At 39.0% G+C, this 72,089-nt stretch overlaps 3 protein-coding genes and 2 long non-coding RNA genes across 7 annotated transcripts; 4 read left to right on the top strand and 1 right to left on the bottom strand.

Moving 5' to 3' along the window:
* Window positions 1–19,953: 19,953 nt before the first annotated feature.
* On the top strand, window positions 19,954–26,152 carry LOC148375046 (uncharacterized). Its single transcript, XM_088356020.1, has 3 exons — window positions 19,954–20,082; window positions 23,298–23,374; window positions 23,914–26,152. The coding sequence occupies exons 2-3, from the start codon at window positions 23,329–23,331 to the stop codon at window positions 24,687–24,689; spliced, it is 822 nt and encodes a 273-aa protein (XP_088212146.1). The 5' UTR covers window positions 19,954–20,082; window positions 23,298–23,328; the 3' UTR covers window positions 24,690–26,152.
* Window positions 26,153–26,330: 178 nt separating this feature from the next.
* On the bottom strand, window positions 26,331–35,233 carry LOC148375045 (uncharacterized). 3 transcript variants are annotated; one of them, XR_015851299.1, is made up of 4 exons: window positions 35,103–35,233; window positions 29,316–29,830; window positions 27,614–27,684; window positions 26,331–27,351 (listed from the first exon to the last, which is right to left on the bottom strand). It is a non-coding gene; the product is annotated as an uncharacterized LOC148375045 (long non-coding RNA). The 3 variants fall into 3 exon arrangements; XR_015851298.1 differs by having other exon boundaries at window positions 27,614–29,830; XR_015851297.1 differs by lacking the exon at window positions 27,614–27,684.
* On the top strand, window positions 29,368–35,787 carry LOC148375044 (uncharacterized). Its single transcript, XM_088343748.1, has 3 exons — window positions 29,368–30,999; window positions 34,185–34,270; window positions 35,120–35,787. The coding sequence occupies exons 1-3, from the start codon at window positions 29,628–29,630 to the stop codon at window positions 35,240–35,242; spliced, it is 1,581 nt and encodes a 526-aa protein (XP_088199874.1). The 5' UTR covers window positions 29,368–29,627; the 3' UTR covers window positions 35,243–35,787.
* A 13,877-nt stretch (window positions 35,788–49,664) lies between these two features.
* Window positions 49,665–62,748, top strand: LOC148375043 (uncharacterized). The gene is made up of 2 exons (XR_015851295.1): window positions 49,665–51,016; window positions 62,293–62,748. It is a non-coding gene; the product is annotated as an uncharacterized LOC148375043 (long non-coding RNA).
* Window positions 62,749–65,294: 2,546 nt separating this feature from the next.
* On the top strand, window positions 65,295–68,603 carry nfil3-6 (nuclear factor, interleukin 3 regulated, member 6). The gene is made up of 2 exons (XM_088343707.1): window positions 65,295–65,538; window positions 67,043–68,603. Exon 2 carries the CDS (start codon window positions 67,089–67,091, stop codon window positions 68,199–68,201), a length of 1,113 nt encoding a protein of 370 aa, XP_088199833.1. The 5' UTR covers window positions 65,295–65,538; window positions 67,043–67,088; the 3' UTR covers window positions 68,202–68,603.
* The last annotated feature ends 3,486 nt before the right edge of the window (window positions 68,604–72,089 follow it).

The raw sequence follows: 72,089 nt of genomic DNA, 5'->3' as shown, positions 1-72,089 counted from the left end.
TTATTATACATTCCCCTGCTCTGGAGCCGACGAGAAGAGTAAGTTATTCATATGCTATAGAGTAGAAGTGAGTTTTAAGCTTAGATTTAAACATTTCCACTGAGGTTGCAGATCGGATCTCAGGGGGAAGAGCATTCCACAGCACCGGTGCCGGGATGGAGAACGCTCTCGAACCAGCAGAACACTTCTTTGCTCTTGGGATCACCAGAAGACCGGCACTCTCAGAACGTAGGCTACGGCCCGGGACATAGGCGGAAATCAGATCTGAAAGATAAGAGGGAGCAAGTCCATGTATGATTTTATTTAATAATAAGAGAACCTTGAAATCACATCTAAGGCTAACTGGGAGCCAATGCAGGTTAGCCAAAATCGGTGTGATGTGATTGGACTTTTTTGTCCGAGTTAGAAGCCTCGCCGCGGCATTTTGTACCAGCTGAAGAGACTTGATTCTGGACTTCGGGAGACCGGAGTGTAGTGCATTAAATAAGGTGTAAGTAAATTTATCTTACTATTTTTTGACATAATGCTGAATTATGTATACTGAACTCAAGTAGTCAATAATACTAATACAATATATCAATAAGACACGCAAAAAACAGATATTTTTAAAGAAATAAAGTAATTCCTCTTTTCTGCCAGGATAGGGTTCCAAAAAGGCCCGGTGCAAATCAAAACCTACAAAGTACAAACCTTAATTTTTTATACAATAAATACTATATCATACATTCAAACCAAAGATTAATTTATAGACTCGAGCATTTCTTTAAAAAAAGTGTGGTTGCCAGCCAGCCGCAGGGCACACAGGGACAGACACCTCACTCGCTCATTCACACCAAGGGACAATCTAGACCGGCCAATAAACCTGACATGCATGTTTTTGTGTGAGGAAACCGGGAGTGCCGGGAGGAAACCCACACAAGCACGGGGAGAACATGCAAACCCCACACAGGAGGTTCGATCTCATGACCTCAGAACTGTGCCGCACACGCGCAAACCGCTGCTCCGCCGTGCTGCCCTTGCTCAATATTAGATAAATGAAAATGTACTATTTTTGTTTAAATGATTAAATGGCTACTAGAGGACACAAGATACTGGTGTTGGCCACCATTTTGAGAACTAGTAGCTTAAAAAAGACCACTATCGACACTGATTCTGATATTGTTGTAGAAAGTAGAATATATCTAATGATAAGCGAAATTTAAGCGCTTTACAATGATCTTCACACTTTTCCCTTTTACACACTAACTAACCGATAGCAGCATCAGCCATGCAAGGCATTAGGGATTCAGTGTCTTGCCCAAGGACGCTTCGACATATAACTTGGAGGAGCCGGGAATCGAACCTGTGACCTCCTGTGCCAATGCCTCCCAATATCAGTAGAAGCGCTCAAATCTATCGGCATCTTGAGGCCGTCGACAACCCAAACAGGTTTTTGGAATTCTTCCCCGTATCCGACATTGAAAAAGTAGATCTGGTCAACCTGAGCGTCTGTTATTGCAGGAGGTCACATGCTTTTAGGCTGAGGGAGCAAGGGCGGGCGGACATCATAAGTTGTAGTCAACAAAGTATAAAGGCCGATGTGAAAAGACGAACGACGAACATTGCTTGAATGAACTTTCTGGAACGAGCGGGAAATCACGAACGTGTCTCGAATGCAATAAAGAGCGTTCCTTTTTTCCATATCTCCTCTCCGCATATATTTTGGGGCAACGCCCAACGACGTCCTCCAAAAATACCTGAGTATCTATCGGTTCTTGCCTATGCCAAGTGAGATCGCTTTTCTTTCACTAGAAAAGGTTAACCAATCTACATTGACCAGAATACTTTTAAACAGCAAACCAAATATTTCTAAAGTACAGTATTTTTATTTTTTAAACAACAGGTGAAGAATGATTTTAAAAGGCTTAAGAAAATATTTGGTCTAGGTTGAATCTGAGACGGAAACAAAAACAAGCTTAAGAGCTACATCTCTACTCTACTCAGCTATACATTTTAGCCACAAGTTTTATACATTTAATCAGTGTGGAAATGTCCTTTTTGACAGATGTGTGCATAGTAGTCAAAATATCAAAATGGGAAAGTTTTGTTTAAAGTGATTACAGTGATTCCAAAATGAGTTCCACTTTGTTAAGTTTGGTTTTAAGAACCTGACTAGACACTCTAATTAAGGAGCAAAGACATCAATGGATTTTGAACTTGAAAGGAGAAAAAGGTTGAGGGGCCTTTAGATAAGTAAATTCTATTCACCATTTCTGGCCCCTCCCCTGAGCCTCCACTTTTTGTTAACCTTAAAAGTTAAGGAGAAAAATCAGCCCATATAAAAAACAGCCACATGATTGGCCGGTAGTGACAATGATGTCAAAACAACACAACAGAGGGCAATAATTGTCTAAAGTATGGAACTGGCATCCTATGAAATTTCATTTGCAGTTGTTCAATATTAAAAAGAGAATAAATTTATAAACATCGTACGATTTTGTTTTACTGATCCTCGGTTTGCTAGTATCGCCTCGCCATTTGCACAGGATCCAGTAAAGTTGCCCTTTGCTCATGTGGGCCTGCAATAAAAGCTTCAGGCAGGGGGAAATGATGCATGTTATTGTGAACACACCAGATGGGGTCCTGAAGCAATGAACATGAGTGCAGAGGAGCAATCTCTTCATAATGAGATGGTAATAGATTCAACTTTGCGTGGAAGATTGGGGTTGTGACCAGTGTTCCCTCTAAGCTGCGCGCGTGCGCAATTGCCCACTGCTCGCACATTCTCAGCGCACAAGAAAATCTAGCCAGCGCACAAAAATGAGGGCTCAAAATTACTAATTAAGAAGCGACTTAAGTCAAAGTTACAGTGCATGAAGGTAAAAATACACGGGTTCCCTTGACGTTGTGTCCTAAATGCAATGTTTTGAAGTCGAGTCGAAGTAGGACGAAGTTGAGTAACGTTAGTAGAGAACCGGCTTCTTAGGCTCAGCTCACTAAAAGGAACCGGCTCTTTCGGGTCCTAAACGGCTCTTCAGGTTGTTTTTGCTTCTTTAATCCCAACATGACCAAATAGTATCTAAAATTATGCACACCATGACATAAAGGAAGGGGGGAATAGAACAAAAGAGAAATTAATACATAAATGAAAAAGTAGTGAAAAGCTGAGGATAAAAGAAACAAAAGGAAGAGAAAAAAAGAAGGAAAGATTTAGAAAAAAACAGTAAAAAAAGAAAAGAAATAAATGTATGAAAAAACTAAATAGAGAACAAAAAGAAAAAAGTAACAAAAAAGTGGAAAAAAATACGGAAAAAAAGAAGAAAAAGTTTGTGTTGCATTCAAGAAATTTCCAATTATATCAAGTGAATCTTGTTCCCAACATTGTACTTCCACTAAAGAATGTGATTAAGTACAGTTTTGTGTCTTACAACTGACTAAATAAGCCCCCAAAAATGTTAATATTATGGGACAAAATATATCAGCAAATAAAAAGAAATGGATACCTTGTGAAAGAATTGTAAGAAAAAACGACGTTTCTAGGCCGTACAACCTTTGCAATAGTACATGAGTCAATTCATTCAAAAAAAATAATTTTGCATTGCCGGAAACTCAGCAAAATGTAACTTGATGTCAAGTTTTGGACATGTTTGATAATTAATTATCTTGCCACACTTGGGATTATGGTTGCTCACTGTTGTTTCAAGCGTTGATCACCGACTTTGTGTGAACGCTCAGACCCGTGGAAAATTAGAGGGAACATTGATTGTGACAGGGACAGAGGTGGGTAGAGTAGCCAAAAATTGTACTCAAATTTACTTGAGTAAAGGAAAAAAGTACTTGGTGAAAAAAAACTTCTCAAGACTTGAGTTATTGTATTTTCCGCACTATAAGGCGCACCTAAAAGCCTTTATTTTTTTCAAAAGCTGACCATGCGCCTTATAATACAGTGCGCCTTATTTATGGAACAAAATTAATTCGCAAAGTCTTGCAACTAACTTGCAGCCGCCGACTAGATTTTCCCCGAACGCCAAGTAGTCCGCGGTGTATGCTGGGATTTATTTACGGGCGTTTCATTGGCTAACCAATGTGTCAATCATCATTTGAATGGATCACTATTGGCTAACGTTATTCGGAGGTCAAGGGGAGGATCCTTTTTATCATTTACAGGCTGGCATTGGCTTGAACGGCAAAATAAAGCCTGCAATTGGCCGAAAAAGATGAATGTGTATAGCACGTTAGGTTGACGGCATAGAGAGCATTTTTTACTATTCTGTATTTTTAAATATTTTATTCTCCTGGATTTACTACACTCACGGATATAAGAGGGCATTGGCTGCACATTATTAAGAACACAGCGACTTTAGTGAGCTACTCCGGGTTTTATATTATCCCTGTATCTTGTTTCAGACTGAACTCGATGTTTCTGTGATAAGCGGTGCAGATAATGGATGGAATGGAGTGTCTATTTTTAAATTAAACTCAATTCCAAGTGTTTATTGTCATATGTACAGTAAAGTTGCGAGCGAAAAAGAAAATAGAAACTAAGGAATGGTTGGCATTTCTTGAATCCCAAGACTTTAACCTTCCGAATGATGGAACGATGCATTTGAGTGACCTCGTACGGACACCGCATCCGCACGTGTTCTCGACACGTATTTGCGTCTTTGCAAGCTTTCGGAATGTTAAGGGGGTAATAAGTTTGACTGAACTATCTGACTGTTTTGTCGACGTTCCCATTGTAGCGCCTTATAATCCTGTGCGTCTTATGTATGTCAAAAATAGGACCAAAAACTATTTTTTCGGGGTGCGCCCTATAACCCGGTGCACCTTATAGTGCGGAAAATACGGTACTGTAGCAATGACTTAGCTATTGATTTTTTCTTTAAACAACCCTTCAAACAGATCATCAAATCATCAAAGTCCATCCGATTAACAATAAATTACATTTTATTTAAAAGAATATATTAAAATAATCAAAGTAAATACAAGTGCCTTAAAAACAATAACATATTCACAGTATAAATCCAATAAATAAATTAAGCACAGTTAGCTCATATAAAGCCTCAGTATTTGTTTTTAACAGGCTCTGCAGGCAGAACAACAAGCTGGCCCTGGGGCCAGAAATCCAAAATGTTAAAGCGCCCTATTGGACCAAGAAAAAAATTGTCAGGAGCCGCAAAAAATGCCTTATATTAGCCTTATAATGATAGGAAAACATGCTGTATGTATCTGTATAAGCCTACTATCAAAGTTGGATGCAGCACATGCTATGGAGTATGACGTGACTACTCTGTTGTATGATACCGCCTCTAGTTTACCTACAGTATATGATAGATTTACGGAATGTATGATTGTTTTGATAAAATTAAAGAAATGCAATTAGGAAATCCAAATTTCGTGTCATTTTTACTTTGGCGAAAAAACTACACCAAAGATGCATAATGTGCCCCTCATCTGGGCAACAAAAAGAGTGCAAAAAAACGCAGCATGCATTTATAAAAATGAAATAGCAACCTTTTGTAAAAGTAAATAAAATAACATTAGTAGAGTTTGATTTCTTTGCAGTTATTTTTTTCTTTTTACATTTTGGGGTCAATGGCCGTTTAACACACACGAGGTGCTTTGCTACCTGCCTGCTTTCGATGTGGCGCCTTTAAAAAGGCTGGGGTCGCACAGCTCGGCTCTCAGTGAGAGCCTCTCACTCAGGGGACACGAAAAGGAAGAAAAAAAAGGAATTGGAATGCGGGTACTGAAGTGGAAGGGAATTGAGTGACGGATTCAATGTAGCCTAATTTAGCAGAGTAAGAGTACAGTTGCTTCTTCACAAAGCTACCCAAGTTTATTTCTAAAGTATATTGATCCAAAAATACTCCTAGAAGTTCAAAATGTAACTTGTTATTACCCACCTCTGGTCAGGGAGGCTCATATTGACAAATGATAGTGTCAGGTAACAAAACTGAATAAACAAAACTGTGGTTTTTATAATCACAGAAAAGAAAATCATTGACAAGAAATGTCTCTCCTTTTTTCACCTCAAATCTTTCATTTGTTATAAATGCTGTTTGTTTTTTTAACTAAAAAGAACAGTAATAAAGGGACAGTGAGTAATATTTCTAGAGTTAAGAAAAAAGATGTATTTGAATAACAGGCAAATATACCTTAACTGTCATACCGATGCTATTTTTTTTATAACTATTCATGGGTCGAGTTATTTGTATTTCTTTTTCATAGCGAAATCCATATCTTGTAGTTGCCGCCCTGTTTGTTTTGCTGCTGTTTTTATGGATAGGTGTTTGCTCCCGCACAGAACAATCAAAATCACCTTTATTGGTCATGGATCCTGACTTCACCTTCCTTCTGGGATTCATACTTAAAGCACCATTTACATTTGCCAGTCATAATAATGCCACATGAAGGTAAAACATAAATTACTATTAATTAAGTGGAAATCGTGACAGAATATTAAGTAAGAAATACAGCAGACTTATTGTAACTCAAGTCAAGTTTCTTTTCCATTGTAAAAAGATTACATTACAGCTTTTGGGTTACACCATCACGTTATTTTGTTCTGACACTCATAAAAAAAATGAAGTGCAAATCATATTTGATGTTAGTTAATCTGGCACGCAAGCCTAACTGCCTCATCTTCAAATGTTTAACAGCTATTTTAACTGTCTTTGGCAGATGAAGATAAGGATTGTTGATTTTGTGTTTCATTGCATGTTGCTTGTGTATTTTATTTTCACATCAAATAAATAAAAAGAAAAATATCACTATAAATTATTTGATATTAGTCACAGACAACGTCCCCAAGTGCAAATGCTCTTTTTGTGGACAGTTCATTTTACCTTGTCCAGAAAGAAAGAGGTTTTGGTTGGAGCTAGTGTCAGGATTAAGGGTATAGTCCGAGCTAGGGTTATGGTTTTGGGTGGCACTAGGGTTGTGTTTTTTTGAATAGCTTAGGTTTTATAGTTTTGGCCCTACACAAGTGTTTAAAAGGATTTTAGGGTTTCAAAGTACCCACTAATTAAGGCCAATTTGAACTTTAAAACAGTCCACGTAGTTGGTATCTCAGCTGGTAAGATACTTGACTCACATACACAGTAATATGGGATCGACCCCCAGTCAAGCCTATACAAATTCCCCAACCTTTCCTCCAATATAAACCCTAACCCTAATCCTAAATCCAACCAAAAACCTAATCTTATCTCCCCCAAAACCTCAACGCTAACTCCAGAACTTTCCCCCAAACAATGGACTTTGTAGTAGCTTAACTGGAGATTAAATCCACAACTTTGCATGTGTGAGGTAAGTTTCTTACCAGTTAAAGTACTGGTTATGTTGAATGATCAAAAGTCAAAACTAGCTCCAAACAAAGCCTAACTGTAGCCCCAACCTTAACCCTATTCCTTGTCCCAACCAAACCCTAAACCTAGCTTCAACCAAAACAACCTTATATTCACCACTTATCCTTTAACCATGAAATTTGTTGTACTTGTGTACATGAAAGACAATTTTACTAGTTGTGGAACGATTTAAGTTAAAACTAGCTCCAATCCTCTAACCATGGGATATATATCAGCTTGATAGGGGAATGTTTCACTTGACAGCCCTGTGTATGTGGGGCAATCTTCTTGCCAGTTGAGTTACCAGTTATGTAGAATGGTCAAAAGTCAAAAGTAGCTTCAAGCAAAATGTTAAGATTTGCTCCTACCAAAACCTTAAACCTAACTCTAAAGCCAGCTCCAACCTAAATACTAACCCGAGTCCCATTTGAATAACTTTACTGGGGAATCCGCAATCCTGTTTATGTTATGCAAACACCTTACCTGGTGAGCAACTGCTTATATGAAATGGTCAAGTGTAAAAATTGGATTTAATTAGTGGGTAATTCAAACCTCTCAAAATGCTTTAAAATCCTGGTATAGGGTCCAAAACCCAGAAACCCCAATGCTAGCTCCAAGCAGCACCCTAATCCTGAGCTAAACCCCAACTGACTAAACCTAGCCCCGGCACTAACCCCCTAACCATGGAATTTATACGAGCAAGAATGGGGACCAAACCCACAACCCTGTATATTGGAGGCCAGTTTCTTAGCAGTTGAGAATCCTGGTTTTGTGTAACAATCCAAATAATAAATTGGCTTCAATTAGTGTGTACTTTAAAATTGTGTAAACCCTTGGAACCCCAGTGTAAGGACCAAAACTAACCCTAGCTCCAATCAAAACAATAACCCTAACACTAAGCAAAACCCTAACGCTAGCTCCAACCAAGTTCAGGCAGTAGTGCCTTGAAGGTGACCACGCCCACAAATAAGGTTTTTGCATACACAAACGGGGGTGCAACGAGCTGACCTTTTTGGCCTGCTCAACAGAGATTTAAATTGTTTTAATCAAAAGCTAAAGTGGGCAGCACGGCGGCGCAGTGGTTAGCGCGTGTGCGGCACAGTTCTAAGGTCTTGGGAACCTCCTGTGTGGGTTCAAATCCAGCTACCGGACTTCCTGTGCGGAGTTTGTATGTTCTCCCTGTGCTTGCGTGGGTTTCCTCCGGGCACTCCGGTTTCCTCCCACATTCCAAAGACATGCATTTCAGGTGGATTGGCCGGTCTAAATTGTCACTAGGTGTGAATGAGCGAGCGAGTTGTCTGCCCCTGTGTGCCCTGCGATTGGCTGGCAACTAGTTCAGGGTGTTCCCTGCCCACTGCCCGATGATAGCTGGGATGGGCTCCAGCACCCCCGCGACCCTACTGAGGATAAGCGGTGCAGCTAATGAGATGAGATGAGAAAAGCTAGTTTAGTTTAATGACTTTTAAGGCCATTCAAACAGGGGGATTGTTAGATTAGGCCTCTCGGAAAGATGCAATACTGCAGCTAAGTTGCTCTGACTGTCCTTGCTTAGCGCTTCCTATCAATAAGCACTCTTGCACACATTATCCAGTTTGACTCAGTGCGTCACACATTGATGAGTCTGAGTCAATCTACATGTACATGTACATTGTTTAGTTTTCAAATTTTCAAATGTGCTTTCAGTAGGCACTGATAAAGCTGAAGCACTGTACTGCGGCCATGTGAGTATAAGACCCTTGCTGACTGGCATCAATAACTTAATGAGTAAAGGCAAACAATATGAGAATGTTGGCTTACAGAAAATGATAATATAGGATGAATGAAGTAGGGAATTATGGGTGAATTTAAAAGTACAGAAATGATATTGCAGCTGCTGAACATAACCCCTTGTGTGACATGCAAAGAACATGCTTGGCGCTAGAGGAGCAGGAAAGAGTTAAAGATTGTTAGCGGGTCGTCACTTGCTTCTAATTAACAAGTGTTTGACAGAGGCGCCGCGACAAACAGGGCAGAAAGCACGGAACCGCCATCTGCATTCTCCAGCAGCCTCGTGTGCTCAAAACGTTTGATGTTGATTTGACTCAATGATGAAGTGTCACTGACATCGGGCAACATTTCCGCCGTGATACAGATGCACAAGTACACAAACCCTGTGCACAACAATTTGCAGTTTGCGGGATGTCAACTATACTGAAGTTAAGCGGATTGGAGCCCTGAAGGAAAAAGAACATTTCAAGTCAAAGGAAACACTGGAAGTACTTAAGTAAAGTGGTGTGGTCCTATGTTAACCTTTTCTTGTGGGAAAATAGCAAAGATAGCTGCACAGTTGTAGAACCAACATAGTAATAACACATTAATAACATGTTTTTAATAATAAAAAACAGATTAAAAAGGATTTTGATATTTGTTGTAAAATGGGATTTATATTGTTGGCCCTTGTCACAAATTAGAGAAGTTCAGAGCTTTAAAACGTTTGGTCACGATTTAGAGCCTACAGTGGAACCTCAGTTTTCGAACGCCTCTCAGTTTGAACAAATAGGAGTCCGACCAAAAATTTCGAGAAATTCTTGCTTCGCTGTTCGGTCAAAAAATCTGAGTTCGAACGCAGGTAATGCGTGAGTGCGTACGCTAGGGTGCGATGCTGAGCGGCGTACGGGTGTTTTAGCCCCTTATTATGCCTCCGAAGAAAGTCAGTGCAAGCAGCAAAGTTGCTACAGGTGAAAAAAGAAAAGTAGTGCGTACAACTATTGCATTTAAGAAAGAAATAATTGCAAAATATGAAGGAGGTGTGCGAGTGTCTGATCTTGCTAGGGAATACAGCATGGCTAAATCTATGATCAGTATGATACTAAAGAATAAGGAGCCTGTGAAGTGGCTAAGGGAGTGAGTGCTATAAGCAAGCAACGGAGGTCCACCTGCGCCTTCTGATGACCACCACAAAGGTAAGAAATCCTATCCACAATTATTTTCTTTATCCTTTTTTTTTTGTACACGTTCATGTTAGCGTAATCTTTCGTACGGAAGATTACGATAACGCGAACGTACGATTAGCCTGGGTTAGCTTTATGTGGGTGTTGGAACGGAGCCCAACTTTCAGGGTGTTGGAACGGAGCCCCCTTTCTAATGAACCGCTCAGCACTTGTTGTGGAGACCCGGGTGCTAAATGACTTGTAAACGACCTGATTTTTCTTATTTTCACACGTTCATGTTAGCGTAATCTTTCGTACGGAAGATTACGATAACGCGGACGTACGATTAGCCTGGGTTAGCTTTATGATTACGTTAAACATTCAAGGTAAACATTCAGGGTGTTGGAACAAATTAAAACGATTTACATCATTTTTGATGGGAAAAATGATTTCGGTGATCGAACAAATCGTTTTTCAAACAGGGTTCTGGAACGGATTATGGTCGAGAACCGAGGTTCCACTGTACTTTTACAGGCTTTCTAAATCATGGGAATTTGTTATGTGCTGACAAAACATAATGAACGACTAGGCAAGCAAGGTCAACATTTAATCACTGTGGGCTTGTATATGCGTGTTCCTGTGTGCATGCTTGTATGTGTGAAAGTGGCTGTTATGAAAAGATAGCAGTTCCCTGCTGGGCTGTCAATGACCTTCTTAATAAGCATCTTTCTCAAATTTAAGTGAAAACAAATCCCCTTGGTGCATCCTTCATGTGTGGATGTGGATTATGTTGGCAGCTACATCTAACTCTTTTGTTCATAAAGAAGAGTAAAATAACGCTCATGAACAGTACTGAAATTCGTTCATGCATACTGGTCTAATACTTTCATGAACACTAGTAAAATGCTTTCATTCACAGTAAATTTATCAGAAATACATTGTTAGAGTGTTTTCAGGACACTGGTTGGGAATTCACATAGTCATAGGTTTTAACACTGTCATTCTCACATATTCATTTTAGAGTTAATAGAATAGAATAGAATAGAATAGAATAGAATAGAATAGAATAGAATAGAATAGAATAGAATAGAATAGAATAGAATAGAATATACCTTTATTGTCATTGTTACAAAATGGGTTAACATATTGTGACAACGAAATTGGGCATGACACTCCAGTTTTACACATTCACAGTGAGGTATGAGCCAAGAAGATAAAGGAACAGAGAAGATAAGGTTATAAAACAAGGGGGATAAGGCTATAGTTATATTTTACATGGTATTTACACAAGAAATGTCGGCATGTGGGATGTTACATACAGTGTTGTCGTGATACCGTTGGTATCGTAAGGGTTGTGCAATATTGCATTTGGTGCAAAGTCATCATAGTGCAATGCAACAACAGTAGGAGTAAAACATCTTTCCAGTTTAAAAAACAATACATTCTTTAAAGTTTAGAAAACCATCGACTCTTGAAAATGAAGAAAATATTTGAGTCCTGAAAGCTTTGCCCACAATCTTCCTGTTTCCGTTGCAAGTTTGTAGGATGATGATGACTTTGATACTTGCCCGGGGGACAATTTTGGCCCGCAGGATGATAGTTAGAGGTCCTCGACTTAATGTGAAAGTTTAAGAGGACAAATTGTATTTTAAAATTACCTTGTCGGTTAATTTGCATTTATTTGCAATAAAATTAGCCTCCCATTGAGGGAGTTTGACACCGTTTACACCTCCTGCTTCTTGGGGTACCCAATAACCTTTCCAAAGACTGGGCCAAAAAATGAGAATATAAATGGTACTTTAGGTTCACTATGACTCTCTATAGTTTGTATTATTTCTTGTGCTTTTTGGCACTGATGTTTGGTTGCACAATGCAATACAGCGACCTCTAGTGGTCTCATAATTCACACTGTCCCTTTCATGTAAGTGAAGCCCACACAAAATATTAATTAATTTACTACTGATTGGTTTATGTTCATATTAGTTCTTCATTATCTTAATTTATTTTAATTTGAAATTAGTGGAATGTTTCTATCATAACTTTTTTTGTGGAAAACCCAATTTGGCCCATCCTCAACCAGATCTTAGTTCTGGCGGCACCCAAGTAATTTGAGTTTGATACCCCTCGTGTAGTTTGTACCAGGCGTAAACATGACTGGAAGTAAAAATGTCATTGATGTTGCACAAAAAGCATATACTGTACTAACTTATCTTGTGACTTTTAAAACATACCTTAGTAGCTGAAGTCAATAATGAGAATATTTTGAAAAATAATCACAGTGACCATCTGAAGTGGGCTGCTGTGGAGTCAATAAATTCCCACAAATGCAATGTAATTGTTCTAATAAACTAATTAAATTAAGATTACAACAAATTATTGCTTTCCTATTCAGAGGTTGCATAAGGGCTACAATCTTGTATACAATTTACAGTGTAAAACATCTGAGGCCACTACTGTGAAAACAGGTGCAGCTAAACTGAGCTCACATTTTATTGCGTTGGTGGCATGAATGAGGTTTGGGGCGCAAGATATTCATGTAAGGAATCTCCATGAGGAATCTATCTCCAGCTTCACTCTCAAGCTTCTCCGACATGCCTACTCCCGCACTTTCCCAGAGACAGTGGAGAGCGTTTTTGCCTGCATTTTGGCAAAACTATTAAAAACTAAACATTATACTACTCTCTACAGCATCAAAAAAAAAAATAGATGCAAGTCCTTCTTTATTGTTCAATGTTTGTGTTGTGCCCACTATATGCATATTTATTTCTCGGTCACTTGGTAGCCAAACAATCAAGTAAATTCAAGTTAAAGGTATATCTTGAAAGTTGAACTATTTCAAAAGCATTTAAATCTCATTTTCTATCAATGGAAGTACAAATTCACAAAACAATAAATAACAATACTAGGGATGCACGATAGTTATCAGGCCTGATGACGGCAAATTATGACATCACTATCATAGGCCAGATAAAAAAGATAATAGGCCTTGATCTTTAGTCATTTGGAGCCATGCTTCGACATCCAATTACCCAACATTACTTGTTATGTTCTTCATTAATATTTAGATTTTCTAAAGTTTTTGTCATGATTACTAACTCTGATCACCTGGAGCAATCATGTGGGTGCCTTCTGATTGCGCCCAGACCTCCTCGTCAGAGTGTACTTTTGTAACTCTGTGTGACTCTGATTCCCCGTTCCTCAAAGAACTCTGCTTCCCTGTTTCTGCCTGCCTCCGATCCGACCCGTTTTCCGTCCCACGCTTCGATCTCCTCTCCAGCCCCGGTAAACTCGACCTGCCTGACTTCCGCACTCCGATTGGCCACTTTACCCATGCAAGCAGGTGGTAAGGGCCCGGTCACACAGCCGTTTGCGGCTGAATCACGGCCAGAAATTTCTGCCTGTGAGGCGGACGCTATTAGACGCTTTGAGATCGCCATACAGACGAGGTACAGCAGTGCTTAACACGCGGTTGGAAATTCACGCGCGGTTGACAGCGCGAATAAGTTTTGCACTGCTCAATACTTTAGGGCACGGGTACACAGCCTTTCACGGGCGTATCGAGGCCGTGAAGCAGAAGGCTGTTGGGCGCTTTTGGACGCTTTGAGACCGCCATATATACGAGATACAGCAGTGCTTTACTCACGGTCGGAAATTCACACGCGGTTGGCTGCGCGAAAAAGTTTTGAGCCTCTCAAAACTTTGAGCACGTGTTAACCGCGGGCGACACACGAGGTAATGATGCGGAAATGACGCGGAATGACGTGCTCTGGCCGTGGCCAGGGCGTGGTTACACATGGGTAGGACGGGAAATTTCAGCGGGTAATCGTGGGTGGAGCATGGTAATAGCATGTTCTGCGCCTGTATCGCGGTGTTATTACGTGAAATTAGCGTGTTACGCGTGTGACGGTCAAACGCCTTTCTCCGCGTATATACAGCGCGATTTGCCGAGCACACGTCAGTTGTGCTCGAGACGTCAAGGGGTGGACATGGATCCCCGTCACCGTAGTGACCTCGTCTTAAACCATTTTTATTTCTTGACATTTATTTTCATTTCATAACAAGATAATAAAATCAAAATGAAAAACTATTACAATAATAACATATTGGCTTCTTCGGTGCCATAGCTTGAAATCTTGATCTTCACGGGACTGTGTCTTGAGCGGTTATGATTTCTACAGCCCGGTGTAATGCCGAGAAATGCATCCCTGCCGAGATTTGCATCCCCTCGCTACTACAACCACTTTTACCTCGTTTTATCTCACTTTTATATCACTTTTAGGGAATGTAATGGCGAACATATAACCAAAACCACTTCATCTTGCATTTGTTGGCAATGTAATACAACTTAAACCATTCCGTCTTTGTTTTTGTTGTGAACGTAATCGAACGGTAATGCACACGGTATATAAAATCCTCCCCCCCTCGCGTGAACGCGCATTCTGCTGCGCTTCCAACAAAAGCGATCGTATTCTATATAAAACGCTTATTAAAACAATATAGCGAGCTAATTATAACAATTGGGAGATCCTAGTCTATATAACGCGTTTATTTAAACAATAAAGTGCGATCGTATTCTACAAAATGCGTTTTTTAACGCGGATGAAAAAGTCACCAACGTCAATGCACGCTTCCAACAAAAGCGATCGCAGCAGAATGCGCGTTCACGTGAGGGGGGGGGGGTTATTGCGTAGGAGTCGGATTTGGGCACAACACCGGCTCGGGAGCTTTTATACCCGTGGTCCACACGAGAAAATGACGCGGAAATGACGCGATGAGGAAGCGGAACAGTCACCGGCGTCTGTTTTGCGGGCATACCACCGATGAACAGCGGGTTGGCCAATTTTGCGCATTTTCCATCGCGGGCAACCACGGGCAAAAAAAAAAAAACCCAAAATTTTACCCGCGATACAGACGCAAACGGCTGTGTGACTGGGACCTAACACAAGCTACTGAGAATTGTCAGTATTGAATAAAGTGAAATTTAAGCAAAATGAATGAGGCTTCATGTTCTCACTTTCAGTTTTGGGGTGCTTTTAATCTCCACCCTTTATATCAGGAATGTCAAACTCAGTTTTGGCTCTGGGGCCAGATCCAGATTTTCTTTCTCAGGCAGACCAGGTAAGAACAAGAATGAGCATTTGGTTTGCATTCGTTAAAAAAACATAACTTTTGATATAATGATTTCCTTTTTTTGACATACAGTGGTACCTTGGTTTTCGAACAAATCGGAGTTCGACCAAAAATTTCGAGAAATTGTTGCTTCGCTGTTCGGTCAAAAATTCGGAGTTCGAACGCCGGTAATGCGTGAGTGCGTACGCTAGAGTGTGATGCTGAGCGGCGTACGGGTGTGGATCGTGTAGATCGCCCCCATCCCTCGTGACCAACTGTTATCACGTGCGCACTTGCCTCTTTTTGCTTTCGCTTTTAATATCGGTGAACGGAGTGTTTTAGCCCCTAACTATGCACCCGAAGAGGGTCGGTGCAAGCAGGACAGGTGAAAAAAGAAAAGTTGTTCGTACAACTATTGCCTTTAAGAAAGACATAATAGCTAAATATGAAAGAGGTGTGTGAGTTTCCGATTTTGCTAGGGAATACAGCATGCACCTTCTGCTGACCACCACAAAGGTAAGAAATCCTATTCAAAATTATTTTCTTTATCTTTTTTTTTTTTTTTACACGTTCGTGTCAGCGTAATCTTTCGTACGGAAGATTACGATAACGCGAACGTACGATTAGCCTGGGTTAGCTTTATGATTACGTTGAACATTCAGGTAAACATTCAGGGTGTTGGAACTGAGCCCAAAATTCAGGGTGTTGGAACAGAGCCCACTTTCCAATGAAGCGCTAGCCACTTGTTGTGCTATATGACTTGTAAACGACCTGATTTTTTTTTATTTTTACACATTCATGTTAGCGTAATCTTTCATACGGAAGATTAGATAACGCGGACGTACGATTAGCCTGGGTTGGCTTCATGTTTACGTTAAACATTCATGGTAAACATTCAGGGGGTTGGAACGGATTAAAACGATTTACATTATTTTTAATGGGAAAAATGATTTCGGTGATTGAACAAATCGGTTCTCGAACAGGGTTCTGGAACGGATTATGGTCGAGAACCGAGGTTCCACTGTACTCAGAAATTTATTGCAGGAAGGATTAAACCCAACGGGCTGTTCCTCGAGGAGGAAAATCACAAAACCAGCTGCACTCATAATGAATGGGGACCATGTAGAGTCCACTCCTTCAAACAACTCTGTGTGCACATCTCTGATGACCTCTCCTGGTCTACCAACAAAGCTTTGATAAGGAAGTTCCAGCAGCAACTAAGTCCTGAGAGTGCTCAGGAAAAACAACCCGGGCCAGAAGCTGCTGGAGAGAACACTGATTTACGGCATTAAGGTCTGGAATGCCAGAAACACAGATGCAGAGATTCATCAATACAGACCAGAAAATCATTGGCTGCCCTATTCCTAGTCTATATGGTATTGCGAGGTACCGCAGCAAAGCTAGAAACATTATTGCTGTCTCCGCTCACCAGCCACCACTCAAGGACAAACAGGCTCAGAGACAGTTTCTTCCCCTAATCCATCGTCCCCCTAAACAAGCACACAAGACCGAACCTAAAAATATAAAGCTTGTGTAAGTGTAAGATAAATGTGAATTTGTGTATTATTTCTTGCCTTTTTTTTTAGAAAAAGTGTCTGATTTCATGTTTTTCATCATGTGCGACGTCTAATCTCATTGTAAACAATGTTTGGTTCGTTGTTATCACTAACAATAAAGACCATTGCAATCGTCATGATTACTGATGTGACTCACCTGTGCCCGCTCATTTGGCGCCAACCGCCGCGGGTTCTGATTGGCTCCCTGTCACTATTAGAACACTGTCCTGTCAGTCCCCTGTTGTCAGTCCGTCTGCGAACCTCAGTGTACACTAAGCAAGCCTTTTTTTTTACCCTGACTCCCACCTGTCCCGTTTTTGCTCCTGTCTGTCTCCGGCTACGACCTGTTTTGACCACGTCTGCTCTCCCGTCCCGGGTCTCGACCTCTTTTTGTCCCCGACTACATCTACTCTCCCGTTCTAGCTTACGACTCGTTTTCGACCCCGACCTGGCTTTGCTCTCCAGTTTTTGCTTTACGTCCCTGACACCGCCATCGCTCGCTAAGGAAGATCTACTTCCGTGTTCGGATCACAGTCCAAATGCGAGAGCGACTTGCTCCCCGCGTCTACCGAAGACCGGATTGTGGGCGGAGCCCTTCCTCTTTCTTTCAATTCAACTTGTGGTAAATGTCACACATTTGGGCTTGTTTCCGTTCTGGTCCTGACCACAATTCTACAGTCATATTCTACTGTATTTTTTTACTATAATATAATATTGTATACCACAATGCATGATGAGTAATGACAAAGTAGGTGCTTTAAAAGTTTAATTTTATGTACTGTAGGATGTATGGAAAATGAGTTAAATCAGGGGTCACATACCTTTTGAGCTACTCTAATGTTACTGATTAGCATGAAGGGCAACCAGTTTGAAATGTATTTTTTAAAATAGCATGTTATCATGTTACCACAGTATGGTTATTATGTTGCTATTAAGGTACCACCATGTGGTAGTTTTTTGAAGTGATGCTAAAATGGGCTAAAATACAGTCAAAATAACATTTCATAGACAATCACAAAGATGCATCACTGGTGAGCTATTTTGCAGAAACGGTCTGCGGGTCATGTTTGTGACTCCTGATATAAATAATGTAAATAGTTTTGGATCTCAAATTCCCACTTAGGGGGGGACCAATAGGAGACCTTGCAACGTCATTGGAGCAACGCCAAAAATGACTGGTATTTGGTTGGAAACCTGGTTGCCAGATATTTATTGTAAATTCAATTTTTTAGAGTGAATATACTACAGTATCAAATGATATTATTTTATTTCAAGGAGAAAACCAATCTTAATTGCATTCTGTGGTAACGAACTTTTTAACGTAAATGGTGGCAGCAAAGCAAGCACAAGTTGTAAGAGGTGTTTTTCTGCTGCCTGCCTGCCAACCTTTGAGTTCTAACAATAGAATGTAGCTTGACTCTGAAAACACATTGCAATGCCATCGACATCAATGGTTCTCAACTGGTCTGATTTGAGGACCCACCATTCCAGCTTAATAACAAGCTGTGACCCAAATCAAGAAAGAAATTCCACTTCTGAAATTGATCAAATGAAAGGAATGTTCCTTTTAAAGCAGAGATAGTCAAATAAGTTCACTTACAAAAAATTGACCGGTAAAACCTAAACAAATCCAAGTACCGTATATACTCACATATAAGCCTACGTCGCATGTAAGCAACCCCCTGAAACTACATTAAAATAGCCACATACCAAAGGAAGTTTGAACCAAATTATTAGAAAATTGTTTATCTGGACAACAGTAATTACTTAAAGATCAATATACTGGCCTATCTATCTACTGAGGCCATATCCCCTAGTGGGACGTGGCTAGAGTCAAGAACACACTCACATTCACAAACACTTCGCTCTTCCTAACCTGACACCTAACATTAAGCCCACAGCACAACAAGGGGTGAGTTGCTGTGTCATGCAACCCTTCATCAGCATATACTGGTTTACCCCCTCAGCATCATATGGCTCGATCCTACCCTACACTTACCCATTCACACCCTTGTGGAGTCAGCTTAGCCTTATGCCTGACTGCCTGCTTATCGAGGACATTAGATGTTCAGTGTATTGCCCAAGGACACCTCCACATTTAACTTGGAGAGCCGGGAATCAAACCTGGAACCTCTTGGCCCCAAGACTAGCATTCTACCTCCTGAGCTATCCAAACACAATTGGGACGGTGCTGATTAACTAAACAGGAAGAAATGAGCAGGGTATTATTGCTATCTACTGAGTATTCGATCCACTGTTTTTTTTTATTTTCTTTGCAATATTTTGCCAGGGCAAAGGCATGTCACACACTGAAAACTGGTTTGCGACCCACTTCTAGGTCCTGAATCACCAGTTGAGAAATACTAATCTAGATGGCATTTACCGTAGCAGTTTTAGCAATTGCTTCATCATACGGGGATGAACTTCCGTGACACTTGTGAATATAAAATGTAATAACTGCGAATATTAAAAGACAATGATCTAGGAAAGGTTTTACAAGAGTGGCTTCTTTTCGGGCCTGACTCAAGTGTGCCTCAGCCACTGTCCACTTTCACCTCGCGTCAAAATAAGTGAAGCATGAAAACATTTTGGAACGTCACTTCAATCGACTGGACTCTTTTGATCCACCCTGACTCAAGTAAACAAGAGGAGAGGATGTTCATATTTTGCTTAATAATTTGTGCTCCTTGAAAGGTTTTGAGGGCGTGCTTCGACCCTGCTTGATTTTCTTTCTGCAAAACAAGTTCCAAAAGCCTTTAACTCACTTCAGGCAAAACAAAAATAAATTAAAAAAGGCAAAGGCCACAGCGTGTTTACGGCTCACATTATCAGCTAGATCCAGTGTCAGAATGCATACTATGCGCAGTGTCATTGAAGTATTTCCATCTGCATCCCCGCACTGTAGCAGCTATTTCTGCCTACTTTAATCCATCACTTTGTGTCTTGGAAAAAGACCCCCACCCGCTACCCCCGCTGGTGCTTTTCTCTCTAGCTCGTGAAAAGGAGTTGTCTCTCGTCCAATGTGAAGGGGTGTTTCTGTAGTAAGAGTAAGTAGTTGAAGCCCACTTGTACGACTACACCAGCCACTTAGATAACGGTTTGTTCAAGATGTGTGTTAGTATAGGATTATTTTTGACGCAGTTTTCCTTTGAGAGACCACTTACAGGATTTATACACTGAAGCGTAAGTAATAATGGCTTTGCATTAATGTAGCTTAATATCATTATTTCAAGATTAGGCCCGTAAATGCAAGCTGTTATTTTTCCATGTTCAAGCTTATTTTGGCTTGTTTGAAATGCGTTGCTTGCTCACAGCCAACTTGAAACAGCAAAGTTGCAATCTTTTTGTGACACTCTGAACTTTTAATGCATCTTGTGTGATGTAAATGAGTGATATTTGTCATTATAAACACTATAAGTCACGTGTTTAATGTTGCACAATAATGCACAATGTTGCCTATTTTTGCACTACCGCATCTTGCACTAATACGATCCCAAAACTGAATGTAACATCCTACATGTCCATACTTCTTGAGTAAATATTGTGTAAATTATAACATTTATCTTCTTTGTTTACTTTTATCCTCACTGTTAAATGTGAACTGGAGTGCCACGTCCAATTTTGTTGTCACAATATGTTCAACCAATTTTGTAACAAAGACAATAAAGGTATATTCTATTCTATTCTATTCTATTCTAAATATAGTAAATATTACAAGAATGCCCAATGCCTGCCCATTAGTCTAAACATGACATTGTAGTTATTATTGCATTGATCCAATGAAAATTATAAAGCAACGGGAACCTATTCCACCCATCTAATGAGGGGATATCTAACCCATTCTGGCACTGGGGCTGGAAGTTTCTGTTCTCAGGCGGACGGATTAGTTAAAAAATGTCAACTCCAAATTTTTAGCTTTGTTTTTCAGTTTACTGTTTTATCATTCAGCCTACATTAGGAACCTATTCTACATATTATAATTAGGGATGACAAGGGATCTTTTCTAAACGCAACATTTATTGTCAAAAAATGGGAGGGGATCATGTTTGGCATTGAATGTGTTAACTGGTTTATTTAACAGTTGGGTTTTAAACCCGAACCAACTTTTCCACACAATACAAAAGCAAAACTGCATTCTAGCAACCGAAGAGAGCAATTGGTCTGATTTTTTTTTTAAAAACATTTTGACAGAAAAGACCTAGAGACAAACTTATTTTTTTCGAAAAACTAGGAAATTTATGGAAAGGCTGGATTTGCCACGACCGGTACAAACAGGGGACCCAAATGCACAATGTTTCACACAATGCTTTATTAAGGGATTGATATAGAAAACACAATCAGGATACAGTTAGCTGGGACAGGAAAACGGAGCTTGGATCAGGGATCGATACAGGAAGCAGAATTAGGTTACGGGTAGCCGGGACAGGAGAACAGAGCTTGGATTGGGGGTCGATACAGGAAACAGAATACAGAATAGCTCGGAAACAAAACGGGAGCTAAAGTCAAAAAGTGCTTGCCTTGCAAGAGTGAAAATTCGCTGACGGACTGACAACGAGTGAATGGAAGCGTTGAGTTTAGATAGGAGGGGAACCAATCAGGGAACTAGTAGCAGCTGGCACCAAACGAGCGGGCACAGGTGAGGGCAAATGGCCAATCATGACAGGACTAAATCACCAACGGGCTCTGCAGGCCATATGTTTGACATGCCTGATCCAAAGGTTTGGCAACATGTCCTTTAAAATCAAAAATCCATGTTTAGACTAGTTAGTGTTGAGTAGTATACTATAAAATCAATTACCTTGACTTTTTTAGAACAGCATTAAACTGCTGTTAGTGATACTTTCTGCACTGAAATACATTACAGAGATGGATGCGTTGTTGGTATCAATTTAACTGCTGTTCTTATAGCCAAATTCTGATGTAGGCTTATATGCCATTTAATTACCTGCATGTTACCCAAATAAAATCGATGTGGTAACTTATTTCCACTTTGTTATTGTTCATCCTGAAAGGGGAGCAATTCGACTTGAGCTGTTGTGCGTCTCAATACATGTCGTATCTGGAGACTTTCACCAAACCCGCCTGCCAGTAGGTCAACACCTGACTTAAGTGTCTTGGGTGGAGCCTTCGGAATTCTATGATGAACACTTTTTAGTCCCAACGGAGAGTTATATTTAGTCCCTGACATGCCATGCTAATGCACTGGATGTGTGCATAGCTAATGGTGTGGCATTTTATTTATTTGTCTGTTTCAACTTGGCTTTTCTATCTATGGTAAAGGCTGTTATTTTAATATCACACTGTCCATGGACATACTTTATGAATACAACTGAATGTCAAGTACCGGTAATTGGTATTGAGGATATTCTCTAACACTCTTTCTGGCACAATGTGCTCAGATCCATGCTGACTTCATTGAACATTGTCTAAAAAACAAAAGATTAGCCAAAACACTTTATCGCTATTCTGATGCTGCATACATGATGCTGGAATATTTATTGTGTTTGCAAACTAAGATATACTTCAAAGAATCTGTATTTGTAGTGTATTCCACTACATGCCTAGTCTAGTATGATGATTTTTCTTTTTACACATATGAGGTTTAAATGTTCATTTTCCCGTCGGTTTTAATTTTGTTTGGGGTGGAATTTGATCTCATTTTCGTCCAGAAAGTTGTTGAAAACTCAATTAAAACTGTGAGTTAAACAAATAGATATTTAATTTACGGTGTACTTTACTACATCTATACTAGCGGTTTAATAGTGTAACTTAATTAAAAATCAAACAATAGGGTGACAAAGAATACTTTTCAAATGAATTGGTTGTTTTCTGTTCTTTTGCATTTGGCTTGAAACACCACTAAAGCTAAATTATGCATAAAAGTCATCTTCGTCTCTGTGTCTTCATAAACAACCGGGCGACTATTAGTTCTTGGCTTATAATATTTTACCATAAATAAGTCTTTCCCTGGAGAATGACGAATTAAATCAAGGTGACAGAATGAAGCCGCAGCAAAGAAGCAGTTCTCCTTTGAGGTGGCATCACTTATGAATTCTGGCAGGAGGTCATTTAGGAATATCATGTGTTTCTTAGCTCAGGGCTTCATAACACAGAAAGACAGATATTCCCATTGCACAAAAGTTTACAACAAACTGTAAACCTGCAATGGTTTCCCTATTTGACCAGTCTTTTTGTGGTGCATTTATCCCTTCTACAGATCTCTCGATTAGTTTTATCTGAGAAATTCCACCCATAATATTGCACTTGTCAAAATTGCCTGTAATTGGTGATACAGTAAAGCACAAGTGGGTGAACACTAAAGTGCAATGGAGTCTGGGAACATTATAATGTCTATTCACATTTATAAATGCTAATAAAGAATATCTTTTTGGTTTCAGTGAATAAAAAGACGGCCAATCACACTTGCACATGGCGCAAAGAATAATTCAGGAAAGTTGGAATGATGGCCGCTCAGGTATGACTTTCTACTGTGGTGTTAACACAACAAATATGACTAAGTTGAGATCATTTACTGAATGTACTATTACAATTAACTCAACAAATGTCAGAGGTTTACCTCAAATGGGAAGTCAAGTACCATCAATTTTTTGCCATTTCAGCTCATTTTTGGAGGCCTACAAAAAATTCGCTTCTGTAGATACATAAACATGAGACATATAAAAAGAAAGCATGACCCCATGTATTTCATTAGGAAGAAAAAGTGTTTTTAACTTTTACCATTGTTTAGTAAACAACAGTTAAAGATGGCAAAGTTTCTTGAAAATACTCGTTTACAAGAAAACTTCTGAGAAAAGTGACTTTTTCATTTGTGAAAGAAAAAAGGCAGGCATATGTTATAAATTCCCATGTACATAGAAAAATATAGAATAAAGCTTAAGCCAAAAAGGCATTTAATTCTTTTGCCAGTATTTTTTTTTTTTTTTTAATAAAATGAGATTTTTTTTTTTTCATAATTTAATCATAATGTCTTTTTCCTTAATCTTTGTATTTCAGTTTTAGGAATGCTAACAGTGCAAGTGGAAAAGGACTCCAACACAGGAACCACAGTTGTGAAATCTGTGACCCCCATGGCCACACCCGTCAGCGGTCCCCCGTCCACTACAGTCTTCGACGACGGCAGGAAAAGCATCCATCTAGTCGGCGGGTCAGGCTTTGATCCATCAGGGGAGGAGCTCAAACATATTTTGAGTGTTGTCGATGATGTCGGCATGCAAGTAATTCTCGATGAAGTTGGAGTGATCTCAAATAAAGAACAACCCGAGATGGTTCTTGTAGAGGCCAGTGGAGGTATAGCTCAAGAAATCCAGTCACCTATCAGTGAAGAAGACAGGACACGGATACACAGGCCTGAAAGGCCTAACTGTGAAGCGAAGATGACACCTGAACAATATGAGGAGGATCCAAATGCGATGGTGGTTCAAGACCCAACAGGGAAAGAGGTAAGTGTGGAAGATTGCGATTTGGAGGAAAGCCCAATCACCCTCGTGTTCCTGGGCTACACAGATTCTACTACTGCCCAAGAAAATCCCGACATGCTACTCGCAGAGAGAGTTATTATCACAGAGAATGGAGAAGAACACAGTGTTACAGATAAAAAGGCGGGAAAAGAGAAGGAAAGTGAAATGTATCCGGACATTCCCCAGAAGGAAAAGGATCAAACACTTCAAGTCTTGAAAGATAATGCTAATAAGGAACCATCTTCACCCACAGTTGAAGAGCAGAGAAGTCCTTCCAAGAGCAAGACTTGTCAATGTTGCTCTGTTATGTAAGACTTCATCCAGTTTGATCCAGCTTGTTTTTCATTCATATGAAAGCTTACACTTTGTTTAGGCCTTGTTAACTCAACTGACATGCATTGGAAATGTCAGTGCATCTGTTCCATTCATTAGTGTCTGAAGTTTGTAAGCCTGCAGTAGAATGTACTCCTTTTCAAAAATCTTTTATCCCTCTAGAGAAAGGGTTGGGAACCTATGGCTCACGAGCCAAATATGGCTCTTTTAAGATGCTACATGTGCACATTTCCTCTGTAGCGTTCCAATTCTGATAAGCTCAAAGTTGAGTTTAGTGCGTGCAAAGCTGAAGCAACGCTAAAAGATGCAAGCTGTTTTCTTATATAAAGGTCCCAGTCTTACCTAAAGTTTACAGTCAAGGTGTCACGCCAACAAACCCTGTTTCGGCTGTACAGCGCTAAAGAATCCTTAATATAGAAGCTCATTAAATAATGTTACGTCCACTTTTGAGAGACTTTATGATAAAAACCCACAGAACAAACTGTATTTACGCCATAACATCAGCGAAGCGCACAGAACAATTCGATTGAGTGAGCGGTAGGAGTGGGAGAATGGGAGTTTGGAGCTATGCATAAACTGCACGTTGCCCTCGTTCTCACCTGCGCCCACTGCTCTTAAGAAAAATACATTCATTCTTCGTTTGCAGTTTTTAGTAATAATTTTACAAAGAACTACTTGCACCTTGTTTCGAAACCAATATTTTAAAAAAATGAAGGTCAAAATGAGGTCTCTGACCTTAAGTTACTGTGGGAGGGAGGTACGTTTAAAGTGCTATATTTTTTGATATGTGAGACAGGCTCCAGCATTAATACGATTTAATAGAATTTATCAAATCATTTAATGTCACCCAGAGAAATAAAATGCGCTGAAAAATGCGATTTTGTCTGAAAAAAAATGAAGTTAGTATTAAAATATAGTATATGGCGCTCTCTCAAAAAAAAAATCAAAATCTAATTTTCAATTATTTCTATTTGGGTCCAAAATGTTCCCGACCCCTGCTCTAGAGGTAAGGAGCAAAAAGCTCTACATGATCCATCCATGTTCTTTAACCAATGGTATGTGTTCAATTGGGGTCTTCAGTGGGGGAAAAGGGAACAAACATCTATGGATTGAAAATACTATTTTCTTTTTTATTACCTGACTGTACCCACTTGAAAAGTTGTAATGGTATTCACTTATGATGTTGCCAGTGAAATAAAATAAATTGTCAATGATTTCTGATGATAATTTACTCATTCAAGAGTTACATTGTATGTGTTGTAGTATTGCAGCTCATTTTGGGCTCAGTCAATAGTTTGAAAAAATACATGATTGATTATTAAAAGAAATGTTTAACATAAACATGTACTAAGCTTGTCCTGCCTTTTGAAGCGCTAAACCAGTTTGATATTCGTTTCATCAGGAGAACGGATGAAATATCTTCTATTCATTAAAATGAAGATGGCTCATGTGATCTTTGTATAATTGGCACTTTTTTTGTTTGTTTGTTACACAAACATGCGGGTACTTGATGAATCCGTATCCTAATCTACAAAAGGGGTTTATGAAAGCATGACGCTCAGAGCTAATTAAGTGTTAGTGTTATCGATGCAAATCGAAACACAAAACGAAGGATTTGTTTTAAAACATGGGTTTAATAAGAAACAGGATTAACAAAAAGCGCTCCGTGAAAGGAGGGGAGAACTACACAAGCCCCTAAAACAATCACAATTTGGGAAAACTTATGGCTGGCAGAGTCAACACACCAAGGTAAAAATCAGAGGAAGGGGGCAAAAAAAACTGACAACTTCTGATTTCAGAGCCAAACAACATAAGGAATTGAAGAATTAGATGGAGAGCGATTAGGCGCAGGTGAGCGCTATCCAGCTACCTCCCTTCGGTTGGTGGTCTCTAGGGGGAAATGTTGAGCCAAATCCTAGAAAGCTAGATGAAATGGGATGAGGATAATAAAGGGAGAAGACTGACAAAGTTGCCAGAACTGATGTTATTTAGAAGCTTCTTAACTGGGGTGACATTTGACCAGACCACACAGAAACCCAATTTGCACCAGTCTATATCACCTGGGCCAGTCTGGCTTTCTTAAGATTGAAGGTGGTTCAGTCAACATTCGGTGAGAAGTTTGATGGTAGGTTAGGTTGGAAAAACACAGTTTAGCAGATGTGATAGTTCTCGAAGATGAACAACCCTTAACAGTCTTTGATTGCAGCTTGAAATCGTGAAGTCCACTGGTTTGCTGCGGAGATTTAGTGTCAGCACTGTCCTGGCTGAGACCTGGAGACAACCCGCCTTGGCTTACAAGTCTTGTAGTTAACTCTGGGAAGGTTTTGGTGTTCAGACTTTCCAGCTTAGTGGAAGCATTTTTTTTTGTGCTCTTCTGCAACATAGGGAGCGGGATGTTCGGGAGCGTGAAAAGCACACAATTTTCGAAAATGTCAGTCAAAACAGGAGCTCAGGTGAGCTTGACCACCTAGGACAAAAGCAGACTTACTGGTGTGGTTCGAAAGACAATACCTTCTCACCTCTTGGTGCAACCTCTCCCTCGGAGCACCTCACTCAGTGGCCTCTCAAGAATGTGTAAACGATAGCAAATTTTGATTATTCTTTTCTTCAAAAAGCAAGTGGTATGACTGACTTCATCCGCCTATGAAAGAAAATTGACATCAACGATGTTTTACTGTCATAATCGACTTGACTGATGATTAATATTTGCAAAAGCTAATACTCTCAAAATAATTTTCTCAGGTCGTCCTACATGCACAGAATTAAACACATTGGAAATATTTATAGTTTTCACACATTAAACAGACAGGGCATTTCCCATTCCTTAATTAAATGATCTGTTTTATAAGATAAGACAATTTTTCTGTGTCTTTTTTTTAATCAAACTTGAGTTGGCAGCTTACCCTACTGTGGCACTCAAGAAGATTCTGAAGTCCCTGAAGTTGGACAGGGAAGTGCGGCCGTGGTACACCTGCTTCATTTGAAATTAGACCCGTCAAAGATGGTGTTTGCTTATCAATCGTGAAACAGTCCGACTGGACACAGATCTACACTTTACAAAATGTGTGACAGTATATTTTTCACATAAAACTAAGTTTACAATGCCAGGAACCAGAAACTTCAAACCTGTGTTTTATTTCAGAATACCGCATCTTATCAATGTTAGATGAAAGGTTACTGACCCAGCAGCAATAAAACATATTTGATAAGATAAAATCCCCTGTGTAAAAGGAGAGGATGGAATAATTAGGTTAAGCTCATTCCATGTCCTGTTGCGGGGGATTGTCACTGCTTGGGTTGTTAATCCTCAATGACAGTGTGGACATAAATCTCCTCTATACCTGTGTAAATTAAGCCTTGTGCAAACGTACTTGACAAAAGAGAGCGAGAGGGTGACAGAGAGAGAGAGAGATAGAAATATTTTTCAAATCATAGCACATATTTTAGTAAATCAATGTACAAGTGCATTTAGTACACGTTTGATTAGAAAATGCAGCACTGCATTGCCAAAGATAGGTGAGTGTATATTGCAAGGACAATTTACGATTGACGTGTTTCATACGGTAAAAATATATTTTTTGTGTATTCAGAGGCTTTTTGTATTTTTATTACTTTAAAAATACTTGAGGGACCATTGGGCTTTATCACTTTTTTTTTATAGCTGTATCGGTAGGAGTCAGCATAATTGGTGCCAACGAAAGTGTGTCCGCTCAGAAATAAGTTATATAATGACATGCTCTGAAAGAATACAAATGATAAAAAAGTTTTGATGAATAGCATGGATGACAAAATGGAGAGGTGTTTTTGATAATAAACAAAAAATGACTTGCGGAAACTTAAATCTTGGAATGTACCATCTCCGAACAAAATGTATTTAATTATGCAGAATTTTGACTTGCTCAAGAACTCAAATGTGGTTTATTCATACACCTGCCAGATGTGTTGAAAGTTAGGGCTCTCGAATTCTTTCAGTCCTTCCTACATGGAACGTTTTTGTGCACTCCACACTGTTATGCTGAAAGCAGTCCATTTACATATTGAGAGAAAATAACTACCTGACAATATGTATTATTTATTGGCAGCCATAAGACTTAATGAAAAAGTTGAAATTGCATTTTATTCTTAGAAATGGTCATATTGCACACCAAAGTCTAAAAATTACTTCTTCAAAAGTGAAATTATTAAAATTAGGTACACTAAATATAAGTCTAGACGTTAAAAAGGCAGTGCAAATTGTTAACTCTATGTTTTAATTATACTTGTACGAAAAAATTGTAAAATTGTATAGGTATATAGTCTCTATACTATGATAGATCATTAGATAGATTATGATGACCTGATGTAAAATTTAAGCCAATGATAAAATATATTGTTTACAAAAGCAGCTGATTGAGTATTTGTTGCGGTTTCCTCTCAAGTGAAGGCAATACTCCACCTTAGCCACCATTTCAAACAAGGCAGTAAAAACTCATGGTACAAATCATAGTTCCCCTTTAAAAGATGTGTCCACTGAGAGCAACATGTTGCAGCTACATGTAATTCCAGTGTGACCCTTGTTTGTGAGACACAACAGATACAGAGGCTTTGCTAATCCAATCAGCTTACCCTGGCATCGTAGTGAAAGGAAGTCAATGAAAGTGTCAGCAGGTAAAGCACAGCACAAAGCCCTTGTCAGATTAGATACCTCCTCACCAGTGCTCAAGACCGAATACTCAAGTGGAGACCTGGGGAGAAGTGAATGGAGACATGGCATTGAGCCTCTTAACAAAGGAACGCGTAGAAAATATGGGATATTTGGATGAGGTATCAGATAAAGTACAAGAAGTTGTCTTGCCTGGCTCTGTGATCTTGAAAGGCCACAGACAAACATATATTCAACCATGCAACAGAGGATGATTCAACAAAAGAAAGGACAAAATGGCTGAAACAGAACTTGATGACTCAATGGCGAAGAGACAAACAAAAACTGAAGAAAATCCATCCAATGAGGAAAAGAACAAGGTGGAAATGGCAATTAATGGTGATGAACTTCGGAGAATTGCTTCAGATATTCTTCAAGGCGAACGACTACTTCAGCGTCTGCAATTGGTGCAGCAACGGCAGGAAGATGATGGACACACCTGCCAAGAAGTAAAACATGAACATCAGGAGAGTTTTGTGACTAAACAAATAGCAGCATGTGAAGGGGATTGGTCATGCAAAGGAGAGAAAGAAGAGAACAAATTTCACACAGTAAATTCTGGTGGGACAAACCCATGCGTGTTGAAGAAAGTAACCAGTGAAAAGAATGGGTGTGGAAAACCCCAGGAACAGATACCTAGGCTTCATGAATTTTTTATAGGTGAAGAAAACAGTTTGGATCGTCCCCCAAGTGTCAGTTATGAAGGTAATGATTGGACCCCTATCCATTCCAGTGAAAACATTAGCTCCCTTCGATCCTCCTGCCACCGTTTCTCTGTCACAGAGACCTCCATGGAAAAGAGAGTTCACGAGGACGCCCAAGGGAAACCCAACTTGCAGAGGGTAGGTGGAGTTCTCAACCTAACAGATGATCCAGATGTTTCAGAAATCCCCTTTAAAGCCAATATCCTTTTTGAACCAATTCTCCCAATAATATGTCCAGGCTTGGAATGTGAACAGATGTTGTCCGATCAGAAGATGCCCCATGAAAAGAGTTGTCAGGAGTTTCAGAGAAAACAGGGAGCTGTGACAAAAGAGTATGTTAAAAGAGAGGTTCATCAATTAGAGAAGACCAAATCTCTGTTTGAGGCTTTCCAGCAGAATAACACGCAAGGTCCTACCAGATTACGGAAACCCCTTAACACAATAAAGACAGATCTGGTTCACACCTCAGTGCTCGAACGCACACGTAGCTTAGACGTGTTTTTAAACAACTCGAGGAAAAAAAATTCTGAAAACCCGCACTCAGAGAATCCAAGCAGAGGATGTAAAAAAAAGACCCAATTATATCCATACCCAATGCAAGATGAACATGGACGTTTGTGTAGGAGTTCAGAATCTGTAACCTTGGATGCCACTGCACAGGAAGCCGAAAGTAACATCTCCCTCAGCAAGGAAAAGGTTGAGTGGGAATTTCCCATGCTCAAACAAAACCCTTTCTACAAATTACTTCCCGCATTGTATTTGAAACCAGGAGTTGAGCAGGAAATTCGAGAAGTTGAGGCAAGAGAAGATGAACTTTGCGATGAGAAACGCACACTCTATGGAGAGCGACTGCAGCCTGCTGGTGACGATGGCAAGCCGCCACTTACGTCGACTGTTATACAAGGTCAGTAAGTAGAAATAAGTGCCGCTTTTCCACAATACCGTTTCCACACCAACCATTATAAGACTAGGATGTGTGCTCCATTTCACTTTTTGGTGCCAACATTTTTTAAATTGGAGACAACTTTCTGAAAGGGCCGTTGTCCAGAGCACCTCTTGTCATTGGCTACCCGAATGTCGCGTTTGTGTTTATCTCTGAGATTTTCTGTCGTTTCATTGACTTTTTTTCTGTAACTCAATTTTTACACTTTTAATGAGAAAGATAATGCACCTGTTTTTAGCCATCTCTGAGGGCCTTTGTTTGAGAGCAAGTGTCACGGGATGATGAAGATCTTTCCTGAGACTCGGCTCGCAACGGTTTTTTACACGTCGGCCATAAGATCCAGTCTTCGACTCAGTTTTGATGGCGCACAAAGTCGGCTCGAACTGCAGATTAAGATACGATCGCAGTTTTTTTTGCTGGATATGCGATCATCCAGACATCAAGCGCTCGGTGCTACGACCACTCGGGAGTGTTTATTAGCCACGGACTGCTATGTCAACAAGACCCAGCGGCCTACAAAGCAGCGAAGCAGAGTGGCAAGACAGCGGCGTGACCGCCGGACGAGGAAGCGAGGTTGTCGGTCCGGGCTAACAGCTAGGCTAAAGGCTAAACCCTGCAAAACGCCTCTCCCATCCATTTTCCTCTCCAACGTTCGCTCTCTGGACAATAAACTGGACCATTTAACAACTGGAAGTGGCATCGAACCGCGAGATGACAAACTGTTGCGCTAAAATTCTGACGAAGACATGGTTAATCTTATCTATCCCGGCTGACGTTCAAAGAAACTGTGCGGGTCAGATGTATCGACATTTCGTTCTGTATACACGTGTACACGAATGACAATAAAGTAAATCTGAATCTGAATCTGAATGGTTTACGTGCTTTCTGAGGAAGAAATATTGCTAGTCGACTCAAAAAGGCTGCCGTTTGAGAATTGTAAAAAAGAGGTAGAGATTTCTGTAATCAAACGTACAAACACAAATTACTGTTTTATGACCAGTAGAGGACTGTACATCATTATTTGGCTTGACTCGTGATTTAGGGAACACTTTATGAGAATACTGACTATGAACATTTAACAATACAATGGTAGCTAACAGCCTTGAGATATAAAGTTGGCAATCATCCAAGTTTAAAGTCACCTTGTATAAGACACAGGTGTGAGAGTACTAAGAACTAAAAACAGTCTGGAATGTGACCCTACAATCGGCCTAACATTCTCATAGAAATTTGCTTTATGTTTCTCTATCAGTTTGGTTGTCATACTGAGAGACTTTGCAGAGACCAGGGAGTGACTTATTAGACATTACATTTTACAGCAGCATACTTGTGTTTTATTATCATAAACTCACCGTTTTTCAAACATGCCATATTTCATTGTATATTTGTTACAAGAATACAGCCAATAAAATGCACCCATACATAAGGTAAAGGAGTTTTGACGTTAATAATACCACCAGGATATCATTGTGTTAATTTAACTTTTATGTTTCAAAATTACGATTGGCTTTGGTATGTCATCACACTCCCTATTATTGTTATCAGTCCTGGACATAAAAAGGTTCAACATTTATACATAAACTGATTTTACATGTGTGCAGGGATTTATAGACATTAGTTATTATCATGACCATTTTAAGTTTTAATGGTTTATTTACAAGGAAGATATACAAAGTGTCATTTTGTTTTGTTTTTTAGCAACATATCTCAACCTTCTTGCCAAGTCTGGCACTCAGGCCAATGACCTTCTCTGTTACTGTGAATGTGTGCTATTTAGGGAACAGGATAAGCGACAAGTGCTGATCCTGTCACAAACTATTAGACCACAAAATCTTTCATTGGGCCTGTTTGGTTCAGAGGAAGCTGAACAGCAAAAAGACGCTTAATTCAACAATAAGGGACGTGCAGTATTTATTTGATACGTTCAAATTGGAATGTTTTCCAAAATGGTGCTCATCTGTGTGACAGAGATCCTTAGGGGAAAGATCAGAAACATAAATGTACAGCCAACTCGGTAGCCAATCGGTGAGTTGAGTAAAAGTTAAATTGGCCAGCAAGTTACAGTGTGAGAATAATACAATATGTCTTTGAATTGGATAAATAAAATAAAAAATAATAAATGTAATAAAAAAAAAAAAATACAAACAGCAGATGTCTGTTTTGTCACAAATAGCAGCTTGCTGTAGGTGCAATGCATTTGGGTATTTTTTAGTCTTTAATGCATACCTCAGGCAATTGCTCCCCTTATAAATTATTGGATTTCCACATAATAAGCAATGATAAACCAAGAAAAATTATGCAGAATAAAAAACAATCCTAATTTGTGTAAATAAGTTTGTTTTATTAAACCAATACAGTAAATGCTTGATCAAGGATAACATTTGCTAGTGTACCGTGCCAATACAATTAACTGAAGCTGAGAAAATAAGATAACATGATATTTTGCCAATCTGATAAGTAATATGGGCTCGATGGCAACAATCATAAACGTCAAATTTCTCTTGTGTGATAAAAAATTCTCGTGCTACAAACCCTAACATTTTTCATAAGTGCATCGGTCCATTTTTTTTTCATTTAATGCATTTAACCACAACTGTTTTTTTCTTTGATCAGGAGTGTCCGCTTGGGTCCTGTCAAACTTCCATATCGGATCACTAAGCTTTTTTCTCCAATTCTGAGACCCAAGCAAACAATATGACGACAATTAGCAGCAACGACAGCTTTCTTTTTCTCAGTCTTCTGACCAGCGCATTGTTTCATCTCCAGGCTTAGCCCCGCCCACTGGATAGGTCACAATGTTTACGAACAAGTGAAAGGGTCTATTAATGTAGCAGCAATTTGTGTGTATGTGTGTGTGTGTGTGTGTGTTTGAAATTATTTCCAATTAAAAACAATTACCCTGATCCAGTCTTTTTGGCCAGGACAAAAATGTACACTGCATCAGATCAGGCAATTAGAATCATCATAATCTACAAAACAAAACAAAAAATGTTTCTCTGAGAATTTAAATCATACTGTATGTGAAAGTCAAAGCCCTCAACCTGGTTATTTTCCAGGGTGCGGGATAATATTTGATTAATACTAAAACCGGAACAAGGTATTATATTCTCAAAGCTTTATAATTGTCTTTTGCTTTTCTTTTTTAGGTGACAAACCACAGAGTAGAGGTAAACTGGATCGAGTTTGGCCACCGCCTTGCAAAAAAGAACTTCCTAAATTAGAACAAACACAGGTAACATAGACGACATTTACACAAACTAATTCAACCTAAATATTTTTCTTTATGGTAATCTATTTCATGCCTGCTCACTAGTTTGAATACAAGGTTCTGATTGTCAGTACAATTCCTATTACAGAATGATTAACCTGTTTAATTTACCCAAAGTGACATATTTTTGTTATTGTACAGTTAGACATTAGGTAACCAATCTCTCTAATTCCAAATCCATATAGATAGTGCCGGGAAGTGAGGCAATGAACAAAAATTGTCAAAAATTTAGCCTATGACTCTACTAGGGATTGAACCTCTGACCTAACAGTTTTAGAGCAGATATTCTAGTAACAGGCCAGACACCTGGATCAGTGGATATATTGACTTTTTATATAGTGAAGATGACGTCACGGTTGCTTGGTCTATATCAGCTAAGCATAAAGAAACATTGTGTATTATTTGGCACCCCCTAGTGGTAATTTTCAATCCATTACTGAAACTGTAGTTTTTTTCTAAATACTCTTAAATCAAGAAATTAGCAATTTTTGTGTAACATGGGCGTCACACAGGGGAGCTAAGGTAATTGTCCGCCATTTTAGTGTTACGGGTACCCAAAAACATCAAAAGCACTGGGCAAAAATAAGAGAGGTAAAATTGTCTCCATAGTTTGTGTTCTTCCTTGTGCTTTCTGGCACTCATTTTTGATTGCACTAAACAATACAACGACCAAAAGGATCAGCTCGTGCATTTTCTGTTCCTAATGCTGCCTAAAAGTCAAGTTACTGCTTGTTTTTATTTTAATAATGAGGTGAAACGAAAAACAAAAATATAGCTGTACAATTATCTCTCTTACTTCCATTGTCATCGCAGGGAGTGATTATCCACAGCACTGGAACACAAACGTCCCATCTGTGTCAGCGCTGGGAGTCAGGTCAGATCAACGGGGCCCATCGGACAGAAAACGACTTACAGGAGACAAATCCTGCGAAATAAAACAGATCCATTACATATATTGGCAAAATTACCGGGAGAAGTAATGATTTAGCTTTTTAACCAGGTTTGCACTTCCTACAGCTCGGGGACAATTTAAGTGTCCACAGGCATAAACTAGAGATTATTAGAGATGCAAGTTCACTAAAACTTTTATTTGACTCCTGAAACACAAAACCAATACAATCCTGTTTCTAGAATATTGCTACCCTTTTTATGCATTTTATAGTTAGAAAACAAGAATACAAAAAGGAAGCTAAAGCTTGAAATAATCAATCAATTGATAAATATTTACTTTGTGATTAATAATGAGAAAGACCTATAACATATTGTTGGGACATATTTACGTAGCAGTGGTGGGTCATCAGAGCCTGCAAGGTTTTCTCTGCTGGACTACAAAATATCTAATTCATGTGATGTTAAGTATATTTTGTCCATCAATACTTATTCAGTAATTCCAATGTGTCTGTCAGCTTCGTTTCATTGTTTATCCTCTGGTTTTGCTGTGTCCTGATGTGTACTTTAATATTAAAGCATTTAACCAATCACATTTGAGCCATTACTTGTTGCCGGGGTCAGAATCCTACACGAAGGCCTTCAGAATAAGTTCTGCAGGCCCTGAGGCATAACATGTTTCGATAAAGCTGTTGGTTTAGCCAATCGGATTTCAAGTTGGCGGAGCAGGGCCTTCCCGAAGGAATAACGAAATGTCAGCTGTTTCACAAACTAAGACTGGCTAGGGGGTGGTAACAGATTATGACAAGAAAAAAACTGAAGAAAAAAATCCCTGTGTGCAATGCTTCTGTGGATTTTAACTTTTCAGTCCTAAATCAATTAAAAACGTGTGCCAGAAATACGTAATGACAGGCTCGACTTTTAGCTTTTGCTTTGATGGCAATAGAAAAGAACTTCTTGATGGAACTGAAACGCACGGAATCTGTACGACAGAGTAATTGAAATCTTTTTAAAGAAGGAAAAGAGAAAGGATTTTGTGCACATAAAAAAATAATTTTTGGTAAGTAAAGTATGTCTATTTTGCTAATTAATAGTGCCATTCTATTGATAGATTTTTTTATCTGTGTCGTAGCTGTAGCTGCAGTAAATGTTTTACAGCCATCAAAATGTTATTGGGGGTTGGATTGATTTAGACCTAGGTTTGAAGGCCAATGTGTGAAATGCAAAGTCCGCCACTGGTATATGGGTGTTTATGGGTATGTTCATTAGGTGAAAATACGAACACTTCTAAGCATTATACAAATGCTCAAATACTCAAAAGCACGCATTCCTTAGCTAATGAGAATACATTGTAACGCTCATTACCCTATTTTAGCTGTATACCTGCATATGCACAAAAAGGTTGGATTAACCATATAGCAGCAAAGGAAGTGTGCAAATCATCATTGAATGCATCTGATACTTCTAGTGATTACCGGTAATAGTCCAGATGACCTTTGGCTGCTTTTCTTGTGGATTATTTTTTTCTATCTCTGCAGATAGATGTTATCTTATCAAGTGCCATTTGTCTTTACGTACAGTAAAACCGTGCCAAGACTTCCCTTCAGGTGTCCTGGCTTGAAATGGCTGCTGCCCACTACTAAGAGCATTGGCTAGCTATGATCAAGTCCAAATGACTACTAATAATATTGATTTAAGTAAGATTAAAGTGCAGAAAATACAGAGTTGATAAAGCTTACCAAAAGTAAGAGATTACCATCCTTGCCAAATTGAGTAAGTAAATCAAATACTGTAATTGCATAGATAAAATGTTTGCAGGTCATTCTAGAGTTTGTGGCACTGTAGCTAAAAATAACTACATTGGAATAGCGTGTACATTTTCTATTCACTTTTTGCCCTAAACAGAGGGAAAATACGAATGGGAAAATATTACTGTCGTCAAATATCGATATTGAGTCAATGTGAGACTTTATTTTTGAGCTACTATGTCTGTATCACGGCATTGTCACGGCAGTTTCATAAACATAAAACAGACATTTATAAAAATAAAATTGGTGGCACGGTGGTTGACTGGTCAGCACATCTGCCTCTCAGTACATTCATTCAACCGCCTCCCTGTGCAGAGTTTGCATGCTCCTCCAATGCCACAATGTTTTTTACTCTGGGCACTCCGGTTTCCTTAGATGTCCAAAAAACATACATGGCAGGTCGATTGGTAGCTCCAAGATTGTCCCTAAGAATGAGTCTTTGAGTAGATGGTTGTCTGTCTCTGTATGTCCTGTCATTGTGTGACACCCGGTCTAGTGTTTCCCCTGCCCACTGCCAGAAGTCCTCAGAGACACCCCCGCAACCTTCGTGAGATAAAAAAGAGATTTTGGCTTCATACTTAAGGTTATCTTTGGAAATTATTCCTCGCTCATTTTTATTTAAACTTATTTTGGTGTTTTGGGTCGGTAAACGGTGAAAGATAAATCTTGAATATTTAAACTGGTATCAAACTTCCCTAATGAACAAAACATATTAAACTAGTTTTCTCTTCAAACACGTACTTACTTATTTTCTGACCGACTTATCTTCACTTGTGTCGCAGGGATGCCATTTCAGCTAACATTGGGCAATAGGCAGTGGACACCCTGGACTGGTTGCCAGCCAATCACAGGGCATAATTAGACCCACAACTACTAACACACATCTGTACCTGAGGAAAATTCGAAGTCACCAATCAACATGCCATTCATATATTTGTAATGTAGGAGGAAACAGGAGTGCCCCGAGAAAGCACACACAGGCATGTGGAGAACATGAAAATTCCACACATAGAAGCCTGCACCTGGAATTGAACCCCGGACTTTCAAACTATGAGGCGGACCTGCTAACCAGTCATGCAACGTCCAACACTCTTTTTTTAACAATATTTCTCAAAACGTGTCGTTGAATTGCCCTTTTCGGCTTGTGTTCATGTGTGTGAAAAACAGCAAGTTTACACATACAGCTACTTTGCACTAAGAACACGTGGTAAGCTTTCTCTCCTGGCTTTGATCTCTTTGATCTCCGGCAAAACTAACATACAATGCGACAGAAACAAAATGAAAATAAATCCAAACAGCTTGCCAACATCATTTTTGCCGTTCCATGTATTCGGTTACTTGACAAAATTTTGTAATTTTATTCATATTTAGTTTCTCTTGTCTTTTATTAGCATATTTGGTATTGGAGTAATCCAAAAGTAATTGAAAGTAATCAAGTTAAAGTAACCCTACCCAACCCTGTTAATATATCATCGCGCTGATGGAGTATTAAAAGCTGCTTTTATTCTAAATATCATCACACGGTACTGTGCTGTTTGTTATGTGCTCACATTTGACAAGCTTCACGAAATAACACCTTCAAGTAATCCACCAAAAGGGGGCAGCATAACCTTTGCTACCAGGCAGACGCTAAAGTATTGGCCATGTTCGTAAAGACTGCCATGCAGTGCAGTAAAGGGCGTAGATTTGGCATGGATGGAGGTGCGTGCTCAGTAAATATAAAAATCCACATATTTGAATGGTGCTACACACTGATGATGAAGATACCTATTGCAATAAGCAGTTACACAACGGCAACGCTGGGAACGTAAAGTTATATAACACTTAAGAAATTACCTAATGATGAGTCATTTCATGAACAGGGAACAGGTCAATTTGTTCTCAAAATGAAAGAACAACTGTAACATTTTATGCAAGAGCGTGGGTGGTGCCTTTCTCCAAAGATTTCAACACTAAGTCAACCAAATGACAAAGCAAAAACAAGACATAAACAGAAATTATCCATCCATCCATCAATTATCTGCACCGCTTATCCTCAGTAGGGTCGCGGGGGTGCTGGAGCCCATCCAAGCTATCTTCAGGCAGAGGGTAGGTGACACTCTGACCTGGTTGCCAGCGAGCCACAGGGCATACATGACATAGAAATCTCACTCGCTCGTTTACACCTAGGGAAAATTTGGACCAGCCAATTAACCTGACATGCTTGTTTTTGGAAATGTGGAAGAAAACCGGAGTGCCCAGAGGAAACCCACCGCAACACGGGAGGACATGCAAACTCCGCACAGAAAGGAATCATTTTGCCCAGAATTCATTTTTTGTTTGGAGACTGTGTTGCTGGACTTCGTTATGCATGACTCATGTTTTCTGAACATTTCTCCCAAGAAACAAGACTTCCAATGCAAGATGTTGAAAAAAAAGGTGGGAGGGGTTAAAAGTGGATACAATTGTAGCAAAATAAACCAGGAATTCTGTTTGTATGTATTTTTTACATACAGGCAATATGACCCTTAAAAACTTTTAACAATGGTGACGTCCAGGTTTTGTAAAGGAGAAACTGGACTAACCAGGAAATTTTATAGTCTCATTTATGACTTATTCACCCACAATGAATCCTGCTCTTTGTATTCAGGATCATGCTCTCGTAGTCAGGTACATCCATTTAATAGTTGTCTGCACTGTACCACCGATGAAGAAGGCCTCATTTAAATCTGTCGATTCATAGTGATTATATAATTTTCCATCTCACAATGTGTACCTTCCAGTATATGTGCATTGTGTAATTTTGTGCTTTTGTCGAGCAGCCACCCTGAAATACTCTCCAGTGAGAGTAAATAGGTGATGACGCAACAGGAAACCGTGAGGGGAACGGCTACTATGCTAAATTTAATGTGGTAAGCAGCATGAATAAAATTCTTTAAAGCTTTTAAAAGCAAAATGACTTATCATATCTGGTTATGCGAATAAATCGGCTACTCCAATCCAGAACAGTGAGATTGTAGATGGGATCAAATATTTCCGTTCTTAAGTTATTTCTTATTGCTTCATAAACCCTAAAACTGACGTTAAATTAAATATATATTTCCTGCAAATCTCATTCTTCTTTACATTTGAATGTTTTCTCTGCCATTCTGCTAGCTCTTTACCAATACTGATGTTTCCGTCCCATTTAAGTATGCAGTGTATAATACAGATTTAAAATGTTTATGAAATTAAAAGTCTGTTCCTTCTCATGTGGAATCCAATCACATCCCTGTCACTCTCTTTAAAACAGTATCCAATTTATCTAATCTATATAAAAAATGTGATATCATCACCATCACGTTGATAAACGAACTGCAACATTTGATGTTCTATAGCTTTTTGAAAAAAGAGAAGTTCTTAAATTGAGTCTATGACGGTTCTCAAAATTTAGAACTTAATTTTTTGTGGTTTCCTAAAAATTTTGATAAAATTGATAATGAATTATTCATCTTCTGAACCACCTATTCTTACGAGGAGGCTGGAACCCATCCTTGCCGTCTCTGGGCCATAGACAACTGAACTGGATGCTAGCCAGTTACCAACACAGACAAGCATTCACAGGCTCACTAGAACCTAGGGATCATTTATTTGGACCGACCAATAACCCTACCTTGCCTCTTTTTGCCCAGACAAAACCCAGTCAGGTATGGGGAGAACATGCAAACTCTGCTCAGGGAGGCCGATAGCTGAAATTGAATCCAAGACTTTTAAACTGTGAGGAAACCGTACTAAAGAGTCTTTCACCTTGCCTCCGTGAATTAATCATACTACTTGAAATTCAAGTTGATTATATAAGTATCCTAATTGTCCTCCTTCAAGGTCATAGTAGAGATCTATCAAATATAATTCAATGATTTCTTCCCCCTTTCACCACTTTCCACTTTTTGAAGAGAGCAAGGGAATTGTTTCTCTAGGAATTGGGAACATACTCCTTGCTTACCACGTCATCACTTTAAGCTGCATTAGGTGTAACGTAACATAGGTGACCATTGTTTATTCCTTTTTTTATTTCTTTCAACTCAAAACAGCAACCTTGGCAGTGAACTGTAAAATGTATGTAATTAGGGCCCTTAGGATTGTGTCCCTTACTCTTCCCCCACTCCCTTTGGTTTGCGGAAGAATAGGGCAGTCTTTGTGACGTTGTGAATGCGCAGTGCTAAAGTAAGGAGAACAATTGCAGGAAAGGGGGGCTAATGGGATCGCACATATATTTTAAATAATGTTTTAAAATTGGCTGGTGGCATACAACCGTTTTTAATCGTTTTGACTGTCATTTGGTTCCGAAATAAAGGTTTCAAAACAAGGTGCAAGCAAAGGTATTTTGTAAAAATGTTACAAAATACTGCAGACGAAAATACTAACGTATTTACCAGCAATGCAGACGGCAAGGCCAAGGAGGAGTACTGTGCGCACCCTCTGTATAGCTCTGCCCATTCCTACTGCTCACCCAATTAAACTGCTCCGGATGCTTTGCTAGAATTTTTGCGTGTTTAAAGTTTGTATGTGGCTTTTCATCAAAAAGGGTCTCAAAATTAATTTAATGAACTTCCATATAAAGAATTGTTTTGTGATTCACAGTCAAAACAGCGTCTGTTCGTGTGACACTTTGACTGGAAATGTTGTTGAAAGGTATCCTATTTATACTCGACTAAACCCTGATGGCAATCAAAATTGTCTGGGCTTCGCTCATGCGATCATTGATGTCGGGTGTAACAATACACCAAGTAATTAAGCGATTTCCATTTTATCTCTGAGCCATATGTTGTCATGAAAAGAGCCAAATATGCCTCACCAGCCATCGGTTCCCGGCTCCTGCACTATATCAATAATCTGAAATTACTTGATTTTGACAAGTCATAATTATCCTTTTTTAATTCAATGTGTACTTTAATTACACGTCAGTTTTGGGGGTTTTTTGGTATCATTGCAAAATATCTCACTATTGTTTTGTGGTTTGTTACGCTCCAATGGTCCTTCAGTAGCACAGGAAGTGTTGTCACGTAACAGAAAAAACACTGCGAGATGGAAAGCGGAATAGCAGCAGCTCTGACATCACTGCGAGATATGGAGCGTGCAACTAGTACCAGAAGCAGCAGTGTCCAGATGAGGGATGAGTCATCTATGCCATACACATTTCTCCCAAAGTCAGGATGCATCATAGAAGCGTCATCTCGGCTGAAGTATTGTAAATGACATGATCGGTCATCACACATACCCTAGTTGCGTGAAAAAATTCCATCTCTACGAGAATTGTGACTGACCTGGCTAAATGACATGTTATAAATGCCAACTCGAATAAAACAAATCCATTAAATGTGGGTAGTAGGCAGGGTTGGGTAGGGTTACTTTAACTGGATTACTTTCAATTACTTTTGGATTACTCCAATACCAAATATGCTAATAAAAGACAAAAGAAACTAAATGCGAATAAAATTATGACTCACAACACGTGGTAAGCTTTCTCTCCTGGCTTTGATCTCTTTGATCTCCGGCAAAACTAAAATAAAATGCGACAGAAACAAAATGAAAATAAATCCAAACAGCTTGCCAACATCATTTTTGCCGTTCCGTGTGTTCCGTTACTCCCCAAGCCTGCACAAAGTTGAGTCATTTCATTCATATTTAGTTTCTTTTGTCTTTTATTAGCATATTTGGTATTGGAGTAATCCCAAAGTAATTGAAAGTAATCAAGTTAAAGTAACCCTTCCCAACCCTGGTAGTAGGAACATAAAACTGAGTCAACAGACCTCGAATGGCCCTGGAGATTGTTCATTGTTGTCAACAAAAACGTCTGTTGTATTAGCTCCACACGCTGGCTTGTTCCTGTGGTTGTCTAACCCATTTTAGCTAAGAATGCCACAATGACATTAAGACAATGGGCATTATGACATTAAGGAACTGGTGTTACCCATTGATATGGGTTCTGTACATTACTGCCTACATTTCATCGAAATGTGACCAACAACTGGTGCGATGTTCCAAGAAACTACAGATGATGCATGAAAAGGTCTGTGCTTTAAAAAGATGGATTTCACATCTATATTCATGTTTTATATCAAATCCCCCAGAAAAGGGCCCTTAACCAGCTGGAAGGCCCTGTGTGTTGTTTAGAGCAGTGGTCAGCCAACTTTTCCGTACCAAGGACCGGTTTGATGTGTAACAATATTCTTGTGGCCCGATCCACTAATAACATTAGTCATAATAAAAATAATAAAAACAATAATACACACTGTATTGATAAGCCTACATCCACTCTGTTATCACTAGACAACTAAGGATCTATAAGACATGAGAAAATGCAATAAATTGTATCTCATGATCACTCTCAGTACCATGTTTCCTCGCCTTTTTTATCTTTAAGGCGTTGTTTTGGAGCACTATGGGAAATGATTAATCCAAAATGGTGCTGTTCTGTTTGGACTTGCCCTCCTTTGTTTAACGTGGGAAAAAATAGTGTGTTGATGAGCTAAAGCACAATGCCTTTTCAGCTCAAGTTAAGTCAAGTCAAGTCACATGAATGTGTATATCGTTTAATCACAAAAGGCCTCAAGAACTGCACAGGTTACAATTACACCATCCCCTGATTTTAAACCAACATGCGGGCAAGGAAAAACTCACAAACCTCAACATGAGGAAAATAAGAAACCTTGAGAAAGGGCCTCACAAGTGGTATTCCCAATTCCGAGATGACCAGGATGCAATAGATGTTGCATTGGGTAGCAATACACAAAGCATAGTGAACATCAATAAGAAAAACAGGTAAGATGTAAAAATGTGTCCAAAAGTCCATGACGGCAACTACGCATCTTCCTAACTCCGCCGGGTGATCGATGCAGACTTTGACATGCTTCAGGTTCAGGCGCTGGTCCGCTGACTCATCTCGATAAGTCCTTCTCCCTCATTTAACCACCAGCAAGGCAGTCGGAATGACAGGAAAAGAAAAGTATGAGGTGGGTATCAATCATAAGCTATTGAGTAGAAGTGGGTCTTAAGTCTAGATTTAAAATCTTTCATTAATGTTGCAGATTTAATCTCCGGAGGCAGAGCACTCCACAGCACACGGGCCCGGAGAACGCTCTCGAGCCTGCAGACTTCTTCTTGGCTCTTAGAGTCACAAGTTAACCAGCAATTTCCGGGCGGAGGCTCTGTGCAGGAACATAGGGGGGACCAAATCAGAGAGATAGAAGGGGGCATGCAAACATTTGTATGTTAGTAAGAAAACCTTAAAGTCACATCTTGAGCGGAATGGGAACCAGTGCAAGTTAGCAAAACTTTGAGCGATATGTTCAAACGTTCTTGTTTTAGTCAATAGTCTCGCAGCTGCATTTTTGAACCAGCTGCAAACTTTTAATGCTAGACATCAGGAGAGCAGAAAGAATTACATTACAGTAATCTAGTCGAGAAGTAAGTTGCTATGACAACTGCAATCCTAGTAAACTTGAAAAGCACTATATGAAAGCAGACCATTTACATTTACTTGTGGCTAGGATTCGGCACCCATCGCCGCTATCTGGGTTTGATTGCCGCTGCAATCACTGCTCAATTACAGAGATATACTACTATTAATACATGTATTCATAAATTCATTTGGTATGAGGAAGAACTTAAGTGTTTTAGTTTCTTTCTGTGCGGCCCGTTACTGACCCGCGGCCTGGTGGTTGCCCACCACTGATTTAAAGGATTTGTAACCTGTCATTGATTGCAACCAATAGAAGTGGTTTTATCATATAAAAAATAAGATGAAACTGCACCACTTTTCTTCTATTTTTTTTGCGCAACCTTTTACAAGGTTTTTGGTTAGCAGCAAGATGGCCAGACAATCATGTGAGATCCCTTTAGTGTGCCTTGTGTTCTGTAAAATAAATACAAATTGCTGGATTTGTAAGAATTAAAGAAAAAAAATTTTTTATGACAGTTTGCTTATTATTCAAAGAAATAATAATCATTGTTTATTTTACTATGGATTTTTCTTTACAACTAGGGGGCACTAAATAAAACACAGTGTTGCTATAAAGTTGGTTTGTGTTGTGACCTTATAATACATCCTATAATCTGACTTCTGTAGCCACGTACACTGGAAATTAAAATAAAATACAAAATGGGAACAGATGAATGGAATCTGTGACTCAGACTGCAAACAGTAATGAATACATTTTAAAAAGAAGAAAAAAACATTTTTATCTACCAGATTACTTTTTGCTCATTTACGACCAAACTGGCCATAATTACAAATTTACTGCAGAAGTAAATTATTTTGTAAATTTTATTCTACCAAATAATTTCTACAAAATATTTCTTAAAATAGAAAAACAATATGTAAAACAAGCAAAACAATCTCCCAATAAAACAAGATAAATGTACCTGATCATCAATCATTCTAAACATTGAAAGAGGATATTTTTCAATACAGAAGCAATAAAAATGTAAGACATTTAGAATGATGTTTGGAAATGCCTAGAGCACTTCAAAAGTGTGAAGATCTTCAGAATGTCATGATGAGAGAGCATTTGAGCTGTCAAAGTGGTGGGACTTGGGCGTTAACAACTCAATAACAATGTAGTACTGTAAAGGGACGGCCTCCGGGAATCGAAGAACTGACCTGACTTGGCTTGATGAAAAAAACAAAGCCACGCTCAGATTGTTATAACAATTTTAATAAGTGTGAAATATCCTCTTAAATGTCACAGCAAGGAAAAATGATTATGCTGTCTTAGTTACATAATCTTGTTTCCTCTAAAGTCAAGAGGTTTGTCTTTTTTTGCTTTTTCATTCAAACTAAATTCACACGAGCGTAATTTAATTCACAGGTATTCGCATTAAAAGCTAAGATATTGATCGATGTGCAGAAAGAATATTCAGAACAATCTATTCTGACTTTTCTGTCTTTTTATTCCAAACGACAGGAGTGATTCATGTCAGCAAATAAGCCCATTTTCTCCTTTCACTTCAGGCATATTTGGCAAACCCGCAACCGCGTAATAAAACAAAAACAAAAGCAATTCCATCTGAAGTGTGATGCAAAATATCCATTATTTGCACCGCTTATTCTCTGAAGGGTCGCGGGGGTGCTGGAGCCCATCCCTGCTGTCTTCGGGCAGTGGGCAAAGGACACCCTGAACTGGTTGCCAGCCAGTCGCAGGGCACACAGATACAGACAACTCACTCGCTCATTCACACCTAGGGACAATTTGGACCGGCCGATTAACCCAACATGCATGTTTTTGGAATGTGGGAGGAAACCGAAGTGCCCGGAGGAAACCCACGCAAGCATGAGGAGAACATGCAAACTCCACACAGGAAGGTTCAATCTCATGACCTCAGAATTGTGCCGCACATGCGCTAACCACTACACTGCCGTGCTGCCTGATGCAAAATACATTCATGTCCAATTGAATTGATGATTTTAACATCCAAGAAAAATGTGCCAATAATAATTTTAATCCGGACAAAAATCTGATCAAAGAAATTTGGACCGTGTAAACCAGGGGAGTCAAACTCATTTTAACTCGGGGGCCACACTATAACACAAACATTTTCTCTGGATTAGAGAGATAGGAAAAGAGAAAGGAAAAGATAGGGAGAGAAAGGAGTTAGGGTGGGACAAAGAAAGAGAGAAAGGGAGAAAGAGAGAGAGAGAGAAAAGAGTGAGAGAGGATGTGAGAAACAAATGAGAAATAGCAAGTGAGGGCGAAATAAAGAGAAAGAAGGAAATCCAAAGAGAAGTAGAAAGAGAGAAGGAGAGAAAAGAGAAGGAGAGAACAAGAGAAGTGGAGAAAGATAACAGGAAAGCAAGAGAACGAGAGAAAAGAGAGAGAAAGGGAAAAAAAGAAGGGAGAGCAAAATAAGGTAGAAAAACATAGAGAAAGAGACAAAGAGAAACAAAGAAAGAAAAAAGAGGGACACAGAGAGTGAAAGTGAGAGAGAGTGAGAGAAAAAGGGAGAAATAAAAAGGGAGAGAGAGAGAAAGATCCCTTAGCAAGCCTAATCCATGGGTCACCTGTTTGACACCCCTGGTGTAAACGTACGTGGCCAATGAGGGTCTCTGCATGTTGTAGACTTGATACATAAATAGTAAATGATTTGCATATCGATTGATTTCCTAGTTATAGGCGAGGTGCGCCATTTAAGATGTCCTTAAACAGTCTATTAAGTGTATGTGTTAAGAGGCCAAAGAGCCTATCTACTTCTATCTTACTTTTCGCAAAGCTGTTTGGGCTACAGAACACATTAGGTCGGAGGATCGGGCTAGGGGTGGAGAGTAACTTAATTCTCATCCCCCGTTTTTTTTTTCTTTCTATACGTTGGTGTGACATGAAAATGGTAAAAGTAAAAAATCGCCTGCTTTTAGTATTGTCCAAACGGCAACCCTAAAAGAAAGATGAAAAAAGAAGTTTGTGCACTTACTTGCACGCATATCATGTATGAGCTTGATGTGCAATAGTTACTTTTTATTTCAGAGCCAAATGTACTCATGAAAAGAGCCATATATGGCTCCCGAACCATAGGTTCCCTACCCCTGGTCCTAGCTGTTCCCAATTATCCTGCACCCTTCAAAAGGGACATTTTGATCTCATCGCATGGGTTGGACCATTGTCATCCTGGTTTTCATTGCCAGTTTCATATCCACTGTCATGTCAGGTTAGTTTTATTGTTTGAGTTTATTTGGTACTTTACTTCTTTCATTGTTCCAAGTTCTTGTCACTTCGATCCTTATTTTGTTATTAAATGCAATCCCTTGTATTGAGCACCCCTGCCTCTTGTTTTACCACAATACCATAACATTTTGTCTGGTCTTTGGTCTCAACTTTGATGTTTTTTTTTGTTTGTTTGTTTGTTGTTGTTTTGTTTTTGTTTTTTAAATTTGTTATTGTTGACCACCCTCCTGATGAGCACTTGCCCCAGGTTAGTATTCAGCTGCCTATTTTATCATTTAAGCTGTGTTTTTGGAATCTGCAAACCTCATACTTCAAATCTGAATTAAATAAAGAGAAGAAAATTGACGTATCTTGCTCTGCACACATGTATAATCTAAATATAATCAAGTTATACAATAGCACCTTTGGCTTTAACCTGACATGCCTTTTTTACTTTTCAGGTGAATTGTTAATTTTGTGATATGTTTGTTGCAACATAATAGAAAAAAAATGAGAAAATACAATCAGCGTCACTGTAGCCAATTTACATTCGATGATATTCAAAGAGAAGGAACCCGCTACAACGGGTCAGGTGTATCGACATTTCGTTCTGTGTACATTGTTACAAAGAATGACAATACAAAGGAAATTATTATTATTATTATTATTATATCGGGAACAAAAAATACACAATTCTTGGTATATAATGGAATAGTGAACCAAGCTCATATCAGGCCGTAGAAAGCCTTCGTATGGGCTGAATTTAACCAATGCAATGCAAAAAAAAATATCCCTTCGATATTTAAGATAAGGTGCCAATTAATAAACACGTAAGCTAAATACATATGAAAATGACATCACAATTTCTCACGGCTTAAGTGCTGACCAAACCGGGTCAATTAGTGAGCATTATGTTTATTGGAAAATATGTGATTTGTGGTTGGAAAACCAGAACCGAGATTTGTACCGAGGTCTGACGTGTCAGAGAAAATATTCACTTTATAATTAGGTTTAATTTGCAATGTTGAAAATAAAAAATATTCCTTCTTGTGCTGCAATCCCTTGTGAATCAAAGTTATGTTTTTTGTTTTTCTAAATAGTGCTTCGTGCCATTAATGTATTTGTAGCAAAGTATTAAAAGCATTCAAATCATGCAACAAAGCAAACTCACACCTTGTGAACCTTGTGGTGTGATGGAGTGAATCCAAAAGGAAACGGTGCCACCTATATTTGCCCTACCCCTGTGATTAGGAGCAGATTATGCAACTGTGAAACATGCTTTACATAACTCTGGACGGTTATGTATGCTAGCCTGAATAAACCCTTTGTCCCCAAATTAAGGATGTCGTTTTTACTGTTGGGGTCACTCAAGTAATTTGAACATTAATTTAAAACATTTGAAAATAAAAAGATTATGGAATTATTGTATCCACACATACAAAATCACAAAACATCACAACTTCATTTTGCGGAACACATTTAGATATTTTTCCTTTCTATTATATATAATACATTACAAGCGATCCTTTTTAATGAATACAGTCAAATGACTTCCCAAAATAAAAAAAGAAGGTTTTAGCATGCTGTATAGGAAATATTTTTTTGTCTTCTGATGTCTTCAGTCTTTTTATTTGGTTGTGTGTCACCAGTGGCAAATGGTAGGCAGCACTTGGGAAGGGAGCGTGGCCTATACACAGGGTTGGTTAGGGTTACTTTAACTTGATTACTTTCAATTACTTTTGGATTACTCCAATACCAAATATGATAATAAAAGACAAAAGAAACTAATATGAATAAAATTACTAAATTTTGTGCAGGCTTGGGGAGTAACGGAATACATGGAACGGCAAAAATGATGTTGGCAAGCTGTTTGGATTTATTTTCATTTTGTTTCTGTCGCATTTTATTTTAGTTTTGCCGGAGATCAAAGAGATCAAAGCCAGGAGAGAAAGCTTACCACGTGTTGTGAGTCATAATTTTATTCATATTTAGTTTATTTTGTCTTTTCTTAGCATATTTGGTATTGGAGTAATCCAAAAGTAATTGAAAGTAATCCAGTTAAAGTAACCCTACCCAACCCTGCAAGTTATGCAGGAACATTAAAATCAAAGCGGCAAACGTGAGCACAGAATTTAAAGTAAAACAGGACTGAATTTTAATAATTCATTTCTAAAATTATTTTGGCAAGAAGAAAAAAACTAAGTTTTTGGCCATGGGCCAGCAATGGAAAAATAAATCAGTAGTTTGAAGACAAAATACAAAATGGATATGGAGTGTCTTGGCTGTGTTAGTTTGTAAACCAGAGAATCTAAAAGGGTTTACTGCTTCCACAGGTTGGTGTACACGTGTTCTTCTATTTCTTTTATCATATGGATATTTTTAAGTAAATGTTATAAGTTTAGGGAGGTACGCTTCAATGAGAGTATATATGATGCAGACTCGGAGCCTTGGTTACTGTTCATAGAATTTAGATCGTCGCTTTGCTCCCTTTGTCTTGTGGTTACCAATGTCACTGCCAGTGTCTCTGATTTAATTTGGTCATTTGAGTCTTTTTGTTGCCTATTTTGTTGAGCTGACCATGTTTTTGTATACCCTCTGCCTCTGTCCTTGCTTCCCTGAGCCTGACTCCTCATTGCGCCAATAATGCGACAATCCAGACGGCAGCGGACAGGAAAAACATACAGAGAGTAATCAACAAAGTCCAGAAGATCATCAGCTACCCTCTGCCCAGTGTAGAGGACATTGGCGGCTTGTGATACGGCAGCAGAACTATCAACATTATAAAAGCCATCTCCCACTCTGGCTCCCAGCTCTTTGACCTGCTGCCCTCTGGTAGGCGCTACAAGTCCCTAAAGACAAGAAGAAACAGGCTCACAGACAGCTTTTTCCCCAGATCCATCACCACCCTTAACGAGTGCACCAAACTTTGAAAACATCTTATGACTTATTTTGTTTTTTTTTCTTATTTTGTTGCTGCTAAATGTTATTTCACTTATTTGCTTGGCACTATTGGTACAATGCACTATTCTTTTTCCATCCACAAACTTTTTTTTATAACTTTGGCCAGTCTCCAAGCACAACGGTGTAAATAATTTTTACTTTTTTGCCTTTTATCTTGATAGTCTTGTATCTTTTTCCTTTAATGTCTGTATTTCATGTTTACCCTGGAGTGTCATTTCTGATCTCGTTGCATAACTATGTTTCAGAACATTTATTCCACAGGTGTCAAACAGGCGGCCCGCGGGCCAAATCAGGCCCGCTAAGGGATTGAATCCGGCCCGCGAGACAACACTCAGAGAAGCACAAGAGAAAAACAAGCTGCAGGTTGAAATATTTCAACTTGATGTTGCCAAACTCAGGTGCCTCTCACAAAGACACTGTAATTGTATTTCTTTCTCTGTCTCTGTCTCTCTCTCTCTCTCTCTATCTCTCTCTTCCACACCTTTTCTCCCACTCTCTGTCTCTGTCTCTTTCACTTTCTGTGTCTCTCTTTTTCTCTTCCTGTGTTGCTCTTTGTCTCTTTCTCTCTCTGTGTCTTTTTAACTTCCTTTGCTCTAACTTCATTTTTTCCTTTTCTCTCTTTTCTCTTTCTCTCTTCTTACCCTTTGCACTTTCTTTTCTCTTTTCTCTCCTTCCGTCTTTCTATTTCTCTTTGGATTTCTTTCTTCTTCTACCTTTCTTTCCCCTTCTCTCACGACTTCTCCTTTTACCTCTTTTGTTTCTCACGCTCTCTCCCTCTCTCTCTTTCTTTGTCCCGCCCTCTCTCTTCTTTTACCTCCCTCATTCTCTTATTTCTTTATCTCTCTTTTTCTTTCTCTTTAATCTACTAGTCCGGCCCCCGACAGAATGTTTGTTCTATCATGTGGCCCCCGAGTTAAAATGAGTTTGACACCCCTGATTTATTCCAATGACAATTCAATTAAATTTATTGAAAATATATTTCATGATATGTTGTATAGGTCGCTTATTTTGTCAGTTCTTTGACTTTTGCTTGGGATTATTCGAGTTCCTTCCTCATATATCCCAGTTGCATGAACTTTTTAAAGTGGGTTCGCTTTGTGTGCATTTCATAACCCAACCCCTCCCCCCTACTCTCAAAAGTGGTTGCGTGGGCAACAGTGTGACGTATTTCAAAGGATAAGAATAGAAACGGGAAAGATGGTCTGAGGCTTTTGCCTTCCATATATGCGACCCATTCTCCTTCTGAACAATGCAGTTAACATCAAAAGTGAAATGTGATCAAATGCTGTGTGCATTGTTCACATTGGTTTGCTGTACTAATCACACGCTCAATCATTGCAACAAGCACAAAGTATTATATACTGCACTCACATTCTCCTTGTTATGAAACTAAACCCTAAGCCTTACAAAATGAGTCATGGGGCTATTTATAAACACAGCAATACTGCTGTCTTTTGAATGAATTTGTGTCTTTTCTGTTACATCAAATCAAATCTATTTTTAAAGCAATTTTAAGGTAAATAAGTTGCCACTAAAAATGGGGTCGGGAGCCATACAAACAAAAATATTTTGATACTGTTCTTGAGAGACCCACAACATATATTTGAAGACAAAATACAATAAAACCGCCAAACCCACTCTCCAGACAAAAGCTAATTCTTCAACGCATTTTATTTCACTGTGTTGATAATTTGATCAAATTTATGAAATGATGTTAATGCCAGAGCCGGTGTCCCATATCGATATAAATGTACCACTTGAAATGTGTCTCCCTCCACAATCATGTTTGTCCTCAATAATGGTTTCAAAACAAAGAGCTTTTGTAAAAACGTCACAAAATACTGTAAACGAGAAAGCTATCGTATTTACCTTCAGTGCAGACGGCGCTAGGCGAGGAGTGGGTCCTTCGAGTCCTGTGTATAGCTCCGCCCATTCGTACCACTCACTCAATCAAATTGCTTTGCCAGAGCTTCTGAGTAAAAAGTTTGTTTTGTGCCTTTTCATCATTTGGTATCTCAGCAATAACCTAAGATTTTTTAATGAGAGGGCAGTACAGCGACGCAGCGGTTAGCGCGTGTGCAGCACAGTTCTGAGGTCATGAGATCGAACCTCCTGTGTGGAGTTTGCATGTTCTCCCCGTGCTTGCGTGGGTTTCCTCAGGGCACTCCAGTTCCCTCCCACATTCCAAAAACATGCACGTCAGGTTAATTGGCCAGTACAAATTGTCCCTAGGTGTGAATGAGCGAGCAAATTGTTTGTTCCTGCGACTGGCTGGCAACCAGTTCAGGGTGTCCCCTGTCCACTGCCCGAAGTTAGCTAGGATGGGCTCCAGCACCCCCGCAACCCTACTGAGGATAAGCGGTGCAGATAATGGATGGGTGGATGGATGGGTTATTTTAATCACTGACACTAGAGAGACAGTGATTACACAAGACGTGCGCGAGTTGCATCTGTTGCACAAAATGTACAGACAGCCAACTCTTCTATCACTGCATGTTTGTAAATGTGTTGGAGATGAAACACTTCTTATGTCTGTATTTTATGTCTCCTTCAACGTAGCGCCCTTTTTGTTAAATTGCCACGAGCCAGGAGTTTCAAAAGACGTATCTACGTATTGAGCACTGGGTGATGCGTTCAAGGACATTTAGTAAATGCGATCGAGTATTTTGCAGTTAATTGTTGTTCAAAATCCACTTTACGATCAGTGTATTGTTATGTTGTGAGAATGTTTTGCTTGGCATAGTCAATCTGTATATTGTCATGAGATTTGGCATCCCATCTTCAAACAAGTAAAACTTGAACTTGGAGACAGGACATCCCAGAGTTTGATGGCTGTTTAGAAAGGGAACACTTTGCGTTTTTAAAACAATATTAGGAGCATATTTTATTTCTGCTCAATAAACTTCAATGTAAAAGACATAATAAAAGATAAATAAATATGCTATGTGGTTAAAATTTGAGAACTTTTTGTAGGACTACAAGCAACTACCTCACTTTGGTTTCCTCTATTCTTTTTCAAAATGACGATACTTTGTTCATTTATCTTATCAAAATGTAGGAGTTTTGTTTAAATTGTATTTATCTTCTGTTTTATGTTTTATTAACATATATGGTATTGGAGTATTCCTCAAGTAATAGAAAGTAATCCGGGCGGCAGTGGTTCAGGAGGTCAAAGGGTCGTCATGGAACCGGATCCTCCGAGATAAATGTCGAAGTGTCCTTGGGCAAGACACTGACGCGGTGTGTGAGTGTGTGTGTGAACCGGTAATGTGAGAAGCACATTGTGAAACTTTTCACAAATGACTGATTAAACGTGCTATACTAATGCAGTCCATGTAATTAGGTTACATTAATGCAATATTATAGTGTTCGGATTGAGGTACTGATTACATTTTTCAACAGGTAACGAGTGAATGTATCGGATTACATTTTCAAAGTGACCCACCCAACCCTTTGCCCAGCTAGACTTATAATCACCCTAAATGAGAGAGAAAAAAAACCTGAAAATGTCAGAGAGGAAAGGTAAAAGGATTTGTTTTTGTCATCAGCACATTCGGTAGCTGACATAACAGACAATTGGCCACAGCTCCAAAATGTCACTGGGCGTTATCGCATTAGGTAACCTTAGACGGAAGCGAAAAGTAGGTCAAGCAGCTGTCGAGTTTGCTGCCGTGTTGTTGCAGCACGTTATGTTCTTGCATCTTGATTTAAGAGCGCATCATGAGGAGGAAAAACAAGGTCATTAGAGCTCGAGGATAAACAAAAAATGTGGAGTGTTGTCATCAAGCACTGAGTTGGGGACAGTTTGTACTGAACGTAGTTGGTGTCGTTGACATTTCTGAGATGGACTCACTCTTGGGCACATTTTTAAAGACTCTCCTCCCCTTGTCTGTTTTCAGGTAGAAATAGGGCTTCTGCAGGCCACTTAACTCATTAATTGCTGTAGACCAAGGGATCTTTACACTTTTTCATCATTCGAGTAACTCAAAAAATAAGTTGAAATTGGTGTGTAACCACAAAAACTGCAAAATCTGCTGTAATTATGAATGAAACTAACTCAAATGAAAGAAAATTCTGAAGCAGTTTGTATTCTTTTTTAAGTCTTTATTCATGCACCAGGCTTGCTGTGGTTGACAGAATAATGGATTCTGGTGTTTACCGTAAGATCCTAAAGAACGTCCGGCCATCAATTGGTGCCCTCAAACCCAAGGGCTCTTGTAGCAGGACCACAATCCAAAACACACCATCAAGTCTACCTCTGAATGGCTCGAAAAAGGAAAATAAAGGTTATTGAGTGGCCAAGTCAAAGTTTGAATTCTGACCCAATTAAGATGCTATAGTGTAACCTTTCATGCTAGAAAACCCTCCGATATGGTGGATTTTTTAAAAAATTGCACAAGGGGAGAACATGCAAACTCGCTTTTAAGTTCAGGGGGTAATAACCTTTTTCACAAAGGGCCAAATAAGTTTCGATTGAATTAACATTTCAAAACTGCATTTTGTCTTCCCTTGGGTTGTCTTTGAGTGATATTAAAATTGGTTTAATGATCGGCCTTTGTGAGTGATGAATATGCAAGGACGACAGGGAGGAGGCGAAGTTTTTCACGGCACTGTAATCGAATGCTCCATCAATACAAAATAAATCAATTATTATTATCTGCACCTCCTATCCTCAACTGGTTGCCAGCCAGTCGCAGGGTACACAGAGACAGACAATTCACTCGCTCATTCACACCTAGGGACAATTTGGACCGGCCAATTAACCCGACATGCATGTTTTTGGAATGTGGGAGGAAACCGAAGTGCCCGGAGGAAACCCACGCAGGCACAGGGAGAACCTGCAAACTCCACACAGGAAGGTTCGATCTCATGACCTCAGAACTGTGCTGCACACACGCTAACCACTGTGTCCGCCGTGCTGCCCGCAAAATAAATCAGATTTGTTTAATTTGAATAAAACACTACAGTCCAAATGTAAAAATGGTCAACACGGTGACTCAATACAAGTCAGTCTTGTTTTTAAAGCCAACGATGCAAATAATTAATACTTAACACTGTACTGTACTACCAACATGCCGCATTTGACCGCTAGATAGCAACTTGTTCCGACAAATACAGTGCAGTGAACACACTTTCTCGAGATCTACCATTACTCCTTCTGTGATCCACGAGTAGATCAAGATCGACATAATGAGTACCCCTGGTCTAGACGTATTATTTCATTACCCTTTTTCTCATTACAAAACAAAATATAATCTTACCCGCTTGTCAAAAAATGTCACTTTTTGTGATTATTCAAAATGTTTACTTAAATTCATGAATAAATAACAGTTTTAACCCATTGTCAGAAAATGTTGCTTATCTATTTTCTAGTTTTTTTATATTTTCCTTCAATTTATAACAAATAAACACCCACATTGAAAAAGAATTCATATTGTTACTCCATCGTCAAAAAATTGCTTTTATTTTACTTCTTTTTATTTTTTTACAATATTTTCACTGACATGCCTAACAAAAATTACAAAAAATATGATAGAGACAAACATTGTCACGAAATATGACTTGTTTAAAAAGTTACATGACATTTTTACATATCTTACGCTATTGTTAAAAAAATGTTTTAATTTTACGATATTTTTGCTGACATGTATGTCTCGTTACTTTAAAAAGACAAAAAAAATATCTTCTCGCAGATTTTATATGATTTGGCCTGTTTACTTAATTTTTCGTTATCTTGGTTGTGAATATATCTTAAAGAGACAGTGTGTTTGATTAGGCGATAAAATGTCCTATTAAAAAATGCTCATTTTTCGTAATTGTCTTTTATTTTGTTGGACATTCTTTTAAGATGAACAAAATGATATGTTGTCAGGACCAGAACGGAAATTGGACCCAATTGCGTAGCGTTTACCACAAGTTTTATTGAAGGAAAGAGGAAGGGCTGCGCCCATGATCCAGTGTTCGCTGGACGCGGGAAGCAAGTAGATCTCGTACTCGAATTGTGATCCAAACACGGAAGTGAATCATCCGTAGCAAGCGATGGCGGTGTCAGGGACGGAAAAAACGGGTTGGTAGCCGGGACTAGGAGAGTAAGGCGTGGTCGGGGTCGGAAACGAGTCGTAAGCCAGAACAGGAGGGTAGACGTAGTCGGGGACAAAAAGGGGTCGTTAGCCGGGTCGGGAAAGTAGACGTAGTCAGGATCAAAACAGGTCGTAGCTGGAGACAGACGGGAGCAAAAACGGGACAGGTGGGAGTCAGGGTCTAAAAAGGCTTGCCTAGTATACACTGGGGTTTGCAGACGAACTGACAGCAGGGTACTGACAGGACAGGGTTAAAATAGTGACAGGGAGCCAATCAGAACCCGCGGCGGTTGGCGCCAAATAAGTGGGTAGTGGTGAGTCACATCTTTTTATCATTACATATGTTGCTTATTTGAACTGTGTCTTTTCATATTGTAAATATTTTTACTATTATGTTTAACTAAAGTGAACTTTAAAGTGGGCACATTTGTCCATTCTAATCTTAAATAAAATTATTCGACTGTGGCCAGGAATAAAAATCCAAATGATGTGAAAATACGTCTATGGCACAAAGTGAGTTAGTTATCTGCTTAGTAGCTTGTGTAACACACAAATCCTTTGAATAAAGACAAGCTCTGTGCAATGCATTCTCCGCTGTTGCCAAAATATGTAAGAAAATAAACAAAAGGGGCATTTCACAGCAGAACTTATTCCTACGCAGAATAAAATACCTTTATTCACTTTGCATCTGTGAATTTTCTTACTCAAGGATACAGTTATAATGGCAGAACAGGAATAACGTACATAACACAGAAATACGTATGAATCCACTGCTTATTTATCAAAGGGAACTAAAACTCGATTGCAACATTTTATGTTTCTTGTTCTCCCCTGAATTTCCCCCAGTTTTTTGGAGTTCCAGGATTTTCTCTCTGGAAAAACCTGATGCCCGCCACTCCCATGACCAAAGAGCTAAAGGTCATATCACCCTGAATGAATTGTAGACGTATTATGAATTATTTTTAGTCGTAATTTCACATGTATTCTTAATTGATACCACACAAATTTCAACAGTAGGTGATCTTCAACCACTTGAGACTAGTAGTTGAATTTAGCTCTTTGCATTTCACTCAATATCTTCCCAAAGAAAGAATTCTGCTGCATAGTTTAATATGGACTTTTTTCCTGACCACTAAATCGAGTTGAATTATCTATATTGTTATCAATATTAATGTTGTGAAACATGCGACAAGATTATGAAATGAAATGATCTGCATTTATATAGCGCTTTTCAAGTCAATGACTTCCCAAAGCGCTTTACAGTGTGCTTCACATTTCCCAATAGCGGCCTTGTATTGCAGCCATGTAAGCCGCTAACCTGCTTATTGGGGGTATTAGGGATTCAGTGTCTTACCCAAGGACACTTCGACATGTAACACGGACAAGCCGGGATTCGAACTGGGATCCCCTTGATCCCAAGACGAGCGCTCTACCTCCTGAGCTACTGCCGCATGTAATAAACATGTAATAAAGACTTTGAAGAGAAAAAGAAGATTTGAGATTGTCATGATAAATGGGAAAGATATTTATAAAGTAGTACTTGGAAACTGGCCTGGATTGTAACAATAATGCAATGAAAGAATAATGTATTGGAACAGTAGTGCTATGAAAAGTAGTGCAATAACATTTAACAGCAACAAAGGAAAGCCTAAATAAGTCGCAAGATAAATATTTTCACAGTATGTTTAGGGTGGTCCTTGTTTTAAGGGACCCATGTGGGGAATTATTTTTTGTTGTATTTTCTCCATTCATTTACCGTGTTCCAAGCAAAATTTGTTTTGGTATAAATGGGAAAACCTACTCCACAATGAACTTTAATTTAAATTACAGAAATTTCTGTTAATTACTGTTGGTATGCAGACAGAATAGACTTGTGAATTTTAGCGCTCGTTTTTGATCGAGAGACACAATTCTACATTTAGTGGTCGAATAATACACACGGTCCCTTCACTTTTTTATTCAGGCAGGGGCCTCAAACCGTTATCCTGATTTATTTTCACACTTACTATCACACTCTCATATACACTACTGTAGTGACTCACACTAGCATTCTCTATCATAAACACTAGTATAATCACGCACACTTAAAAGCATACTCTCAATGCAATAGAATAGTCACGCGCGCTTACTATCATACTCTCTCATATACACTACTGTAGTCACTCACACTATCATATTCTCTCATATACATTAGTACAATCACGCAAACTTGCTACCATACTCTTTTATATAGACTAGCATAGTCACACACACTATCATACTCTCTCATGTACAGTAGTATATTCACACACGCTTCCTATTATACTCTCTCATATACACTAGTATAGTCACGCACAATTACTATCATACTCCTTTATACACACTAGTATAGTCATGCACACTTACAATTATACTCTTCCATATACACTAGTATAGTCATCATACTATGAGGGGCACTTTAGGAAATAATTAGCAATGTTCTCACACTTACTACCATACTCCCTCATACACACTGCTGTAGTCACGCACGCTGAGTATCAAATCCTCTCATATACACTAGTCACGTATGCTTACTATCATACTCTCTCACATACACTAGTATAGTCACACTCACTTACTATCATACTCTCTCATTCACACAAGCATAGTCACGCGCTTACTATCATACTCTCTCATGTTCACTACTATAGTTACGCACAATTACTATGATATTGTCTTATACACACTAGTATAGTCATGCACGATTACTATTATACTCTCTCCTGTACACTGGTATAGTCACGCATAATTACTATCATTTTCTCTTATACATACTTGTACAGTCATGCACACTTACAATTATATTCTCTCATATACACTAGTATAGTCAACATACTATGAGGGGCAGTTTAGGAAATAGTTAATAATGTTCTCACACTTACTACCATACTCTCTCACATCCACTGCAGTAGTCACACACGCTGAGTATCAAATCCTCTCATATACACTAGCCCCGCACGCTTACTACCATACTCTCTCATACAGACTAGTATAGTCACACACACTTACTATCATACTCTCTCCCGTACACTAGTATAGTCATGCGCACTTACTGTAGTACTCTCTCATGTACAGTAGTATAGTCACACACAATTACTATCATATTCTCTTGTACACACTAGTATAGTCAGGCACACTTACTATTATACTCTCTCATTACACTAGTATAGTCATCATACCATGAGGGGCAGTTTAGGAAATAGTTAATAATGTTCTCACACTTACTACCATACTCTCTCACATACACTGCTGTAGTCACGCACGCTTAGGATCAAATCCTCTCACATGCACTGCTGTGTTCGCGCATGCTTAGTGTCAAATCATCTCATATATACTAGTCATGCACGCTTACTATCATACTCTCTCCTGTACACTAGTATAATCACGCACGATTACTATCATATTCTCTTATACACACTAGTGTATTCATGTACACTTACTATTATACTCTCTCATATCCACTAGTATAGTCATCATATTATGAGGGGGAGTTTAGGAAACAGTTAACAATGTTCTCACGGTTACTACCATACTCTCTCACATACACTGCTGTGGTCACGCATGCTTGGTATCAAATCATCTCATATACACTAGTCACGCACGCTTACTAACATACTCTCTCACATACACTATTATAGTCACACACACTTACTATCATACTCTCTCATTTACACAAGCATAGTCACGCGCGCTTACTATCATACTCTCTCATGTACACTACTATAGTTACGCACAATTACTATCATATTGTCTTATACACACTAGTATAGTCATGCACACTTACTATTATACTATTATATAGTCATCATACCGTGAGGGGCAGTTTAGGAAATAGTTAATAATGTTCTCACACTTACTACCATACTCTCTCACATAAACCGCTTACTAGCAATCCATCTCATATACACTAGTATATCACGCATACTTACTATCATACTCTCTATTATACAGTCTGTATAGTTGCGCACAGAGTATGAAAGTGTTTGTGTGTAACCTCAGTAGTGTATGTAAGAGTGTATGCTAGTAAGGTGAGAGAGAAAATGTCATTTTTTCCCCAATTGCCCTCTCTTATGTTATTGTTCCTTTCTGTTACCCAAGGTTTCAGCGCACCTTTCATTATTTGCCAACTCAATTATCAAAGTTGTGTGTTTTCTATTTTTATTGAGAGCGTTTTAATTTCACAGCCTCAAGGAAGTCGGCACACAGCCAGCCGTATGGTGAATTCTTGGCTGACATGTTTTGCTGTAAAGACAACTGCCGTCAAGAGGTTTATTTACCCCGCTCACGCCCATTCAACGCCAAAGAAACAAGGTCAACCGTTTCATTAAGGCAGAGGTGTCAGACATATGCGGCCTGCGGGTCGGATTCCATTGCTTGGCGGTCCTGATCCAAGACAAGGCTGAGAGAAGCGCAAGAGAAAAATGAGCTGCAGTTTCAAATATGTCCAATTCATGTTGCTAAACCAAGGCCCCACTCCCAAAGACCCTGTAGCTATATTTTGTTTCTCTTTCATAATCTCTTTTTCACTCTTTCGCTCTTATTTTTGTCTCTTTTACTTGATCTCTGGCTTGTTCGCTCCCTCTCTCTCACTTTCTCTCTCTCTCTCTTTCCGTTTTCTACTCTCACCCTATATTTTATTTCACTCTCTTTTTATTACTCTATCTTTCTCTTTCACAAACTCTCTCTGTTTATCTTTCTTTTGATATTTTTTCTCCCTTTCTGTATCTTTTTCTATCTTGCTCTCATTCTCATTTTATTTCTCTCTCTCTCTCTCTCTCTCTCTTTGTCTCTTTTTACCTTTATTTCTCTGTTTTCTCTCTTCTCTCATTCTTCCACTCTTTCTCTTTCCTTATCTGTGCCCTTCTTCATCTTTCTTTGTGTTTCTCTTTCTTTCTTTTCCTTTCTCGTTCTTTCTTGCCCTCTAGTTCTCTCTCTCTTTATCGTCTCTGTTTTTCATCCCCTCTTTATCTCTCTCTCTCTCTCTCACTCTCTCTCTCACTCTCTATTCTACTAGTTTGGCCCCTGTGAGTTTTTTTTCTAGCATGTGGCTCCCGAGCAGAAATGAGTTTGACACCTTTGTTTGAAGTGCTCGGCTAGAATGTCAAAAATGTCAGCTTTAACTTCATGAACCTCTTGACTCATGCTGATGTAATAGGAAAACATTCCAAACACATATCAGTGCAGCAGAGATAAAGTGATAAAACAATACCCTAGAAGTAGTTTAAGCAAGTGCTCAAAGAAAATCAATATTGGCTCTTTAGAGAGAATGACGAGTGCAAATGGAAAAAAGCAACCTTTTTCAACTGTTTGGAAAGAGGGCTGATGCAAGTACAATTTCAAATATTGCATTTTTTTCCTAAGGCAACCATATCTTTGATGTAATGTTACTCACTTACTGTTGCGTAAGCCCGATAGCCACCATGAACCGGATTTTTTTTTCTTGTAAAATTTTTGGTAATCTTTGATGTTGAAATAATGTTTTTTAATACCATAACAGTAATTGTTGTGAATTTAAATTTGCCAAATTGTTTCAAGAGTGTAGCATGCATAATAATGTTTGCCTTTATGTCTGTCAGCCTTGTAGATTGTAAGCAGAGATCTGGTTCTACAACAGAAATCGTAAGTGGCCCTCGACATCAGTTCATATGGAGCAGAGGTCAGCAAGGTACGGCCTGCGGGCCACTTGCGGTCCATCAGGCTTTTTTATCGGCCGGCCAGACAAAAATGTTCAAAATATCATGACAATATCAAAAATATTACTACAAAACTACTAGAAAACTAAAGATCAAATTTATCACTTAAAAATAGGGACCTCATATTATTTGGCTTTCATTCTGAAAAGAGAAAAGGTACTGTAGAATCTCTACAAAAAATACTACTACAGTAATACTGTAATTCAAAAAATACTATAACAGAAACATTTAAACATAAATATACTAACAAAATACCACTTGAGTAAATTACAAAAATTGTAAAGAAATAATACAATTATACTACAGAAATATTACAAAAATAGTAATATGAAAATTCTTTTAAAATACTTAAAATAAAATGCTCCCAAAAAACCCCACTACAGTAATATTTAAATACAATTTCTGCATTCAACTTTTCAGTGTTGTTCTTAAATTTAAGATTTTGATGTTATGTCTCCCCCTTAACAGAACACCGCCCTCCCGATTCCTAAATATATTTTGAAAATGTTCTGGTAATAACCTGTTTTTATGTCTTGTACACGAAAATTGACATTTGATATGATACAACGTGGGCAGCATGGCAGCACGGTGGGTTGTGCGTCCGTGGCACAGATCTAAGGTCATGAGATCAAACCTTCCTGTGTGGAGTTTGCATGTTCTCCCAGTGCTTGCATGGGTTCCCTCCGGGCACTCCGGTTTCCTCCCACATTCCAAAAACATGCATGTCAGGTTAATTGGCCAGTCCAAATTGTCCCTAGGTGTGAATGAGCGAGTGAGTCGTCTGTCTCTGTGTGCCCTGCGACTGAATGGCAACCAGTTTAGGGTGTCCCCTGCCTACTGGCCGAAGATGACTGGGATGGGCTCCAGCACCCCCGCGACCCTACTGAGGATAATCGTTGCAGATAATAGATGGATGAGGATATTTCAACAGTTTTGATTCTACAATAAGTGGATTTGTGCGTTTCAAATAGTTGACTTGATGAATAATCCTTACTGATCTATTTTGCAGTACGTCAAGTGACTGTAATGAAGTTTGATAGTTATATCCCCAAACCTCAGCGCAGTAGTGTACATACCTGTCAACCTGTATGTTTTTGATGTACAAAGTACGTTTATTAGGCATTTTAAGACTGAAAGACAGAAAATCTGTACGGAAAAATGCAAATTTGTGGATTATGGGTACCATCCGGTATACACCGACTTTCACGAAACGGCAAATCAATCAAGTGAAACGAGTTCGCCGTGGAAGCCTTTATCTCGGTATCGTTATTTTTTCGTTGCAAACGAAGCGAGCGGTTTGATGCTACTGTGCGCATGTGTGTGCCACCTGGGGATTTGCCATCATGCATCATTCCGATCACACGTGACCAAAGCGAAAGCAGAGCACATTACAACATAGTTTTGAATTTTCTTTGGATACAATCATCAATTCCCAATGGCCGAACCTGAATTAAAACGCTGTAAGTCATTATGATCTGAAAACAACATGCGGGTTTGATTGAGGAAATTTGAAATACTTGTGGTCTTCAAAAACATCGGATTTCATGTGGTAGTTGTCAGGGTTGGGTAAGGTTACTTTAACTGAAAAACTTTCAATTACTTTTGGATTACTTCAATACCAAATATGCTAATTAAAAGACAAAAGAAATATGAATAAAATTACTGAATTTTGTGCAGGCTTGGAATACATGGAACGGCAAAAATGATGTTGGCAAGCTGTTTGGATTTAATTTAATTTTGTTTCTGTCGCATTTTATGTTGGTTTTGCCGGAGATCAAAGATATCAAAGCCAGGAGAGAAAGCTTACCACGTGTTGTGAGTCATCATTTTATTCATATTTAGTTTATTTTGTCTTTTATTAGCAAATTTGGCATTGGAGTAATCCAAAAGTAATTGAAAGTAATCCAGTTAAAGTAACCCTACCCAACCCTGGTAGTTGTGTAGTGAAAGAAAGTCCGTCTCTTTTTAGAGAACTGGCATTTTCGGCCCAACTCATTAAAGAAAGCCGGCTCTCAATCGGCTCACTTGCTTTGATGCATTCTATTACGAATTATTATGTTGTATAAAGAAGTCAAGGAAAAAGGAAGTATGATATAAGAAAATTTAAAAAAAGACAGGTTTGTGGTTATCCCTTTAATCAGTATATTACCAACAATAATTTAATGCAGAAAATGAATTATTAATTTGAATAATGCATTATTCTACTTAATTATATTTGCATGTATTTTTCCTTTTACAGTGAACGTCCAAGCTACTTCATTTTTGAACTTTTTTCTATAATAAACCTCATTCATGTCGAGCAACTCAGCATCTCACAACAAAATGTTAATTAACTATATATATATATATATATATATATATATATATATATATATATATATATATATATATATATATATATATATATATATATATATATATATATATATATATATATATATATATATACATATATTATATAACGAAACACATGTACAATATAACATGTTAAACCACATAAATAAACACGTTTGAAAAAAATATATGGTGTAAGAATTGTTTGTATATCTTAAGGGAAAATACGACAGTTTGTAGGGCATGGTGCCGTGGAGGTTGACAGGTATGTTATTTCAATGCACCCTTTCAATTTCAACCACATCCATTTCTATTCGCAAGAATTTGTGAACGTTACCTATCCTTATTTGGATTAGCCAACCTTTGTTCTGGATACATTTTAGCCAGGAAAATTGAACTTCAAACCGTTGCCTTGGCAAGAGACAAAACTTATGTATTACATCGGTGATGTAACGTTGCTTCACGATGACGCGTTTCTCCAAAAGGGGGCGGAGTCGACGCCGGCCGGCATCTGCTATTTGCAGCCCCACTCCGGAGCTTCCCCCTGCGCTCGCTCGTCACTTTCTCCGAGAAAAGGGAGGGTTTATCACACACTGGTCACTTAGGAAGGAAGGCGGTCCAATTTGCACACAATCGGGCCTGACTGGTTCATGCGAGGAGAGACACCGTCCCAAGCTGAACTCTAAAGGGCTTCTCAAATAACCAACAATACTCTTTTGTGGAACACAGTGAAGAGCAGTGCGTTATCACTAACTCACGCAACAAAGCTGAAAGCATCTGAAACTCACCTCACAGGTAAGCATTACTACAATTATCTCAATATTAAATGTATATTTATAAGTGTCAGTGCTAAAAAAAAACTGCTGTTTTTTATATGACAGATACCGCTATTTTTGTAATATTAATATTGCAAATACAAACTAACACAACCCGTAATAACACGAGGGAAATATCATTTAATATCTCGTTATACATTTTAGTATTTAACTAACTCGTTCGTTTCCTACTTTTTTAACATATAAAATATACTTGTGTGGCATTATACATGTTTTTCTATGCAATTTACATTCAAGAAAATAGGTTACAGTGTTCTGTGTTAAAGTTGTGTAACAAGGATGCTTTCGACTGAGGCAAAATGCTGTAATCGTGTCTCGTCTGGACATAATGTGAAGTGGGATCAGTGTGTTCCCGTCACAAGTGGGTCGGTCATCCGCTTGGCGGAAAACCAGAATGTGAGTCTATTTTTGGGTCCGTGCTATGCAGTTAGGAGAGTAAGCTTTCTTTAAAGTCTTGTGTGTATAGGGGTGAAGTGAAATACAAATGTAGGTCAAAGACTTTCGGACTTAAACTTTGGTCCACAGCACCAGTTAAGCTGTAGCACAAGTTATTTATTGATTACTTCTTATGGTACAAGTTGCTCTAGTTTCATGAGTGTAGTGTAATAAGGTTACGTAATATTGTGTTGTAATGGCTGTTGCGTAACCATTAAATCCCACCGTTGTGTCATGCTCGCCACTAGGTAGCGCTGTTTGCTACTTTGTGGCTTTTTAATCTATGCACGGCACAAGAAAAATATCAATCATTAATAACAAAGTGGGAGCAATAAACTGTTTGCACTCAAACAGCTGTACAATGCAATCATACAATACATCAAACTTAATTCTTTTTAGTCTATATTTTTTATATAGATATATAGTGTATGCTTTTATTATTTAAATTATGGACATTTTTGAAGTCGTCATCTAAATCAATCCATAAATGAATAACCTTTCGGCTGGGACTATGATATTTCAATGTTGTGGGAAGACATTGGACCTCGGAATAATGGATCCCCTTGAGATGATGAGTGGCTCTGTAGTGAAATTACTGTTAAATATTTGTTGGGAGTTTTTGCTTACTAGCTTTGTAAACTAATAGGGATTTATGCTTGACTATATCTTCAAATCTTAATTTATTTATTTTTTTAAATATAATTCCCAGTTTTTATTGAGAACAAACTTAAAACAGTCAGGCAAAAGAGCAGTTCAACATCATGTGGAAAAAGAAAAAAACAGCATACTTAACTAAAAGTGTGGCTCATTGGTCACATTCAACCCGTTGAGTGCCCCAAATATGTTTTCTTTTTCTTCAAATTTGAACATGTTGTTTGTATGTTCTATATACCCAGTGTTATTGACAGTCCTAACGCTATTATTCCGTAATCGAATAAGCAATCTCATATTGCTTTATATGTATTTTGCTAAAGCTCTATGAAATAACGTAAATAAAGCAATATTAATGAACAGTACTGTTTCTACAGCTTGTTGTCAACACCAACTGAGATTCTATTCATTTGGACCTGCTCAATGTTTGAAGAAGTGTCCCAGGAGATGAGAGCACAGCAGGATGTCGCTATGCTCCACCCATTGGAGTCCCCAGGAGAAGGAGAGCGGGTAGCCCATTCCTTCCAGGAGGACGGCGTGTCTGTTCTGAGCTCCAGTGACCTGTTGGCCCGCTCCCTGCTGGGCCGAAGCTCTGCCGTCAAGCGCAAGGAAAGTCCACCGTCTTGCATCCGGCGTAAGCGGGAATTCATCCCACTGGAAAAGAAGGACGAAGGCTACTGGGACAAGAGGAAGAAGAACAACGAGGCGGCCAAGCGCTCGCGCGAGAAGCGCCGCGTCAACGACATGGTCTTGGAGAGTCGTGTTGTGGCCCTGCTGGAGGAGAACGCTCGCCTCCGGGCCGAGCTTCTGGCTCTCAAGTTCCGCTTCGGTTTGGTCAAAGACCCGTCCAACGCGTCCATCCTGCCCCTGTCTGCAGCTCCCCGACCGCAGTCTCCCCCAAATGTCACCCCCCACTATTACCTCCTGAACTCCTCATCTTCGCAAATCCTCAGCCAGACCAATCAGCCGAGTGGACGGGGCTGCAGAGACGGCAGCAACCTGTCGGAAGACTCCGGGTTTTCCACCCCTGGGGGCTCCAGCGTCGGAAGCCCAGTCTACTTCGAAGACCGTCTCAGTGACCATGAGAAATCTTCGCCACCCAGAGCAGAGGAGATGAACTTAGACGTTTACCACACTGAGCCTGTGAAGAACCTACCCCACAAGTTGCGCTTTAAAATACCAGGTAACAACGAGGCGGCTGATGGGGCGGGTGACCTTAACGGCACTCGACGCAGCCCGGCGCCCCCCGCGGCGGACCTATTGCGAGATACCCCAAAAGTTCAAGAAGCCATCCGACCCGAGTCGGTAGAGTCGTGGCTTCCTCTGCAGGGCGACGGGGGGAGGAGGGCCCCGCAGTCGCCCCAATACGCCCCCGCAACGACCATAGTCACCTTGCCGCCTCCCTCTCAAGGACACACGGAGGTCAGGTTTCATCATGAAAATAACTTCTTGAAGTCTCAGCTGAGCTCACTCAGCAAGGAGGTGGCTCAGCTCAAGAAACTTTTCACAGAGCAGCTTATGGCCAGCAGCAACTAAGAAGTTCTCGCCATTTTCCTCCAAACTACAGACTTTTTATGACTTTTTTTGTAATAAATGGCTTATCCGTCCGTGTATTCCTCCTTTTAGTCTGCTGTTTAGATTGCACGCCTCAGGTATGGAGCTTCCTTTTTGAGTCGGCTGCACAATTTAGATCCTGAAACTGTGAGTTTGACCACAAATAACTCAAGATACATAGAGAGAAATGTTGGAACTTTGAGAATCATAATTGAGAAATGCTAAATTTAAATGTACGTTCTTCTTTATGATCTGACGCACTGTGATAACTCAAAAGTTTCTGGCATCATAACCTCACACTGTCAGTCGTTGGTGGTCCGTCCACTTCTCTAAGTTTGAAAGATGTCTGTTCATTTTCACGAAAAATAAAACTTTGTAAAATCACTGGTGTGTATTTATTTGTATCTTAATGTTTTTTGTTCTATATTTAAAGTACCGGTACTCCTTGAATGAGCAATATTTGTCTGGGACGTAAAATAAATTGATTACAAAATCTGTCGTAAATCTGGAATGAGGTATTGGTATTGTAGTCTGCCCAATGCTGCTGAAATCATTCGAGCAATCTTTTTGCCGTCAACGATAAAGCAAAAATGAAAAAATCAACTGGCGTTGCCTGATTTTTTAATAACACTATTTTCCTCATGTTGTCCAGACGAGGGCAGCAAAGACAATGGCATCTCGCCTTGTCCACCGCCCTCTCCTAAATCCAAAATTAAAATCCGTGGCATTTGGTTACAATTGGTAGGTCGAGATAAGTATTTCTATTGGTTTGATAAATCCAAGGATAAATGTATTGGAGTATATCTGCTTTAATTTAACAATTTAATCAAAACTTGAATGAAGTGTTTAAAATGTTCCTAATGTCGGGTTATTTTAGGTTAGTTTAACTGTTATTACAATTTGTTTCACTTATTTATATTAGTGTTTTGCTGTGTTGGAAACACTGAGAAATGCTACCGATGATAAAAATATTTTCAAAAAATACCTATAATAAAATAACTTTTGTTATTGATATATTGATATATTCTTATTTTCTATTATGATTATGTACCGGTAAACTGCAAGTATTTAAGCGGAGATACAAACTAAAAAGGGGGGTAGGGTTACAAATATTTAGTAAAATAAAGACATACTACTGAAAATCATTACCAAAACAAAATGAAAACCAAATTATTAAAAGATATGATTTCACTCCTCCACATAGTTCACTGTTCTTGGTTCCCTTAAAACAGGGTCTTAGAGTCACCACCGTATGTTGGGTTAGGGTTTTACACCCCCACGTGAAACAGACAGTACTGGTTTCCATGGTTACCATAAAAGAAAGAAAGAAAGAAAGAAAGAAAGAAAGAAAGAAAGAAAGAAAGAAAGAAAGAAAGAAAGAAAGAAGAAAAAGAAAAAACTAAGACAAAAAGAAACAAGAAAGACAGAAAAGAATAAACAATGGGAGAAAGAAAAGTAAGAAAAACAAGAAAAAAATAAGAGAATAAAGGAAAGAATAAATAAGACAAAGGAAAACACCTAAGAAAAATGAAAATAAAAAGGGAAATATTGAGCAGAAAAAAGAGGAAAACAAAAACATTTTTTGCGGCACCTGTAGAAACAAGATGGCCAACAAATGTGTCAGCTTTCTCTATGCGAGCCACATTTTATGTCAAATAAATACAAATTTCTCATTCAAAAAAATGCATATTTATGTTATAGTTCATGTATTTTTACTTATCATTAAAATCCATTTTCTTTACCGTAATGAATGAAATGTATTTTCATTTCACCACTAGAAGGTGCTAAATATTACACACTGTCCCTTTATATTGAACTCTTGTGTTGGAATTGAAGTAAAAAGGCAGCCCATGTGTGAAAGATCCTGAAGATGCGAAGCCAGATGAAAGAAAGAGTTTGATTTAATGGAGGCACCTAGATATGTTACTATTCAGGTCAACGTAACTCCCACAACCCCCTAGTTCCCTCTCCCACCTCCCCATCGTCGTTCTTTCAGTGAAAGGATAAAGCCTGTTGCTAGGCAGGCAGTGCGACAGTTGCCATGGGAACGCTTGCAGACAGAGTTGGGGGCTCCTCGGGTGGGGATAAGGATGGGGTGCAAAATTAAAAAAAGAAGAAGAAAGGGATAACATAGAGGCGGAGGAAGAATGTGTGTATTGATGGAGGAGGGGCATCGGTGCACACATGCAGCCAATCTCCGACCTCTTCGATGCTATTTGTCAGCTTCATCTGTGGAGGGCAAACAAAGAAAAGCACTTAAAGGGACAGCGTGTGACAATTAGTACCTCTTAGTGGTACGAAAAACCCTCATTCAGTAAAAAAAAAAAAAAAACATTGATTTGAATAATAGGCCAATGTATCCATACCGCCATGTTTTCTCTGACATATTGGTGCTACGCTGTGCTCATTTGCCACTGCCTATCATTCGCATTAAACAATACAGCGCCATTTAGAGGTCAAATATTTTGCAATCTACCTTTAAGGATGATTGTTTTTTTTAAATTACACATTGTGGGAATGATGCTAGTAATATCTCACATTTGGGCACTCAGAGAAGACTCATTTGTGAAACTTTAAGTGTAGACTTGAGACAGACGTGCAAACGAAAAATAATGATTAAACAGCTAGATTGTGTTTTTAATAAACAAATCAAGTCATGTTTATTTTTTTATAGCCCTCAATCACAAGATGCCTCACGGGGCTGTAGAGACTACAATGTCGTGTTCTTGCTTTTTGTGTTTGGTTCTTTTCTCTGTTTTCCTGCAGGTAGTGGGTGGGGAGGGGGCGTGGCTGACTGCTGCTCTGACGACACACACCTATAATCAACAGACTATATAACTTGGCTGCTGCTGCAAATATCGACTGGTGAATTCCCTGCCTTAGACCACATCTCTTAACAAGACTTTCTTTTTGTAAGTTCCATTCTTACCTAATCTCATCTCCCCAGATATGGTTCCTGTCCCATTCCAGCCAGCCCGTGCCCTGCCTATGCCACCTGCATTCTACTCCAATCGCACATCTCTGCATTTCGGGGTTTAGCCATTTAGATAAAATAAAAAACAAACTACTGTTACACCATCCCCTGATCTAAAACTTACATGAGGGCAAGGTAGAACTCAAAAACCTCAGCATCAAGGTAATTCCCTTCCAGTCCAGACATAAACATGAAATAAAGCTAATAAAAGAATCAAAAGCTAATTTGTCTGTTCCTGTTCTCCCAAAAGCATCCAAATGAACCCTAATTAGCTATAAACACATCTTCCTGTTCACTTAAAACATGTTAAAATAGTAGTATACACATTATACATTAAAAAATACAGTAATAGGCTAAAGGAAAAGGTATTAAGGAATAAAATGAAAGGGTAATATTAGTTCTTACGATGTAGGGAGCCCCCGTAACGAACAAGTATGTGTGGTACGAAGGAAGCGGTGGGTGGTAGTGAAGGAGATTGCATACCTGTCAACTTATACATTTCCCTTGTTTCATATGTTTTTGATCATTTCAAAGTGTGTACACCCTATAACAAGTTTTGTACGAGAAAAAGGACTATTAAAAAAGCTCTTTTCTTGCCCATTTCGGCTCTCATCCAGATCGTCTCGGTCACTGGTAGCAGACGACAACGTCAGAGGAGATAGCTAATATCATCGAGATATTCTACATAGTTCGTCTTGCTGTGAATAGTTGCCGTGATGTGTTTGCAAGCTTTATTATAACTGAAGCTTAACTTAGCTAACCTGCATTGGCTCCCTGTTAGCTTAAGATGTGATTTTAAGGTTCTCTTGGTATTATACAAAATCATGCATGGACTTGCTCCCTCATATCTTTCAGATTTAATTACCCCCTATGTTCCGGTCCGGAGCCTTCGCTCT

The sequence above is a fragment of the Urocampus carinirostris genome, chromosome 1, assembly GCF_059441175.1.
Source record: "Urocampus carinirostris isolate Australia breed hairy pipefish chromosome 1, RoL_Ucar_1.0, whole genome shotgun sequence".
In the NCBI taxonomy this organism is placed as follows: Eukaryota; Metazoa; Chordata; class Actinopteri; order Syngnathiformes; family Syngnathidae; genus Urocampus; species Urocampus carinirostris.
Note: the sequence above shows the minus strand (reverse complement) of the source record. Positions and strands in the feature narration are given on the sequence as shown.

Bases quoted from the DNA above. Each gene is read 5' to 3' on its own strand.
- LOC148375046 (XM_088356020.1), top strand. From the start codon at position 23,329: ATGGCGCAAAGAATAATTCAGGAAAGTTGGAATGATGGCCGCTCAG. The intron at 23,375-23,913 runs GTATGACTTTCT...TTTGTATTTCAG, and splicing joins TTGGAATGATGGCCGCTCAG to TTTTAGGAATGCTAACAGTG.
- LOC148375044 (XM_088343748.1), top strand. From the start codon at position 29,628: ATGGCTGAAACAGAACTTGATGACTCAATGGCGAAGAGACAAACAAAA. The intron at 31,000-34,184 runs GTCAGTAAGTAG...TTTCTTTTTTAG, and splicing joins TACGTCGACTGTTATACAAG to GTGACAAACCACAGAGTAGA. The intron at 34,271-35,119 runs GTAACATAGACG...TTGTCATCGCAG, and splicing joins CTAAATTAGAACAAACACAG to GGAGTGATTATCCACAGCAC.
- nfil3-6 (XM_088343707.1), top strand. From the start codon at position 67,089: ATGTTTGAAGAAGTGTCCCAGGAGATGAGAGCACAGCAGGATGTCGCT.